The sequence below is a fragment of the Phyllobates terribilis genome, unplaced genomic scaffold, assembly GCF_046119375.1.
Source record: "Phyllobates terribilis strain yellow unplaced genomic scaffold, ASM4611937v1 Scaffold_5__5_contigs__length_657084704, whole genome shotgun sequence".
NCBI classification, from domain to species: Eukaryota; Metazoa; Chordata; class Amphibia; order Anura; family Dendrobatidae; genus Phyllobates; species Phyllobates terribilis.
The window spans coordinates 453,101,936-453,174,024 of NW_027362765.1; the positions used below are offsets into that span (position 1 = coordinate 453,101,936).

At 48.2% G+C, this 72,089-nt stretch overlaps 1 protein-coding gene across 1 annotated transcript; it reads right to left on the minus strand.

The window, feature by feature from the left end:
• Positions 1 to 31,426: 31,426 nt before the first annotated feature.
• On the minus strand, positions 31,427 to 56,094 carry CALHM3 (calcium homeostasis modulator 3). Its single transcript, XM_073681379.1, has 3 exons — positions 55,631 to 56,094; positions 43,588 to 43,843; positions 31,427 to 33,921 (listed from the first exon to the last, which is right to left on the minus strand). The coding sequence occupies exons 1-3, from the start codon at positions 55,915 to 55,917 to the stop codon at positions 33,484 to 33,486; spliced, it is 981 nt and encodes a 326-aa protein (XP_073537480.1). The 5' UTR covers positions 55,918 to 56,094; the 3' UTR covers positions 31,427 to 33,483.
• Positions 56,095 to 72,089: the final 15,995 nt, after the last annotated feature.

Here is a 72,089-nt window from a genome sequence, read left to right on the forward strand (position 1 = left end):
CAAGGGACCAGCACCGCCGTCGTGGAGCAGAAGCTACCAGAAGGCCCCGAGTCACCGGCCATACGGGTGAGCACCACACGGTACACTCAGGGACGTGGGCTACTTTTACCCGCCTCTAGCAAGGTAGCCAGAAGAGTACAATTAGTTGGGGAGGCCTACAACTCCGCCTGGCCAGGGGAGATCCTATCTGCTCACAGACTGACCAGGCCCCGATCGCTAGCCAGTACTCCGGGAGGGTCTACCTTTGCCACCAGTAAAGACCCTGAACTACACCGCACCGTCTCTGAGTGGTTCCTGGTGCCTGCGTGCAACTCTGCTAACCCCATCATTCACGTCGGCTGCCCTGAGGCCATACCCCTCCCGTTGGGGGTTATACCATCCACGCTGCACAACCGTACCACCGGCCTCAGCGGTCTGCCCTGCAGCGGCGGTTTCATAACCGCATTCAACGGGTGGCGTAGTCGAACACTCTAACATCTACTGCTAAAGACTGCCATTTAGTTTGACACCCTGGGCACGGACCGGGTCACCGCCACGAGGACTACTACCCCCAACAGATCCGGCTCCGGGTATTCCCCGCGTGCGCAACGCTGCACCACAGCACAGGCCCAGGGGGCGCGTCATAGCCAGTATGCCAATACACGTGGATGAGGTTTGCAATTGAGCAATACAAAAATGGATGCCATATAAATGTAGTCAGTATAGCGTCATTTAACGCACCCATTGAGTTTAATTAATTAATTAATTTTCCTCACTTATATAGCGCCATTATTTCCATAGAGCTTTACAGACATTATGGCACTATCCCCATTGGGGCTCACAATCTAGATAACCCTATGCTGACCATGAGTTTAATGAGCAAGTCTGATCTAAAACTTGGATCAAAGTGGTGTATGTTGTGATTTATTAAGCTGACCATTGGTCTCTTAGAATGCTCATGTAAACTTAACCTATTGACTTGCAGTGCTCCCTGGGCTGTCCATACGAGGTCTGTTTCGCATATGGACAGCAAGTCATCTGAATAAGCCCTAACTTGTAAGTGGCTAATAGCTAAAATCAGCATGCCTGTAGCTACACTATGCTTCCCTCACTGACTTCAAGGATTCCTTTTCAAGAGAAAATGTGTTTAATTTTAGTGTCACTTTATTGTTTTCCCATAAATTAATATATAAATGAAAATAAGCAACTTTGTAATATATCTTATTAGAGGAATCTGCTTTTTTCTTCTCCTGGACTGATCATTCATTCTCAATTTACAGGCAAAATATGTATCCAGTGAATGCAGACGTTCCCATTACTGAGATAGGAGATGACAACTGATGCTCATGAAGTTCCATGGAGAGGGGAAGGGGAAGCTAGAGGCAGACACAGACATTCTGCTGCAAGTTCTCCTGAAATGACAGTTACACTTTAAAGAGTAAATAAACTTTCATTTTTTTAAGAATTTTGTCCAGCATGGAAAGTTATGAAACTTTGCAAATAAGGGGAAAGGGGATTGAGGAGAGTTGCAGTAAACGTGTCACCACCTGTCTCCTCCTGTGAGAGTTGTTTTTATCAGAAGAATCTCTTGCAGCAGCTTCTCCCCAGGGTTAATGAAACTCAGATGCTGACCCTTTCACAGTCATCATCTGTACTTCAAATGAGTACGTTCTGATGTTAATTTATTTATTTTGCTCACTTATATAGCGCCATTAATACACAACGCTTTTATCATTATTGTTCCCATTGGGGCTCACAATCTACATTCCCTATCAGTATCTCTTTGGAGTGTGGGAGGAAACTGGAGAACCCGGAGGAAACCCACACAAACACGGGGAGAACATACAAATTCCTTGTAGATGTTGTCCTTGGTGGGATGCAGCTGAAGGCAGGGAAAAAGAAAAAGTGGAGGGTTTGGAAGCCACTTACATGCAATTTTTTTTTTTAAAGGAATGAAGACAACTTACAGTGGGTACGGACAACTTACAGTGGGTACGGAAAGTATTCAGATCCCTTTAAATTTTTCACTCTTTGTTTCATTGCAGCCATTTAGTAAATTCTAAAAAGTTCATTTTTTTTCTCATTAAAGTACACTCTGCACCCCATCTTGAAATATCACATGGTCATAAGTATTCAGACCCTTTGCTCAGACACTCATATTTAAGTCACATGCTGTCCATTTCCTTGTGATCCTTCTTGAGATGGTTCTACTCCTTCATTGGAGTCCAGCTGTGTTTAATTAAACTGATAGGTCTTGATTTGGAAAGGCACACACCTGTCTATATAAGACCTCACAGCTCACAGTGCAGGTCAGACCAAATGAGAATCATGAGCTCAAAGGAACTGCCCAAGGAGCTCAGAGACAGAATTATGGCAAGGCACAGATGTGGCCAAGGTTACAAAAGAATTTCTGCAGTACTCAAGGTTCCTAATAGCACAGTGGCCTCCATAATCCTTAACCTTCGTCCGGCTGAGTAGGTACAATTGTAACTATTCCGTTTTAAAATTGCAATAACTTTTTTTTCGAAAAGCCGTAGAGGGCTGAAATTTCGTGACATCTCTGCAGTTTTGGTCCAGAATATATTGGCCAAATTTCAATAAAATATCTCCACCCCCTTCCAAGATAAGGGGTCGAGATATTTTTGCATCCATAACAAGCCGCATAGGTACAAATGTACCCTCATTTATTTTGAATGAAGATAATGCAAGGAAAAAAGAATAATATTTTTTTTAATGATAATGCTATTTTATTATTATAAACAAATAAAAAACTGTTCATTTACATTATAAAAGAAAATGTAAGAATTTTTTTTATTGATTTTCTTCGCAAGTAATGCATGTAGTCTTTGCTACCGAGTGTTCATCGCAAATGGGTTTCACACAAACCACACAAGACTTTCTAGTCTTACATTGTTTTCGCCTCAGGTCTCGGCAGACATAGCAACTACCAACAACAGGGGAGGGTCCACGACTACCATGAGGTATTTGAGGGCCAGCTGCTGCTTGCAATGCTACCAGAATGCATCGTCCAAGCACCATTTCTACTGCACCTCGAAGAAAATGGTTTCTCATCATTATTCGGTTTGTACTACGATCTTCAATTGCAGGCATACACAGCTGATTTGCAAGATCTTTCAGGAACTTTCTTCGTTGATCCTTTGTCCTGAAGCTTGGATTGTGTTCTCTGTAGATGATGTAGGATGCTAACCCAGTGACGTCAATCATATTGTAGAAAAATGCCAGAGGCCAACGTAATGTTCGTCGTTTCACAGTGTAGTCTCCCAACATTTTATCCATAACATCAACTCTGCCTTTTGTTTTGTTGTAGTATTTTATTATCTCTGGCTTGGCTGCTAGTGTCTCTTCAACTTCTCCCGTCATGTGCATAGATGATAGAAGCACGACTGATTTGTTCTTCTTTGGTACATTTGAACAGACTGTTGCATCATGATTGTAGGCAAAATTTGTCGAGTTTACAGGCCTTTCTTTGGCAGGCTGCATGTTGCTAGGTAGGAACCTTTTGTTTTTTCTCACTGTACCAACTAGTGTCATTTTCCAGGAGTTCAATACCTTAGCTAGTTCCATGGTTGTAAAGAAGTTATCGGTGGTGACATTTCTTCCAAAGCCTTTATACGAGCTCACTAGGTCCAATACTGTTCGTTCACCAATGTTTACTTGTCGAGGACCATCAGTTGGTTTCCCAGTGTAGAGCTGACCTTGTAATGGGTAGACGTTTGACGAGTCACAAGCCCAGAAAATCTTTATGCCATATTTAGCTGGTTTTGAATGTATATACTGGGTAAATTTAGTATTGCTACTAAATGGAAATAATTGCTCGTCGACGGTGATACAATTATATGGCTTGTAGGCTCTCTCCAGATTTCTGTTCAGCATTGTCCAGATGTCCCGTATTGGTGCAGCTTTATCTGTTTGCACACGTTCTGCACGTGTATTTTCGTTGTCAAATCTGATAAATCTGAGTATCATCTTGAAGCGGTCACGAGACATGGCTGCACATATAAGAGGCAGAGCAGCAACATTCCACATTTCCTCCAGATTCTCTTTGTTGTCTCTGTGCACACCAGCAGCAATCAGTATGCCCAAAAATGCATGAAGTTCAGTTTCAGTAAATTGCTTGAATGTTTTTTGTGGTGGCCGTTCAGAAGAATCAGGAAAACGTTGTACCAGTTCATTGTTGTAAGCATTAGCGTTGAGCGAGCACTAAAATGCTCGGGTGCTCGAAGCTCTGGCCGAGCTCGCCGTGATACTCGGGTGCTCGACCCGAGCATCGAGCCCAATGTTAGTCTATGGGAGACTCGAGCATTTTTGCGGTGGCACCCCCGGCAGTCTTTTAAAAGCCTAACAAGTGCCCAAAACGATAGTGACAGTGCTCAAATGACATGGGGACAGCATGGGGATCGCCCCAGGAAGCATTTCTGACCCCCAGGTCACTGCTGTCAACAACGTGGTCAGAGGTATTAAGCCACATTTACGGGCTCACAATAAAACGTTCAAAAACGAAAGTGAAACTTTTTTCCTGTGAAATATGTTAAGGAACATCCTTTCCAGGGAAAAGACTTGTGTATAAGTTAAAATAAATGACCAAAAACAAAAATACTCCTCCACACCTTCGGCTATGTTTACAAGTAGCATTTTTTATGCATTTTTGCACTTTTGTATTGCTTTCAACTATGACAAATGCATTCACCGGGAAATGTCATTTTAACATTTTACAACCTTATCTGGCCATGTGCTGTGTGACACATGCATAAAGTGCTGAAAAGACATGGGAACAGCATGGGGAAGACCCCTGGAAGCATCTCTGACTCCCAGGTCACTGTCTAAAAGTGTGCCCATCATAAGTGATCCTTGCCGCATCAGAAGATGCAGACTTGCAACTATCCCCATGCAAGTTCTAGTCCCAGGGCAGTGTTCAATTGTACCTCCCCCATTCCTTGCAATACAAGCGCAAGTATGCAGCCTGCCACCCACCCACCCCCAGGCTGCAATACCATACTGCTTGCTTGCTTGAACTTGAAATTGGGCCTTTTAGGCATGTGGAGGCGGAATCTGGCCACCACGTCATGGCTGTGTTGGCGGCCTGGAATCCATACTCAGTCCCCAGCCGCCCGGAGGCCGGATGTCCATACTCGGTCCCCAGCCGCCTGGGGGCAGCCGGGTGTCCATAAACGGTCCCCAGCCGCCCCTATTTCTCCTTGGAACATCCCCCCACACACTTTTCTTAGCCCGGCCTGCTTTAGGCAGCATTGGACGAGCCCACCAGAGAACCAGACTCCTCCGGTGGGCCCTGACTTCTCCATCGGTGGAGTTCAGAGTTCCAAGATGAGGAGCATGATGATGATGACAGAAGTTAGCATCTGCTATGTTTTCTTTTAATGCAAGTGTAAGTGTGCAGCCTGCCACCCACCCACCCCCAGACTGCAATTCCATACTGCCAGCTTGCACTTGAAATGGGGCCTTTTAGTTTGGAGGAGGCCGAAGCTGGCCACTACCTCATGGCTGCTTCGGCAGCGAGGTATCCATACTCAGTCCCCAGCCGCCCCTATTTGTCCTGGTGTGCCTTATACATAAGATTAAGCGTGTATGCCAAAACATTACCTGTGCCCTCCCCAGTGCATTTAGTGGGAAGGAGAGCTTATTCCGCTGCAGTGTGTGCATGCCAAACCCCTGTTCATGGTACATGCGAAGATGCCTCCCACTTTGCACCTGTCGTTGCAGACTTGCAACTATCCCCATTCAAGTCCTTGTCCCAGGGCAGTGTTCAATTGTACCTCTCCCATTCCTTGCAATGCAAGCGCAAGTATGCAGCCTGCCACCCACCCACCCCCAGGCTGCAATACCATACTGCTTGCTTGCACTTTAAATTGGGCCTTTTAGGCATGTGGAGGCGGAATCTGGCCACCACGCCATGGCTGTGTCGGCGGCCTGGTATCCATACTCAGTCCCCAGCCGCCTGGTGGCCGGGTGTCCCCACTTGCTCCCCAGCCTCCAGGGGGTGGCCGGGTGTCGATACTCGGTCCCCAGCCACCCCTATTTGTCCCGGTAACCTTTCCCACACTTTTCTTAGCCTGGCTTGCTTTAGGGCAGCATTGGCCGAGCCCACCGGACTATCAGACTCCTCCGGTGGGCCCTGGCTTCTCCATCGGGGGAGTTGAGAGTGCCAAGGTGAGGAGCATGATGAGGATGATAGAAGTTAGCATCTGCTTTGTTTTGTTGGAATGCAAGCGCATGTATGTAGTAGCGGCTAGGCCTGAGGTGGTCAGCGTTTTGGCGCATAGCCTACCTCCTCCGAGGATTGCTGGATGTTTTCCTGCTACTATCCAAGTTCTATGACTCCCGTTAAAACAAAGCTTCAGGTGATAAATGATGGATGAGGTAGTGGCAAAGGAGAAAGAGCAGGAGGAACAGGGACCATTCACATCAATATCAGGCCAGTCAACCAGATATGTCTTGTAGAATATGTTTCTGTAACAAAAGGAGCGGTTCGGCTACACTGTTATAGGGCATACAGTGAGTGCAATGCCTACCAAAAATTTCGAGGCACTCCAATGCCCCTTGGAAATGACATGAAGGTCGGAGGGCGTTAACTAAACCTTTTTTTCCATTTATAGCAACTGGGTCTCCTGTGCACTGTTGGCCTAAGCAGTGAATGGAAGGCTTTCCAAAAATTATGAGGAACTGCAATGCCACTTACAAGAGCCATGTGTGGCACCCCAGGGGTCTGGTCACCACAGTAATAGAGATATTACGTCGGAGAGCAAGTGGGAGGTTTCCTGGTCATGCAACATCCTCCTGCCCCAGTCCTGGGAGGGGAGAATTCTGCCCTTATAAACTGGATCTGGGGTGGGGTTGAGTGAGTCAGAGAACAGTCAGAGTCAGAGTGAGAGCAAGGGAAAGTAACAGCAAGGAGCTCTGTAGGAGCTAGGAGCTAAAGACCAGGGGCTGGAAGCTGAGCAGAGCTCACCCTGGCAGAAGACAATAGGAACCGGACACAGGAGTCCGAGGCTGTGAGGACTTATATATCCAGCAGCAGAAACCAGCCGGCAGGGGATTTCAGGTCCTCTGGCCATAGAAGCCCGGAGGCTCAGTCACAAGCAAGGGACCAGCACCGCCATCGTGGAGCGGAGGCTAACAGAAGGCCCCAAGTCACCAGCCATACGGGTGAGCACTACACGGTACACTCAGGGACGTGGGCTACTTCTACCCGCTTACAGCAAGGTAGCCAGGAAGAGTGCAGACAGACGGGGAGGCCTACAACTCCACCTGGCCAGGGGAACTCCTGCTTGCTCACAGACTGACCAGGCCTCTTATGCTAGCCAGTACTCCTTGGAGGGTCTACCTTATAATCATCAGTAAAGACCCTGAATTGCACTGCAAAGACTCTGAGTCAGTCGTTCCTGCTGCGCTCGTGCACCATCACCCCCATCATCCACACTCACTGCCCTGAGGCTATACTCCTCCCTTGGGGAGTTATCCCATTGTCTGCTGCGCACACAACACCAGCCTCAGCGGTCTGCCTCGCAGCGGTGGTACTCCCTGACCGCAATCCACGGGCGGTGCAGTCGGACAATTAACCTCAAAACCTAAGAAAGACTGCCACTGGTTTGACCAGCCTGAGCCACAGGACCGGGTCACCGCCACGGAGACTACAGACCCCAGAGACCCGGCACCAGGTATCCCACACACGTGTACACACGGCCCAGGAGGGGCGCGTCACATGCAGAACAGTAAATTACAAACATAAGTCCCATTATTGGGGAGTGGGTCTCCCATAGTATTTGCTTATGCCTTGCAAGCAAAAGCTGCCAAAAATTAGGACGGAGCAACTTGCAATGCCCCTTACAAGAGCCATGCAGTACAGCATATTACAAACATAAGTCCCATTATTGGGGAGTGGGTGTCCCATAGTATTTGCTTATGCCTTGCAAGCAAAAGCTGCCAAAAATTAGGACGGAGGAACTTGCAATGCCCCTTACAAGAGCCATGCAGTACAGCATATTACAAACATAAGTCCCATTATTGGGGAGTGGGTGTCCCATAGTATTTGCTTATGCCTTGCAAGCAAAAGCTGCCAAAAATTAGGACGGAGCAACTTGCAATGCCCCTTACAAGAGCCATGCAGTACAGCATATTACAAACATAAGTCCCATTATTGGGGAGTGGGTCTCCCATAGTATTTGCTTATGCTTTCCAAGCAAAAGCTGCCAAAAATTAGGACGGAGCAACTTGCAATGCTCCTTACAAGAGCCATGCAGTACAGCATATTACAAACATAAGTCCCATTATTGGGGAGTGGGTGTCCCATAGTATTTGCTTATGCCTTGCAAGAAAAAGCTGCCAAAAATTAGGACGGAGCAACTTGCAATGCCCCTTACAAGAGCCATGCAGTACAGCATATTACAAACATAAGTCCCATTATTGGGGAGTGGGTCTCCCATAGTATTTGCTTATGCTTTCCAAGCAAAAGCTGCCAAAAATTAGGACGGAGCAACTTGCAATGCCCCTTACAAGAGCCATGCAGTACAGCATATTACAAACATAAGTCCCATTATTGGGGAGTGGGTGTCCCATAGTATTTGCTTATGCCTTGCAAGCAAAAGCTGGCAAAAATTAGGACGGAGCAACTTGCAATGCCCCTTACAAGAGCCATGCAGTACAGCATATTACAAACATAAGTCCCATTATTGGGGAGTGGGTGTCCCATAGTATTTGCTTATGCCTTGCAAGCAAAAGCTGCCAAAAATTAGGACGGAGCAACTTGCAATGCCCCTTACAAGAGCCATGCAGTACAGCATATTACAAACATAAGTCCCATTATTGGGGAGTGGGTCTCCCATAGTATTTGCTTATGCTTTCCAAGCAAAAGCTGCCAAAAATTAGGACGGAGCAACTTGCAATGCCCCTTACAAGAGCCATGCAGTACAGCATATTACAAACATAAGTCCCATTATTGGGGAGTGGGTCTCCCATAGTATTTGCATATGCTTTCCAAGCAAAAGCTGCCAAAAATTAGGACGGAGCAACTTGCATGCCCCTTACGAGAGCCATGCAGTACAGCATATTACAAACATAAGTCCCATTATTGGGGAGTGGGTGTCCCATAGTATTTGCTTATGCCTTGCAAGCAAAAGCTGCCAAAAATAAGGACGGAGGAACTTGCAATGCTGGAACCCTGGTGGTATAGTGATGGTGGAGGCTGAGGATAAGGAGAAGAAGATGAAACAGCCGAAACGAGGAAGCATATACCCATGTGTGGGTGTGAAGCGGTGCATGGGAGTACACCTCCCGAAATAACACAGTGGATTTGACTTTATGTTACTCTGCTGTCATTTGGTGGTGATGAGAAGTCTGGCCCAATCCAGCCCTTGTTCATTTTGATAAGGGTCAGCTTGTCAGCATTGTCAGTTGACAGGCGAGTGCGCTTATCAGTTATAATTCCCCCAGCGGCACTAAAAACACGCTCCGATAACACGCTAGCGGCAGGGCAGGCCAGGACCTCCAAGGCGTACAGAGCGAGTTCATTCCAAGTGTCCAGCTTGGATACCCAATAATTAAAAGGCACAGAGGAATCACGGAGGACGCTGGTACAGTCGGCAAGGTGCTCCCTCACCATCTTTTGAAACATTCCACTCCTTGTGAGAGTACCCCGCGCCTCAGGGCCTGTTATTTAGGGCGGATGTCAGAAAACTGTCCCAGAACGTTGACAGTGTTCCCCTGCCTCTGCTGGATTGGAATTGCATCTCTCTCGCCTGTACGCCTTGGTTGGGCAACGAACTGTGACCTCTGCCGCTAGCATGTTCAGATGGGAATTTTTTTAAGAGTTCTGCAGCAAGGTCCTTCTGGTACTGCCCCATTTTTGTAGACCTCTCCACCTCAGGAATAAGAGAGTGAAAGTTCTACTTGTAGCGGGGGTCTACAAGTGTCACCAACCAGTAATGACTGTCACCCAACATTTTGACAACGCGAGGGTCACGGTTAAGGCAGCGTAACATAAAGTCAGCCATGCGTGCCAGACTGGTAACGGGCAAGATTTCCGTGTCCTCACCAAGATGACCACTGACCATGCTCTCCTCCTCCTCTTCCTCCTCCCCCCTGTCCTCAGGCCACCCACGCTGAAGCGACGGTATGACACTTGTACAGGTACTACCGTCTACAACGCATGATAGCAGCTCCTGTTCTTCCTCCTCCTCCTCCTCCTCTCCCTCATTGTCCCCCAATGCACGTTGGGATGAGATGAGGCTGGGCTGTGTGTAATCGCCCGCTATGGCTTCTTGATCCATCTCATCATACTCTGGCTGCAATGCCTCCTCTTTAATTCTCTGCAGAGAGCGTTGCAAAAGACAGACAAGTGGGATGCTGACACTAATGATGGCGTCATCGCCACTCACCATCTTGGTGGCCTCCTCAAAGTTTGTCAGGATGGTACATATGTCAGACATCCAGGTCCACTCCTGAGGTCTTATGTGTGGAGTCTGACACACATTTTTCTTTACGGAAAATATACCAAAACCTGAATAATAGAGATTTTTTACCGTGGGATGGCAAAACCACAGTTATTGTTTACTGGGGTATACCACACTTTTTTAAATAGAGATATTTGCGGCTGAACAGTGAGCGACACACTCAAACTGCTTTTTTTTAGATACCAAAGGCCCAAAACTGGATAGTACAGCGATTTGACCCGTGGAACTGCGAAACCACACTGGGATGTCGGGCCTACACAAGACTATTTTCAACAGATATATTTTTGTGTCACAACAGTCAGGAGACACTACTGTTTTTCTTTACGGAAAATCTACCAAAAGCTGAATAATAGAGATTTTTTACCATGGGATGGCAAAACCACAGTTATTGTTTACTGGGGTATACCACACTTTTTTAAATAGAGATATTTGCGGCTGAACAGTGAGCGACACACAAAAAACTGCTTTTTTTTAGATACCAAAGGCCCAAAACTGGATAGTACAGCGATTTGACCCATGGAACTGCGAAACCACACTGGGATGTTGGGCCTACACAAGACTATTTTCAACAGATATATTTTTGTGTCACAACAGTCAGGAGACACTACTGTTTTTCTTTACGGAAAAAACTACCAAAAGCTGAATAATAGAGATTTTTTACCGTGGGATGGCAAAACCACAGTTATTGTTTACTGGGGTATACCACACTTTTTTAAATAGAGCTATTTGCAGCTGAACAGTGAGCGACACACTCAAACTGCTTTTTTTTAGATACCAAAGGCCCAAAACTGGATAGTACAGCGATTTGACCCGTGGAACTGCGAAACCACACTGGGATGTCGGGCCTACACAAGACTATTTTCAACAGATATATTTTTGTGTCACAACAGTCAGGAGACACTACTGTTTTTCTTTACGGAAAATATACCAAAACCTGAATAATAGAGATTTTTTACCGTGGGATGGCTAAACCACAGTTATTGTTGACTGGGGTATACCACACTTTTTTAAATAGAGCTATTTGCGGCTGAACAGTGAGCGACACACTCAAACTGCTTTTTTTTTAGATACCAAAGGCCCAAAACTGGATAGTACAGCGATTTGACCCATGGAATTGCGAAACCACACTGGGATGTCGGGCCTACACAAGACTATTTTCAACAGATATATTTTTGTGTCACAACAGTCAGGCGAGACTACTGTTTTTCTTTACGGAAAAAACTACCAAAAGCTGAATAATAGAGATTTTTTACCGTGGGATGGCAAAACCACAGTTATTGTTGACTGGGGTATACCACACTTTTTTAAATAGAGATATTTGCGGCTGAACAGTGAGCGACACACTCAAACTGCTTTTTTTTTTAGATACCAAAGGCCCAAAACTGGATAGTACAGCGATTTGACCCATGGAACTGCGAAACCACACTGGGATGTTGGGCCTACACAAGACTATTTTCAACAGATATATTTTTGTGTCACAACAGTCAGGAGACACTACTGTTTTTCTTTACGGAAAATATACCAAAACCTGAATAATAGAGATTTTTTACCGTGGGATGGCAAAACCACAGTTATTGTTTACTGGGGTATACCAGACTTTTTTAAATATATAGATTTGCGGCTGAACAGTGAGCGACACACTCAAACTGTTATTTTTTTTAGATACAAATGGCCCAAAATGGATAATACAGAGGTTTGAACCGTGGAAGTGCAAAACAACACTTCTGTTTCTCTAGCCTACACCAGACTATTTTCAACAGTTATATTTGTGTCTGAAAAATCAGAGACACACTTTTTTTTTTTGGGGGGGGGGTGGGAACACACCAAAAGGTTAATAAGACGAGTATTTGTACAGTGTGAAGGAGGTAAAAAAATGAGGATGTAGATGAAAAAAAAAGGATTTTTCCTGGCCCCCGACACCTGGTGCTAAGTCCAGCAATTTCAGCAACAGGAGCACACAAGACTGTAATGCAGCGTTTGCTGGTATAACCACTGTGTCTCCTATACAGCCTGCCTGCCTGGTATCTGGGATGGATATTAGTCCTGAAAAGGACTGTTTGTTTGTTCTGGCAGCCTTTACAGACCCTACACTAACTATTTAGCAGTTTATATCTCTCCCTAAATCAGCAGCGCTGTCCCTACACTGTCTAATCCGGAGCGACTGTGTCCAAGATGGCGGCGCCCGGTTTTAAATACTCGAGGTGACGCTGTGCGGCCTGCCAATCACTGTAATGCCCACAACCAACATGGCTGCAGCATTACAGTGACTGGCTGGCAGTCCCTGCATGTTCATTGGCCCTGTAAAGAGCGCCAAACATGCAGGGCGGAGACCCGAGCTCCCGCCCGAGTAACCCGGAAATGCTCGGTGCTCGCCGAACATCCCGAGTAGCGTGATGCTCGGGCGAGTACCGAGCAGTGTCGAGCATGTTCGCTCAACACTAGTAAGCATCACAAACTCTCTTGGCCTTTCGATTCGTTTCTCGTAATATGATGTCACACATCTTGGGAGTCATGATTGACTTGAATAGCTCTTTTGCTGTATACAGGTTGCTGATTGCTGCAGGGCCACCTCTTTGTCGTAGGACATTACGAGATTTTGTTTGTGCATTTGGCAGTGGTCACTACACCATTGAGTTTTATCCTTAGCAGTCCAAATGTCGCCTGCACTTTGAGGCACAGACTCATCCTCAACACTTTCCTCTGAGTCGTATTCTTTTTCCTGCTCTATGACCATTTCTTGTTCAATGTCTGAATCTTCTTCAGTAACATCCACTTGTGGTACATAGTTTTCATCATTAGATGCAACATATGGTTCTTCCTCATGCTCAGAATCAGATTCTTCTAGCATTCGCATTATTTCGTCAGACGTAAATCTGTAAATATGAAAAAATGAAAAATAAATAATTTTCCGAAATACTACACAATACTACATTATTGGCTTTTCACAAAATGATACTAACCTGCAAACACATTTTCTTGGATTATGGCGGAAACTAGATCTAGCATCACTATCACTCATGATGACTTAGTAGATTAATTTTGGCTTCGTAATTTAATTCAGTAACACGTGGCAAGTAGAATGAAACTCGATTCTAAAGTGCAGATAAAAATGTAAATTATTTCTAGTGATAATTATTTATAAATGTCATTTATATATTATGTAAACCGTATACGGTTTCAGAAATTTCATTACATCTTCGACTGTTTTTTCGACCAATAGGAAAATTGTAACAGAGCCACCATCTTTATTTTGTGCTGAATATAAGTAAAACATCGTAAAACAATATGTAGATACTAATTATTATCCATTTTTCATATAAAAATCATACCTATAGTGATAAGTTTCATACAAAATATATATAAGTCAAGTCCAGACTCAAAGACAATTTCTGACTGTTCTGTCCCCACATAAGGCGAATGAAGGTATAACTGGCTGTTAGATGATGTGAGACTTTCCTACCTTCGTATCCAAGAAATTGAAGACTTCACAAGCCAAGAAATGTGTGTGCTCACAGCAATGAGATGAACAGCAAAATGGCTACTGAGAGGAGGGAGGCAGGAAGAGAAGTAGAAGCCACTCCCAGTTTGAATCAACTTTATTGACAGCAACATAAGTGAGCAGTAACAACACTGGCCAATAGATATCAGCATAACATTTGTAGCTGAATGAACTTTAGTTTCTGAAACCAAGTAAAGGAGAAAGTCTTCCCACAGTGGAGGTATATATGAAGGTACAATTGTACCTCTGCAGCCTGTTAACGTTGTAAAATTATGAAGCCTGACGAAGGTTAAATGGAAGAAGTTTGGGACCACCAGAAGTCTTCCTAGACCTGGCCGTCCAACCAAACTGAGCAATCGTGGGAGAAGAGCCTTGGTGAGAGAGATAAAGAAGAACCCCAATATCACTGTGGCTGAGCTCCAGAGCTGCAGTAGGGAGATGGGAGAAAGTTCCACAAAGTCAACTATCACTGCATCCCTCCACCAGTCAGGGCTTTATGGCAGAGAAGCCTCTCCTCAGTGCAAGACATATGAAAGCCCGCATAGAGTTTGCTCAAAAACACATGAAGGACTCCCAGACTATGAGAAATAAGATTCTTTGGTCTGATGAGACGAAGATATAACTTTTTGGTGATAATTCTAAGTGGTATGCACTGCTCATCACTTGTCCAATACAATCCCAACAGTGAAACATGGTGATGGCAGCATCATGCTATGGGAGTGTTTTTCAGCTGCAGGGACAGGACGACTGGTTGCAATTGAAGGAAACATGAATGCGGCCAAGTACAGAGATATCCTGGATGAAAACCTCTTCCCGAGTGCTCGGGACCTCAGACATGGCCGAAGGTTCACCTTCCAACAAGACAATGACCCTAAGCACACAGCTAAAATAACAAAGGAGTGACTTCAGAGCAACTCTGTGACCATTCTTGACTGGCCCAGCCAGAGCCCTGACCTAAACCCAATTGAGCATCTCTAGAGAGACCTGAAAATGGCTGTGTGACGCCTACTTCGCTACTCGCTAGCCCACCCTGAGAGATGGGGGTACTCGGAACCGTGCCCAGGGTCGTCACATCAAAATAAGGGCTAGGAGGGACGGTGGTAATCGAGTGGATTAAATGACTACGCCACCTGTGGTGTCTGGTGATGGCCACCAGCGCTGCGGCAGTCCTCTGAGGCGGGATGTAGTGGCAGCTTTGGATGGTGCTACTCCTCACAGGCGGAGCAGGGCCCCAGGGCAGAGACGGGGATGGAGGGAGTAGTAGTGAATTCTGGTGCAGTGCGGTGCGGCGCGGGAATAAAGAACCGGAGGCCATAGGGGTAGTCTTCCAGGTTTTACTCACGGTAGAGCATGCAGCTGCAAGGCTTCTCCCTGCTCTTCACGGCGCTCTGTGGCCACCAGGACCAGGGGTCCGACAAACTCCAGGTAGTTCAGGTGCTTTGGTCAGGACCCCGCACCAGAGTGTTCCTAGACTTTCCACTAGGTCCTCTCCTGTCCGTGTGTAGTACGTGTAGTAAAGCCGGGTCTCCCTCTGGTCTACGCACAGAACAAGGGTACGTGTGGCGACTCCGCTCCGTCCGTTACCCGGTGGGATCCACTGAGCCTTACGGGCTTTCCTGACTAGGACGTGAAGTAACAAAGTCAGGTATCGGGGGCCGGTACCCCTTTTGCAGCAGGAGTCCCTCTGGCTAGGCCAGAATAGTGAGGACAGGTGGTGTATGCCGCTCCGTCTCCATCCCCCTGGGATCCTTTTGCCTGTGGAGCTTTACTCCTCCGCTCCCCTCCAGGCCTTCTTAAGTAAGGACCTTGACCGGGTAGAGACAGCCGTTAACTCTTGCCCGCTCCTCGACTCAAGGCCAGAGTACGAGGACCGTGTGCCCATCAGCTGCAGGTTCACACAGAAAGCCACGTTCAGTGATGAAGATCACAATCAAAGACCTTGAACTTAAGATGGCTGACTATTAAATATGAATTTAGTACGTGTAACCTCTAAGTGTGTCCTCCACCCTCACCCACTACTTGGTTCCCCCTATCTTTTGGTTCCCCCCATCTCCTCTTATCCCGGCTGGGGCAGCACCCTGGTGCATATAAGCCCCCCTCAGGTGGGAGAGGTGTAGTGTTGGATGCAGAGGTGGGGTCCTGACAGCTGCACCATCCTTACCTCGAAGGAGAGATACCACACCTCATTAAGAGATGCAGTACCCCTGTGACGACCGAACCCTCAGGGGCGCCACAGCTGTCCACCAACGTTCACCATCCAACCTGACGGAACTGGAGAGGATCTGCAAGGAAGAATGGAAGAGGATCCCCAAATCCAGGTGTGAAAAATTTGTTGCACCATTCCCAAGAAGACTCATGGCTGTACTAGCTCAAAAGGGTGCTTCTACTCAATACTGAGCAAAAGGTCTGAATACTTATGACCATGTGATATTTCAGTTTTTCTTTTTTAATAAATTTGAAAAAATTTCAACATTTCTGTTTTTTTTCAGTCAAGATGGGGTGCAGAGTGTACTTTAATGAGAAAAAAAATGAACTTTTTAGAATTTACCAAATGGCTGCAATGAAACAAAGAGTGAAAAATTTAAGGTGGTCTGAATACTTTCTGTACCCACTGTACCTAATAAAGTGTCATACATTTCCATGCTGGACAAAATTATCCCCCTCTACTCCTCCTTGGTCAGAACTCATCTGGAATACTGTGTCCAGTTCTGGGCACCACATTTAAAAAAAAGACATTGAAAAATTCAAGTTCAGAGAAGAGCTACCAGGATGGTGAACGGACTGCAAACTATGTCCTACATGGAACAATTAAAGGATCTGGGAATGTTTAGCTTGCAAAAAAGAAGACTGAGAGGAGACTTAATAGCTGTCTACAAATATCTGAAGGGATGTCACAGTATAGAGGGATCACCCTTATTCTCATTTGCACATGGTAACACAGGAAGTGTAGCATCGGCGTCTCTGCCCTCTGCCAGGCAGAGACGCCGTCCTTCTCACCTTCCCGCCCCTGGTGCGGCGTCCTCCAGCGCTCCTCTCCCTGCTGCATCCGGCGCGTGCTACTTCCCTGGCACTGTGCTTAGGGTGCGCGTGCGCTCGCTCCCCCTCTCTTAAAGGGACCGCGCGCGCCGTCCTAAGGAGTCCCCGGCCAATAGTTGGAGGACCTCCCATATATAAGGCACCTCCTCCAAAATGGAGGAGCCCGAGCAAAGTTGTTGCACAAGTATACTTACCTCTGCTTCAGCCCTCAGGTCCCGTTGCCAGCCTGACTTCCTGTCCTGTCTGCCAGCTTGTCTACTCTCCAGCCCGACAGTCTATCTCCGGTTTTCCGCCAGTCTGCCTATGGGCAAGTCCACCTGCTTACCAGAAAGCACCTGCCAGTTACCTGCCTGCTACCTGCCGTGCTTGCTAACCCGCTCACCTGGGAGCGCTCGCCTGTTACCCGTCTGTTACCTGCTAGCCTACCTGGAGGCTCTGCCGTCACTTGCCGTGACCACCTGCCTGCTAGCCTAGAGACTTTACCCTGCTTGGCCGTCACTTGCCGTGACCACCTGATAGCCCACCTGGAGGCTCCTGCTGTCACGTACCGTGACCACCTGTCAGCTAAACCAGAGACTTCTGCCTGCTTGCTGTGTCCATCCGTCATACCGGTCAGTCCTAGCCATCTGACCCGTGGGAGCTACCTGCTCTTTTACAAGGTCGTCCCCAGAGTGGCACCTCTGCCCGGATCCTCCCTGGTCACGGAGTTGTTAGCAGCTTTCCGACCAGGGTCGGTTCGGGATGATACTTAGTTACGCCCCTCTGCGTCCTTCCTTGCACCGCGGCACAGAGGTTCCACCACCCGGACAGTAATGGAATGAAACTGAAAGGGACAAGATACAGATTAGAAACAAACTTTTTGACAGTGAGGGTGATTAATGAGTGGAACAGGCGGCCACGAGAGATGGTGAGTTCTCCTTCAATGGAAATATTAAAACAGAGGCTGGACAGATATCTTTCTGAGATGGTTTAGTGAATCCTGCATTGAGCAGGTGGCTGGACACAATGACCCCGGAGGTCCCCTCCAACTCTAGAATTCTATGATATATAAAGAAAATGAATAAAAGTTTAGTTACTCTTTAAGTAGATCAATGGTTAATATTGTGTTTGGCTAAATGTTGTAGCTATTTATTTTTCCTTTATAAAACCATTCCTGGAGAAGCCATAGTAGAGAACGACCCTTCCTCTTCGTATTTCCCGTATAACTCAGAAGTCTGTGTACACTTTATGAGGAAAAACCATAACACTAATGGATCAATAGTGCTCAAGTAGGACCAAAGCCATAAGTTTAGCAAAAAAACTTTGCATTCAGATGAATATGAATTATAGTAATTTTAATGGCTGCCCAATATTTAGTACAAATAAAACAGACATTTCTGTCTTCCAGACCTTCATCAGTGTACAGACTGCTCAGGAAAGGAGTTTAGTGAAGACAGAAATGACACAGTGTCCTTAAGGATACACGATCCAGAAACAGCAGTGGCACTGTGTGAGGTGGCGATGAATGCGGCATCTTCCGCTAGTTCCTGGAATCGCCCATTCCAGGAACTAGCAGCAGATGCTGCTAAACTCCTTTCCAGCGGCGTACATAGAAATCATGGGGCCTCATAGCAGAAGCTCTAATTGGGCCCCCCCCACAAAAAAATAAATAAAGAAATATTTGTCTGTGTCACAGAAGAGCAGATCTCACAATTTTCCAGCCTTTACATAGTAATTTTTCTCCTGCTGAAGTCCTAGATTCCTCTTTCATTGCCCCCATAAAGTATGATGCCAATAAAAGTGCCCCCCAAACACAGTATGATACCCCCATGGTGCATTCCTCCACATTACCCTCCACATGCGCAGTATAATGGCCCTAATGTACCCTACCTCAACTCCCAAGGCAAAGTATGGTGACCCCAACACAGTATGATCCCCCAACTGTGACTCCAACACAGCCCTTCATACAGTATAATTGGCCTACATACTGTATAATATCCCACACTAGCCCTCCAAACAGTACAATGGCCCCACACAGCCTTCCAAACATTATGATGGACCCCACACAAAATTTTACACCGTATAATTGCTTTCATACAGTATAATGGCCCCTGCACATAGCCCTCAAAATATTATAATGGCCCCACATAGCCTTCCATATAGTATAATACGCCCCCCATAATCCTCCATATAGTATAATGTGTCCCCCATAATCCTCCATATATCATAATACGCCCCCCATAATCCTCCATATAGTATAATGAACTTCCCATGGTCCTCCTTAGAATATAATGCACTCCCCATAGTCCTCCATACAGTATATTACACACCCCATAGGGTAAAATGCAGCCCCCATATAGTATAATGCACCCCACAGTCCTGCAATATTATGGGCACCACGTACTCACTGATTTTAAAATACCGTATATTTTAAATAAGACGACCCAAGTATAAGCTGAGGCCCCTAATTTTACCACAAAAAAATGGGAAAAGTATAAGCCTAGGGTGGGAAATGCAGCAGCTACTGGCAAATTTCCCCATCCTGGTACACATGGCTCCCTCATCACCAATCCTGGCATGTATGGCATCCCTCATCCCCCAATCCTGGTAACTATGGTCCCCTCATCCCCCAATCCTGGTACGCTTGGCCTCCGCATCCCCAATCCTGGTACATATGGCCCCCTCATCCCCCAATCCTGCTATGTGTGTCCCCCTCATCCCCCAATCCTGGTATGTGTGGCCCCCTCATTCCCCAATCCTAGTATGTGTGGCCCCCTCATCCCCCAATCCTGGTATGAATGGCCTCCTCATCCCCCAATCCTGGTATGCATGGCACCCCTCATTCCCCAATCCTGGTATGCATGGCCCCCTCATCCCCCAATCCTGGTATGCATGGCACCCCTCATCCCCGAATCCTGGCATGCATGGCCTCCTCATCCCCCAATCCTGGTATGTATGGCACCCCTCATCCCCCAATCCTGGTATGTATGGCACCCCTCATCCCCCAATCCTTGTATGTATTGCACTCTTTTTCCCTCAATCCTGGTATGCATGGCCTCCTCATCCCCCAATCCTGGTATGCATGGCACCCCTCATTCCCCAATCCTGGTATGCATGGCCCCCTCATCCCCCAATCCTGGAACAGTACGGACCAAAAGTTTGGACACACCTTCTCATTTAAAGATTTTTCTGTATTTTCATGACTATGAAAATTGTACATTCACACTGAAGGCATCAAAACTATGAATTAACACATGTGGAATTATATACTTAACAAAAAAGTGTGAAACAACTGAAAATATGTCTTATATTCTAGGTTCTTCAAAGTAGCCACCTTTTACCAACCATTTTAATTACCACTTTCCCTGTTAATGCGTTTTAAAAAATAAAAACTATTGTAAAACAAAGTAGCCACCTTTTGCTTTGATGACTGCTTTGCACACTCTTGGCATTCTCTTGATGAGCTTCATCAATGGTTTTCACTTCACAGGTGTGCCCTGTCAGGTTTAATAAGTGGGATTTTTTGCCTTATAAATGGGGTTGGGACCATCAGTTGTGTTGTGCAGAAGTCAGGTGGATACACAGCTGATAGTCCTACTGAATAGACTGTTAGAATTTGTATTATGGCAAGAAAAAAGCAGCTAAGTAAAGAAAGACGAGTGGCCATCATTACTTTAAGAAATGAAGGTCAGTCAGTCCGAAAAATTGGGCAAACTTTGAAAGTGTCCCCATGTGCATTTGCAAAAACCATCAAGCGCTACAAAGAAACTGGCTCACATGAGGACCGCCCCAGGAAAGGAAGACCAAGAGTCACCTCTGCTTCTGAGGATAAGTTTATCCGAGTCACCAGCCTCAGAAATCGCAGGTTAACAGCAGCTCAGATTAGAGACCAGGTCAATGCCACACAGAGTTCAAGCAGCAGACACATCTCTTCAACAACTGTTAAGAGGAGACTTTGTGCAGCAGGCCTTCATGGTAAAATAGCTGCTAGGAAACCACTGCTAAGGACAGGCAACAAGCAGAAGAGACTTGTTTGGGCTAAAGAACACAAGGAATGGACATTAGACCAGTGGAAATCTGTGCTTTGGTCTGATTAGTCCAAATTTGAGATCTTTGATTCCAACCACCGTGTCTTTGTGCGACGCAGAAAAGGTGAACGGATGGACTCTAGATGCCTGGTTCCCACCGTGAAGCATGGAGGAGGAGGTGTGATGGTGTGGGGGTGCTTTGCTGGTGACACTGTTGGGGATTTATTCAAAATTGAAGGCATACTGAACCAGCATGGCTACCACAGCATCTTGCAGCGGCATGCTATTCCACCCGGTTTGCGTTTAGTTGGACCATCATTTATTTTTTAACAGGACAATGACCCCAAACACACCTCCAGGCTGTGTAAGGGCTATTTGACCAAGAAGGAGAGTGATGGGGTGCTACGCCAGATGACCTGGCCTCCACATTCACCAGACCTGAACCCAATCGAGATGGTTTGGGGTGAGCTGGACCGCAGAGTGAAGGCAAAAAGGCCAACAAGTGCTAAGCATCTCTGGGACCTCCTTCAAGATTGTTGGAAGACCATTTCCGGTGACTAACTCTTGAAGCTCATCAAGAGTATGCCAAGAGTGTGCAAAGCAGTCATGAAAGCAAAAGGTGGCTACTTTGAAGAACCTAGAATATAAGACATATTTTCAGTTGTTTCACACTTTTTTGTTAAGTATATAATTCCACATGTGTTAATCCATAGTTTTGATGCCTTCAGTGTGAATGTACAATTTTCATAGTCATGAAAATACAGAAAAATCTTTAAATGAGAAGGTGTGTCCAAACTTTTGGTCTGTACTGTATGTATGGCACCCCTCATCCCCCAATCCTGGTATGTGTGGCACTCCTCATCCCCCAATCCTGGTATGTGTGGCCCCCTCATCCCGCAATCCTGCTATGTGTGGCCTCCTCATACCGCAATCCTGGTATGTGTGGCCCCCTCATCCCCCAATCCTGGTATGCATGGCCCCCTCATCCCCCTCCTGTAATGCATGGCTCCCCTCATCCCCAATCCTGGTATGCATGTCTCCCCTCATACCCCAATCCTGGTATGCATGGCCTCCTCATCCCCCAATCCTGGTGTGTATGGCACCCCTCATCCCCAATCCTGGTATGCATGGCCTCCTCATCCCCCAATCCTGGTATGCATGGCCCCCTCATCCCCAATCCTGGTATGCATGGCTCCCCTCATCCCCCAATCTTGGTATGCATGGCCCCCTCACCTCCCAATCCTGGTATGCATGGCACGTCTCATCCCCCAATCCTGGTATGCATGGCCACCTCATCCCCCAATCCTGGTATGCATGGCCCCCTCTTCCCCAATCCTGGTATGCATGGCACCCCTCATCCCCAATACTGGTATGTGTGTCACTCCTCATCCTCCAATCCTGGTATGTGTGGCACCCCTCATTCCCCAATCCTGATATGCATGGCCTCCTCATCCCCCAATCCTGGTATGCATGGCACCCCTCATCCCCCAATTCTGGCACGCATGGCCTCCTCATCCCCCAATTCTGGTATGTATGGCACCCCTCATCCCCCAATCCAGGTATGTATGGCACCCCTCATCCCCCAATCCTGGTATGCATGACCTCCTCATCCCCCAATCCTGGTATGCATGGCACCTCTCATTCCCCAATCCTGGTATGCATGGCCCACTCATCCCTCAATCCTGGTATGCATGGCCCCCTCATCCCCAATCCTGGTATGCATGGCACCCCTCATCCCCCAATACTGGCATGTGTGGCACTCCTCATCCCCCAATCATGGTATGTGTGGCCCCCTCATCACACAATCCTGGTATGTGTGGCCCCCTCATCCCCCAATCCTGGTATGTGTGGCCCCCCTCATCCCCCAATCCTGGTATGCATGGCCCACTCATCCCCCAATCCTGGAATGCATGGCTCCCCTCATCCCCAGTCCTGGTATGCGTGGCTCCCCTCATCCCCCAATCCTGGTATGCATGTCACCCCTCATCCCCCAATCCTGGCATGCATGGCTCCTCTCATCCCCAATCCTGGTATGCGTGGCTCCCCTCATCCCCCAATCCTGGTATGCATGTCACCCCTCATCCCCCAATCCTGGCATGCATGGCCTCCTCATCCCCCAATCCTGGTATGTATGGCACCCCTCATTCCCCAGTCATGGTATGCATGGACTCCTCATCCCCCAATCCTGGTATGCATGGCACCCCTCATCCCCCAATTCTGGCATGCATGGCCTCCTCATCCCCCAATCCTGGTATGTTTGGCACCCCTCATCCCCCAATCCTGGTATGCATGGCCTCCTCATCCCCCAATCCTAGTATGCATGGCACCCCTCATTCCCCAATCCTGGTATGCATGGCCCCCTCATCCCCCAATCCTGGTATGTATGGCACCCCTCATTCCCCAATACTGGCATGTGTGGCACTCCTCATCCCCCAATCATGGTATGTGTGGCCCCCTCATCACACAATCCTGGTATGTGTGGCCCCCTCATCCCCCAATTCTGGTATGTGTGGCCCCCCTCATCCCCCAATCCTGGTATGCATGGCCCCCTCATCCCCCAATCCTGGAATGCATGGCTCCCCTCATCCCCAGTCCTGGTATGTGTGGCTCCCCTCATCCCCCAATCCTGGTATGCATGTCACCCCTCATCCCCCAATCCTGGCATGCATGGCTCCTCTCATCCCCAATCCTGGTATGCGTGGCTCCCCTCATCCCCCAATCCTGGTATGCATGTCACCCCTCATCCCCCAATCCTGGCATGCATGGCCTCCTCATCCCCCAATCCTGGTATGTATGGCACCCCTCATTCCCCAGTCCTGGTATGCATGGACTCCTCATCCCCCAATCCTGGTATGCATGGCACCCCTCATCCCCCAATTCTGGCATGCATGGCCTCCTCATCCCCCAATCCTGGTATGTTTGGCACCCCTCATCCCCCAATCCTGGTATGCATGGCCTCCTCATCCCCCAATCCTAGTATGCATGGCACCCCTCATTCCCCAATCCTGGTATGCATGGCCCCCTCATCCCCCAATCCTGGTATGTATGGCACCCCTCATCCCCCAATCCTGGTATGTGTGGCCCCCTCATACCCCAATCCTGGTATGTATAGCCCAATCACTGCACACATAAAACAAATAAACACTAATGCTCACCTTCCCTCCTCACCTCTGCTCCAGCGCTTCGTCCTGTCTGCCAGCAGCTCATATCAGCATCTGAGCAGCTCGCGCTCTCAGACGCTGATGTGAGCTGCCGGCATATTCACTCCTCTCTACGCCGGGACTATGGGCGTGGAGATGAGTGAATATACATTCTCTTTATTAGCGGGCACTGTCAGCAGGAGCCACGGCTCAGTGTTCCTCCGTTCCCGCTACTAAAGAGAATGAATATTCATTCTTCTCCACACCCATGGGAGTGGAGAAGAGGGAATATTAATTCGACTTTAGCAGCGGGCACACGTGGTAGCTAAACAGTGCTTACTGCGTGTGCCCGCTGCTCCGCCACCGCAACCTCCCCTCCGTCCGTAAATACAATACTCACCTATCCTCCTCGTTCCCCAGCTGCTTCGGGGCCCCCCGGCTCACAGGCCCCATAGCAGTGGGGGAACGAGGAGGATTCCTCCTCCTTTCCTGAGCAGTCTGTACACTGATGAAGGTCTTGAGGACCGAAATGTCTGCTTTATTTGTATTAAATATTGGACTGCCATTAAAATCACTATAATTCATATTCATCTAAGTGCCAATTTTTTTGCTATGCATACACTTTATGGCAGCTGACATAACTGAAAGTCAATTGACAGAGAAATCACATTGATTTGTACAGTGTCCAGAAGTGATGGAGTGCAGGCCCTTTCTCCAATCCCCAGGGCAGGTACATGCAGAGGATTGTCAGGATAATGAGATGATTTTCCTTATCCTGATCCTGTATATTTCATGCAGCGATCTGATAAGTGAGCTACAGCGTACCGGAAGTATCAGCTTATTGTGATTTATGTAGCGGCCAGTGTGGAAATATTTCAATTTTTTTATGTGGATAGTCACATAAAAGGAAAAAAATAATAATACATTTTTAAAATAATTTTGTAGTACAAATTTGGTTTAAACAAAATCAATTTCTGATGTTACTTTTCCTATAATGATCTACCATAAACTAACAATAGACATTGCAGAAAAATTGTAATCAAAGTAGTGTCTGATTCATCATTGTCTTTGTGCTTGTTTTTGGTGTAAAAATGGTTCTGTTAGTGACTTTTATGTTTGCGCTCTATTCGTTATTTAACTTGAGCCTTTTTTTTAAGTTAACTTTACCTGTTTTTGTCTGTTTTTCTTCTATATTCAGCATTATGGACGTGGTTTTCCTTATTCAAATTTTTAGCCTAAGTCATCATTTGTGACTTTTTAAAGGGAATCTGTCACCACTTTGGAGATATCAGACCTCTATTATGGGCATACAGGTTATAGAAAAGTAAATCTATATGACTCGCCCCCTGGGCCGTGGGGGGGGGGTCACTCGGGACCGGGCTTCAGGGCAATGCTGGGAGTAGTAGTGGCGATCGGGTCCCGTGGCTCAGGGTGGTCAGACCAAGGTTGTGGCAGTCTCTGTATCAGTATAATGCAATGTCCGACTACGCCACCCGTGGATTGCGGTCAATAAGAACCGCCGCTGCTGAGCCGACCTCTGAGGCTGATGTTGTGAGGGCAGCAGAGTGTAGTATAACTCCCCACGGGAAGAGTTTAGCCTCAGGGCAATGTAGAGCGATGATGGTGGTTGTGGTGCGGGGCGTCCCAGTACTAGTAGTGCTGTACGCGGTGAGAAAGCACAGAGACTAGGTGTTGCAGTTCGGGTTCTTTACTCACAGTTCTGATCCAGGTCACTTGTGCACAGGTAGGACCGCCTGAGCCGTGCTGCGTCCACCAGGCAGGGGGCTCAATCAACCCCCAGGCAATTCCGGAGTGTGGCACAGGACTCCCTTCTATCCTTTCGTCAGCCGTGCCCCACCAGTGACACTACTTCTGTCCAGCTGCCTCGAGTCTTCTCCTGGGAGGGCTAAGTGCCCACTTCCCTGACCCTATGTGGTGTGCCTTCCTAGTAGGTGTAGTGAGGGGTCGCACCAGTAAATGATCACGACCACCGGTTCTTGGCTAAGGATTAGTCACCTCCACCAACTTGAGATCCGGTACCCTGTTCTGCCAACACGTCACCCGCAATCTCCTGGGTCCTTAGGGTTCCTTCTGCCTTCGTGTCTCTGGGCCTCTCCTGGTGTTCTGTTCTTTCTTACTTTCCTTTCTGTTCTCTTCTCTTCTCTCAGGCCCCGGCCTCTACTCTAGGCCTGGACCTGGAGCAGAGCTCCTGCAGAGCCTCTGCCCCCTGTCACCTCTCCTCACAGACTGCACTTCTTCACTCAACAACCCTGATTTAAGATGGTGCCCACCTTTTATACCTCCCTCTCTGTGTATGAGCCCAGGTGACCTGCAACCAATGGGCTCCTACTTATGCCCAGAAACCAGCCCCTATCTGCTCCCACATCACTAGGTTCCCCCCCCTCCCCACTCCAGGCAGGGAACAAGGTCACTCGCGCCTGCATTTATATAAATGGGAGCACCATCGAGCTGTCCCCCCCCTGAATGAGGAGTGAAATGTGTGCAGCTACCTGAGCCCTGGTCCACACTCCATCCTTACCCGGAAGTGTAATATCACACCTCAGGCAGATGTGCAATACCCCTGTAGCAGCCGAACCCTCGGGGCGCTACATTCCCCCCTGGTAAACCACAGCACGTCCTCGGGCTGGAAAAGAGTAAAAACAGTTAATTGTACAAGACATGCAAAAACATTTATTTTTATTTTTTTTACCACTGTTGTCAGGTAAAGCCCCTTTATGGGAAAACACTTTTCTCCCTGGTTACATCTTCACAAAACATTTGGCCAATACCTCCGGAACTCTTTTATAAAACACTATACAAAACTTTTGCATTATTATCTGTCAGCATATAAAACTTTTCAAACATTTTCAAGTAAAAAATATTCTTGTGTACTGGCCGCGGTGCAACTTGCGACCAGGTATTCTTTTTCTTCTGAAGGGTGCAACAACTTCTTTTGAGGTAGACGTTGCAGTTCTTTTATAAAACCAGTAGGGGGCACCTTAAAAAGCGCAACTATATACAGGTACGGCCGCTCTCAGTCCTCAGCTAGTTGGGGAGGGGGATAGCTGTTCTCAGTCCCCAGCCAGGTAAGGAATATAGGGGGCAACTTTCAAACAGTCAACATCAGTTCTTTATCAGTCCCAACGGGGACCACACTCTAAGCGGGAAGAGTCCCTTAAACAGTTCTTATACCCTGACGGGTAACTATTTACATAGGCACATTTTCTCCTTCTTACTACTGACGGTGTCCTCCGTATGCGCCTTGTTCCTCTGGGTAATCTTCAGGCCCGTCCGGACCCTCTTGTCTCTCTCCGTAGTAGTATTGCAGCTCCTCCTCTGCGAGCCGGTGGACGCGGAGGGCGTACAATCCCTTTGCGCCCTTGTGCCGGGAGTAGGTGACCACGTCACCAGGGTACAGATCTCGTCCGCGATGTCCCTCTGGCAGGTGGCTCTCGACGTCCCTTCGGGTCACAAAGACGTCGTCTGTGGTTTCAGGATCTCTGATGAAGCCCCAGCCGTGCTCCATTTGAAATTTCACCACGGTCCCGGTGGCTCGGGGACCGCGGACGGCTTGGGGGTCCTGTCGGGCTCTCCTCTTTTGCTCCGCACTCCGTGCTTGGAGCTGCTCCTCCCTGATACGCCGCTCCCGCCGCTCCCTCTCAAATGTCGCCAACTGCTGGCGACAGGACTCCAGTTGACGGGCTGCGTCCACCCGGGTTTCCTGGGTGAACCTCATCAGGTTTTCTCCAGTGGGGTCCCACTCGAACTGGGCGTCCTCCAGTGGGGGATGGGTTATTTTTCTGGGCTCCGGAGCCGGTATCAGGGGTTCACGTGGGGGCTGGTCTCTCCATGGGCGGCTGCTGGTCAGGTCGGCCGGCCATACCAGGGGCAGTCCATCCGGACCGGTGTGCTGGGCGAACAGATCCGCGCCCAGGGGTAGTATGGCAGGGGGCCCCGGTCGGGGAGCAGCGCCCGGGGGCACTCGGCCTTGCGACCAGGCCGGTGGTCTTCCGATCATGCCCGGGAGTGGCGCAGTCAAGGAAGGGGGCGCTGGTGAGGCAGTGGCGCCGGGGTGCACTAGGCCTTGCGACCAGGCCTGTGACGTCTGTCTTTCGACCACGCCCGAGGTTAAAGGGCGGGGCGTAGCCGCGGCTCTTGCCGTCTGAGGCCTAGTCGGGAGTAGCGGAGGCGCGGTGGCAGGTACGGTTCCCGGGGCTTCGGGCCCCGCAACGGGAGGCAGGGGCAGGCTTGCGGCCTCAGGGCTTGGGGTGATGATGTCCCCGTTACCTGCCTCGGTCTTTGTGGCCTCCTCCGCGGCGTCATCCTCGGCCACCGGTCCACCTTCACCGCCCTCGGAGGCAGGCGTGCTGCTCCGCCTTGGTGACGCCTCCTGCTGGTGGGATACAGGCTGCCGGGCCAACTCCTCCTTCCACCCGGCAAACACATCCCGCTGCGCCCGAACCATCCTCCGGTCCAGATCCTCCAGCGCAGCTCGCGCACACTCCGGGTCCCTGGGGAGCTGTGCCAGCAATTCTGTTAAGCTGCATGGCGGTTCAGCCTGCAACAGGCTACGGGCCAAAGTGCTGGTAGTGTTCGGTTCTCTTTCCATTCCCGGGTGTGGTCTGTCCAGACTGATCCAGACCGCACCCTGCCCCACAGTTTTCTTCTCTATCCGCCCCCATTGGGGGTGGTCTCGGGGCCATCTGCTGACAATCACCTTCAGGGGCAGCCCCCCCACGTTGATGGACATCTCCACAGCCGCACTCTCGGCTGGTGGGGGCGGGCTCCTTCTTTGGTGCCATTCTGGGACCTGGCCCACGATGGGAGGTGGCTTCCTGTTGTCTTTTGGCGAGCACATAATGGCGTCCGTTCTGCTGGGGCGGGCGCCACTTTCAACACAGTCAACTTTCAATAAAACAGTCTCTTTCTCTTCAGGCGCGCAATACCCGTTTGTGGCGGGTTGGTCACAATCCTGCCGACTACGCCAAAGCTGACTCGCCCCCTGGGCCATGGGGGTGGGGCACTCGGGACCGGGCTTCAGGGCAATGCTGGGAGTAGTAGTGGCGACCCGGTCCCGTGGCTCAGGGTGGTCAGACCAAGGTTGTGGCAGTCTCTGTATCAGTATAATGCAATGTCCGACTATGCCACCTGTGGATTGTGGTCAATAAGAACCGCCGCTGCTGAGCCGACCTCTGAGGCTGATGTTATGAGGGCAGCAGAGTGTAGTATAACTCCCCACGGGAAGAGTTTAGCCTCAGGGCAATGTAGAGCGATGATGGTGGTTGTGGTGGGGGGGCGTCCCAATACTAGTAGTGCTGTACGCAGTGAGAAAGCACAGAGACAAGGTGTTGCAGTTCAGGTTCTTTACTCACAGTTCTGATCCAAGTCACTTGTGCACAGGTAGGACCGCCTGAGCCGTGCTGCGTCCACCAGGCAGGGGGCTCGATCAACCTCTAGGCAATTCCGGAGTGTGGCACAGGACTCCCTTCTATCCTTTCGTCAGCCGTGACCCACCAGTGACACTACTTCTGTCCAGCTGCCTCGGGTCTTCTCCTGGGAGGGCTAAGTGCCCACTTCCCTGACCCTATGTGGTGTGCCTTCCTAGTAGGTGTAGTGAGGGGTCACACCAGTAAATGATCACGACCACCGGTTCTTGGCTAAGGATTAGTCACCTCCACCAACTTGGGATCCGGTACCCTGTTCTGCCAACCCGTCACCCGCAATCTCCTGGGTCCTTAGGGTTCCTTCTGCCTTCGTGTCTCTGGGCCTCTCCTGGTGTTCTGTTCCTTCTTACTTTCCTTTCTGTTCTCTTCTCTTCTCTCAGGCCCCGGCCTCTACTCTAGGCCTGGCCCTGGAGCAGAGCTCCTGCAGAGCCTCTGCCCCCTGTCACCTCTCCTCACAGACTGCACTTCTTCTCTCAACAACCCTGATCTAAGATGGTGCCCACCTTTTATACCTCCCTCTCTGTGTATGAGCCCAGGTGACCTGCAACCAATGGGCTCCTACCTATGCCCAGAAACCAGCCCCTATCTGCTCCCACATCACTAGGTTCCCACCCTCCCCACTCCAGGCAGGGAACAAGGTCACTCGTGCCTGCATTTATATTAATGGGAGCACCATCGAGCTGTCCCCCCCCGAATGAGGAGTGAAATGTGTGCAGCTACCTGAGCCCTGGTCCACACTCCATCCTTACCCGGAAGTGGAATATCACACCTCAGGCAGAGGTGCAATACCCCTGTAGCAGCCGAACCCTCGGGGCGCTACATATACATACCTGTATGGCCCATAGTAGAGGTTTGATTGCAGAGAAATGTGTTTTTATCAACTCTGTTTTGCACAGGCTTGGCATCCCCTGGACGCCAAGAAATCCATGCCTACCCTCTTAGTACGGTAATCTCCGAAATCCCTGCCTATGTGTTTAGTTAGCATATTCCCCCCATCCCCTGCAGGTCACAGGGCCCTGTGACGTGCACTGTACTCCCTCAGTTCCCCCGTATGCGCAAAGTGCCGCTCACATAGCTTTGTTTCCTCCCTGCCACCTTTGTCTGTGCACTGCTCCGCAGGGTTCTATTGCGCAGGCGCCAGGAAGTGACACTGACTTCCCGGCACCTGCGCAATAGAACCCTGCGGAGCTGTGCACAGACAGACGCTTTGCACGCTTGAAGACTTTTTAAAGGATCATGCAATTTTTTTCTTTAAAATGGAGCAAAATAGGTGAAAGACAAGAAAAAGAGCAGGTTTGATTTAGCAAAAAATTAATCAGGCCTCGTGGACCATTTGGATGAATTTGGTGCAAAAAACAGTATCGAATATAAGAAATCAATAGAAAAAAATCACTGCAACAATACTGCACATGAAGAATTGGGGCCATTGTGTTTCCAAATGTCATCATTTTGGATATGTACCTGTGATATTAGGTCTGAGTTGTATTGTGTTCTGTAGCTTATGATTTTGCGATACTCTGTTGTCAGATGTGCCTCTGATGAAGTCATTGAGTCCAAAATATGAAGCTTACATGTTTTGGACTCTATTTGCATCTTTGAGGTTAATGGCTCACTCGGGGGCACGTCTGAATCTTGTTTTTCGGGCATTCATACAAAAACCCAACACATAGGGGAGAACACAGATTTGAAACTTATTCATTCATCCCTTGTGATAGTCGAAAACTTTGTAGCTTGAATAAGAATACACTTTACATGAAGACAATTTTGAGTATAACCACAGCAAAATATAGGAACATTTAATATCTTTACTTACTGCAGAATATTGTTGAGTTTGACCAATGTACCTATGAAATTTATACATTTCTGATTTTCTGTTTTCTTTTACCTTTGCATTGTAATGACAGGTAGTAAATAATGTCACCCGGCCGTCTTTATACTCGACACTTTCTTGTCTAAACCGGTGTGACAGCCCTGCAAATACATCTTGTATGTGGGAATTTTGTTACTCTATACATTTCTATTTTCTGTTGAAAATGCAAAAAAGGAAAACATCTAGTTCAGTAAACCACTCTTTTGCCTAAAGGCCTTTTTTACGCAGGCATACTTGAGAAACTTATTGTCTTTAATATTTTTTGGCAAAAAAATAATGGAAATGGAAAAAAAAAAAACAGAAGGAAAATCTTTCCTTTGGGTGATCTGCTATTCTTTAACCCCTTCGTAACAGGGAGAAACCTTCCATTCTTCAAAGAGCTGCAACTTTTTTCACTGTTAGCATAGCCGTGTTGGAGAATGTTCCTCATGGGATGAGTTGTAATTTTGAATATCACTGTTCACTTTGCTATATAATGTACTGAAAAAAACAGGAAAACAATTCCATGAAATGGTAGATGAAGCGGTGAAACTTGCAATTTGGTCATTATTTTTGAGCTTTGTTTTTACAGCATTCATTGTTAAGGAAAAATGAATTGATAACATAATTCTCTAGGTCATTATGATACCAAACGTATATAGTTTCTACTGTTTAAAAAAAAAAGTTTTTTTTTCATTTAAATATGGTTTGTGTCCAATTTTTTTAATATCCATAACTTTTTTCTATCAATGGAGCTTTATGAGGGCTTGTTTTTTTTTGTGTGTAAAGCTGTATTTTTTATTGGTACCATTTTGGGTTGCATATAACTTTTTGATCTCTTTTCATTCCATTTTTTAGCAGGAGGCAGGATAGCCAAATTTTTTTTTTTACATTTACCATATGGGTTAAATTGTTTTATATCATGAAAAATTGGACTTTTACAGACATAGCAATACCAAATATATTTTGTTTTAATATTTTTATTAAAGTATTTATTTCTAGAATGGGAAAAGGGGGTGAGTTGGTTCTTGCTATAGTGATTGTTCTTTTACTGGAGCAAGAAGCGGGGAATAAAAAGCAAAATTGTTTTTAAAACCTCTGCCATACAGGATTCAAAGCTTCACATTTCCCAGTATTTCATGATGGCTCAATGTCTGTTGAGAGTGTTTGCCGGTGATAAAAATGTTGGCAATCTGTTTCTCCCTATGGTATATACACTTGGGAAATAAAGGTAATATATTTTATAGTATTTGATAGTTCTTTGATTTAATATTGCAGGGCAAGACACTTGCTTAGAAATGGTAGGGATTGTTGGGGCACTAACAAACCACTACCTACAGGGCTGGAGCAGCAAAGTAAATTTTTTACTTCAATGAAGTGCCCATAAAAGGGTTTGTCCCAAATTTTGCAAAATTTTACTAACTGCAAGGACCATCACTGGTCTCTCTTTACTTCCCTAGATGCCTTCTACAGAAATTCTTAATGCGCCTTGTACTTAAACAGTTAATAAGGGACTTTGTGTGAATTCATCATGATCTGCAGCGTCATTATGAGTGAGTTTATTTGACTGTACACACAAAGGCCATACATAGCTGAACATTGAGTAATGAGTAGTGACAAAATACTGTCTAAGGAAGAGCATGCAGTGGCTATAATTGGAGGAAAACCATAGGACTGTGCTGCAAAAAGTTTCACAGTATTGGAAATGTTGGCTTAGAAGTGTTGTAGTAATGGCACTACTTAAAATATAAAACATCCTTCGGGATGCAGGTAATAGGTGATACATTTCTGATCCAGGGGGGTCTGATCATTGGAACCTCCAAGAATCAGGGTGATGGGGTTCCCCAACTACCCTGTGTGAATGGAGCAGAATAGTCACCCATGACCATCACTGCTCCATTCATTCTCTTTGGAAGTGATGGAGACAGCTGAAAGTTGCACTCAGCTATCTCCATTCGCCAAATAAAGAAAAGGGTATGAGGCGTGCCGTGGAATGCAGGGGTACAGACATTGGGGGTTTCTACATTAGCATGAAAAAAATCTCTTTACACATCTGTTTGTTTGCTGTTGTTGTCATCGAAGCAGCAGCCGTTGCTTTTTCCTTTCACATGCTGTCGATGAGTTGGGAGATTTATAGACAGCGGGGGTTTACTTTGGTACCAAGACTTTAAAAGTTTGTTCACTTGCTCATGGTCTGTGATTCCATGGAGGTGGTCCACCTCCTCCTTCTCCTCCTCTTTCTTTTTTATCATGCGAGCGACCTTCATCTCGTTGTGCATGCTTTGGAAGAAATGGAGAATGCATTTACGGGCAAAATCTCTTGAGTGTTCACAGCAAGTCTCATCAAAGATCTTCTGCTCGATGTCGATGTAGTTACTCCAGTAGCGAGTTTGTAGAAAAGCTGTTTGATCAAAACAGGGTTTAAGGGTTCGGGCTAGGAATGCCAAGATAATAAGGAACAACAGGATACTCCATCCTAAAGCCTGGACAGAAGAGACAGTGAATTACACTATGAAACATTTTGGAGGATGTGTGAGTGCAAAAACTAAGACCCCAATTCATCATTGCCTTTTTGCCTCTTTTTGTCTAGGTTTCCACATTTTTTTTTGTTCCCAATTCGTTATTCTATTCGTGCCTTTTTTTAAGCCTATTTTATTTATGACTGTTTTCTTTGTTCTTCGCTTTGTGGACAGATTCTTACAATTCCAGACATTTTTGTATAATTCATAAATTGTGGCTTTTTAAAAACTCGCAAAATTTGGGCAACTTCACTCCAGTTCCACCTTCTCCCCAGTGTACAGGGTGGGTCATTTATATGGATGCACCTAAATTAAATGGGAATGGTTGGTGATATCAACTTCCTGTTTGTGGCACATTAGTATATGGGAGGGGGAAAACTTTTCCAGATGGGTGGTGACCATGGCAGCCATTTTGAAGTTGGCCATTTTGGATCCAACTTTATTTTTTTCAATGGGAAGAGGGTCATGTGACACATCAATCGTAATGAGAATTTCATAAGAAAAACAATGGTGTGCTTGGTTTTAACATAACTTTATTCTTTCATGTGTTTTTTACAAATTTATGTCCACTTATGAAATGTGTTCAAAGTGCTGCCCATTGTGTTGGATTGTCAATGCAACCTTCTTCTCCCACTCTTGACACACTGATAGCAACACCGCAGAAGAAATGCTAGCACAGGCTTCCAGTATCCGTTGTTTCAGATGCTGCACATCTCGTATCTTGATGGTATGGTGTGGTATATGGGCATAGGCGGATTATAATGAGGGCAATCCGGGCGACCGCCCAGGGCCCCGAGCCGGCAGGGGGCCCGCGGCTCCAGGCGGGGTGTCTAATGCTGGATTGCCCTCATTATATGTGCGGGCCGCCGCGGCACATAGCGGTAGCAGTGGCGGGAGGGGAGGGCCCGGACCGCTGTCTGTGTGGGCAGGTGTGTGTGTGTTTGTGGGCAGGTGTGTGTGTGTATATGTGTGTGTGTGTGGACAGGTGTGTGTGTGTTTGTGGGCAGGTGTGTGTGTGTGTATATGTGTGTGTGTGTATATGTGTGTGTGTGTGGGCAGGTGTGTGTGTGTGTGGGCAGGTGTGTGTTTGTGGGCAGGTGTGTGTGTGGGCAGGTGTGTGTGTGCTTGTGGGCAGGTGTGTGTGTGTGTGTGTGTGTGGGGGCAGGTGTGTGTGTGTTTGTGGGCAGGTGTCTGTGTGGGCAGGTGTGTGTGTGTGTGTGTGTGGGCAGGTGTGTGTGTGTGTGGGCAGGTGTGTGTGTGTGTGGGCAGGTGTGTGTTTGTGGGCAGGTGTGTGTGTGGGCAGGTGTGTGTGTGTGCTTGTGGGCAGGTGTGTGTGTGTGTGTGGGGGGGGGCAGGTGTGTGTGTGTTTGTGGGCAGGTGTCTGTGTGGGCAGGTGTGTGTGTGTGTGGGCAGGTGTGTGTGTGTGTGTGGGCAGGTGTGTGTGTGGGCAGGTGTGTGTGTGTGTGGGCAGGTGTGTGTGTGTGGGCAGGTGTGTGTGTGTGGGCAGGTGTGTGTGTGTCATGGTTGTGTCGCCACGAAGATCGTCACGATTGCACAGCCTGACTTCTCGCAGCTGAGTTTTTGGTGCTTTGTGCTTTTCAGCAGTGAGGGAGTTAACTCTCTCTCTCTCTGTGCTAGACAAGGTCCAGCCTCGCCCAGCTGCAATCAATTCTGCTGTAGTGAGATTCCTTCATATGTCTGCTGCTCTGTTAGGGAAGTGTCGGTGAAAGCATTTCATGCAGACTAACAGAGCGGATCGTGGTATTTGGAGTTTCAGAGATAAGTGTATTTGGAGTGTTTTTTCCCTTCCTCGCTTTATCATTTATCTCCTTTCCCGTTGGTGTTCCCTCTGTTGTAGTTGTGTAGTTTTTGTATGCAAGGTGGTTTTGGTTTTACCCTTGTACTGTCTCGTTCGTCTAAGTACTGATTGTTGGCATATTATTACCTGTCCCCTTTTGTTGTGATCGGGGTCCTTCTCAGGACTAGATTACTTAGGTGCAGGGATCCTCAGGAGGTAGGGGATACGCTGGCGGCCTGGACCTCTGTACCTTTAACAGTACCTCCAGGTAGAGGGATTAGTCAGGGCCCCAGCTCAGGGTCAGCTTAGGCCCCCTACCTCCAGTACACAGAGACAGCGTGACAGTGTGTGGGCAGGTGTGTGTGTGTGTGTGGGCAGGTGTGTGTGCGTGTAGGCAGGTGTGTGTGTGTGGGCAGGTGTGTGTGTGTGTGTGGGCAGGTGTGTGTGTGTGGGCAGGTGTGTGTGTGTGTGTGGGCAGGTGTGTGTGTGTGTGTGGGCAGGTGTGTGTGTGTGGGCAGGTGTGTGTGTGTGGGCAGGTGTGTGTGTGTGTGGACAGGTGTGTGTGTGGGCAGGTGTGTGTGTGTGTGTGTGTGTGGGCAGGTGTGTGTGTGTGGGCAGGTGTGTGTGTGTGTGTGTGTGTGTGTGTGGGCGCAGGTGTGTGTGTGTGTGTGGGCAGGTGTGTGTGTGTGTCTGTGTGGGCAGGTGTGTGTATATGTGTGTGTGTGTGTGTGTGTGTGTGTGTGTGGGCAGGTTAGAAAGTCTTGCCCTGTTGAACACTACACCTGACTTGAGGCCACCACCTCTTGGTTGTCCAATGTTCTTGCTTCTCTAGGGCTCTTCTCAGATATTCATTATACCAGCTCCCCAGAATACCAAAGCTAGGGTGGGTGACCGCGAGCCCTGGTGGTGGTCATAACTGCGGCCACCCAGGGGCAATACTCCATAACAACAATCCCCTGAGGTGGTGTAGGATGTAAGGACCTATTCACACTACATTCAGCGCTGCATTCAGGTCTTTACACAAGGCTTACAACTGAATCCCTGAAATTCAGGATTGTGCTGTCTGAAATTAGACATCTGAAAGCAGAGCAAATGGAGCCTAAAGATTCAGACTTTAGCCTCGGTTTGCCTTTGTTCAAATCAATGGCTATGTCAAGGCCCATCTGAATGCCATTTTTCAGAGATTTAGATAGAAACCTGGAAAGAGGAGATGAATGCATTGCAAAATTCAGTGTGAATAGGCCCTTATATCTGGAGTCTTGATATTGATGCCACATACATTTTACTTGTTTTTAACTTAAAAAAAAATACACACACACAAATTATACACACACACACACACAAACACACACACACACACACACTATACATACACATACACTATACATACACACACATTATACACACTATACATACACACACTATACATACACACACACTATACATACACACACATTATACACACACACACTATACATACACACACACAGATGTACGTGTGAGCAGGTGTGTGTGGGCAGGTGTGTGTGTGTGTGGGCAAGTGTGTGTGTGTGTGATGTCTGTCTGTTTGTGTGTGTGTGTGGGCAGATGTCATTGTGTGATGTCTGTTTGTATGTATTTTTGTGTTTCAAATGTGTTTATGCGTGTCTGTATATGTTTGTGTGTGTGTATGACTGCATGCGGCCTCCTGCTGAGTATAGTTGGCGCCGTGCGGCCTCCTGATGTCTCTGGGGGGGCGCCGTGCGGCCTCCCGCTGTGTATAGATGGCTACGTGTGGCCCCCCGCTGTGTATAGATGGCTACGTGCGGCCCCCCGCTGTGTATAGACGGCGCAGTGTGGCCCCCCGCTGTGTATAGATGGCTACGTGCACCCCCCGCTGTGTATAGATGGCTACGTGCGGCCCCCCGCTGAGTATAGATGTCGCCGTGTGGCCTCCTGCTGTGTATAGATGGCTACGTGCGGTCTCCCGCTGAGTATAGATGGTGCTGTGTGGCCTCCTGCTGTCTCTGGGGGGAGCACCTTGCGGCATCTATACTCAGCAGGAGGCCGCACGTAGCCATCTATACACATATACTCAGCAGGAGGCCGCACGTAGCCATCTATACGGCGCCATCTATACACAGCGGGAGGCCGCACGGCGCCATCTATACACAGCGGGAGGCCGCACGGCGCCATCTATACACAGCGGAAGGCCGCACGGCGCCATCTATACACTGCGGGAGTCTCAGTGCTTTGCAGCAGCAGTCAATAAATTCTGCTTGACTAATTCTGAGCACCATAAAGTTTGGTTCGCTTCTAACCTGCTGTCTTCATTTTCAGCTTGCTGAATTCTAACTCATTTACTGTCATTCGAGACGATGCCTTTGCTGGTCTCTTTCACCTTGAATACCTGTAAGTGCTCCACTTAATGTCATATTTTTGATTCTGTTCTTCTTCATCTTTTGGCATGTGCAATTGTACGAGCAAGTATTCATATGAATTTATGACCTACTTAAACCTTGGAGGACCTTAAATTTTATTCAATCAAATTTTTTTCCAGTTTAAAACTATGGGACATATATGTGCCTTGGTCCTCAAAGGGTTTTTAAAGGGGCTGCAAACATAAATACGAAAAAAATAATTCAATTAGTGCTTTTTGTGTTCATCTAATTTTTATTTGAAGTCCATTTTTTTTTATATACAGTGCCTACAAGTAGTATTCAACCCCCTGCAGATTTAGCTGGTTTGATAAGATGCAAATAAGTTAGAGCCTTCAAACTGCAAACGAGAGTAGGTTTTATGAACAGAAGCATAAATCTTACAAACCAAAAAGTTATGTTGCTCAGTTGAATTTTATTAATTTTTAAACATAAAAGTGTGGGTCAATTATTATTCAACCCCTATGTTTAATATTTTGTGGAATAACCCTTGTTTGCAATTACAGCTAATAATCGTCTTTTATAAGACCTGATCAGGCCGGCACAGGTCTGTGGAGTTATCTTGGCCCACTCCTCTATGCAGATCTTCTCCAAGTTATCTAGGTTCTTTGGGTGTCTCATGTGGACTTTATTCTTGAGCTCCTTCCACAAGTTTTCAATTGGGTTAAGGTCAGGAGACTGACTAGGCCACTCCAACACCTTGACTTTTTCCCTCTTGAACCAGGCCTTGGTTTTCTTGGCTGTGTGCTTTGGGTCGTTGTCTTGTTGGAAGATGAAATTACGACCCATCTTAAGATCCTTGATGGAGGAGCGGAGGTTCTTGGCCAAAATCTCCAGGTAGGCCGTGCTATCCATCTTCCCATGGATGCGGACCAGATGGCCAGGCCCCTTGGCAGAGAAACAGCCCCACAGCATGATGCTGCCACCACCATGCTTGACTGTAGGGATGGTATTCTTGGGGTCGTATGCAGTGCCATCCAGTCTCCAAACGTCACGTGTGTGGTTGGCACCAAAGATCTCGATCTTGGTCTCATCAAACCATAGAAACTTGAACCAGTCTGTCTCAGAGTCCTCCAAGTGATCATGAGCAAACTGTAGACGAGCCTTGACATGACGCTTTGAAAGTAAAGGTACCTTACGGGCTCGTCTGGAACGGAGACCATTGCGGTGGAGTACGTTACTTATGGTATTGACTGAAACCAATGTCCCCACTGCCATGAGATCTTCCCGGAGCTCCTTCCTTGTTGTCCTTGGGTTAGCCTTGACTCTTCGGACAAGCCTAGCCTCGGCACGGGAGGACACTTTCAAAGGCTGTCCAGGCCGTGGAAGGCTAACAGTAGTTCCATAAGCCTTCCACTTACGGATGATGCTCCCAACAGTGGAGACAGGTAGGCCCAACTCCTTGGAAAGGGTTTTGTACCCCTTGCCAGCCTTGTGACCCTCCACGATCTTGTCTCTGATGGCCTTGGAATGCTCCTTTGTCTTTCCCATGTTGACCATGTCTGAGTGCTGTTCACAAGTTTGGGGAGGGTCTTAAATAGTCAGAAAACGCTGGCAAAAGAGATCTTTAATCCACACATGTGAAGCTCATTATTCTTGGTGCCTGAACTACTTCTTAATACTTTAGGGGGACCAAACAGAATTCTTGTGGTTTGAGGGGTTGAATAATAAATGACACTCTGAATTAACTTTTAACGTTTTAAAAAAACAAACAAAAAAAAAACAAAAACAAAATTTGCTGCAGTGCATTTCCCACTTCCAGGCTGAACTACAGTACAAATGTCACAATGCCAAGTTAATTCCGCATGTGTCAACCAGCTAAATCTGCAGGGGGTTGAATACTACTTGTAGGCACTGTACCTTGAAATTAAGCCCTACCCCATGGAATGAAGCCCTACCTACATGACATCTGAGAGCTACATGGATCCCGCTTGTGAGGTGCCTGTCCGTCACTACTATTCAGTTTTAGGGTCCACTCACTAAGCCATATATTCTCTCATGCAAGAGAATAGGGCCAATTATGCTAATGACACTCGGCTCAAACTCTGTCAGAGCTTCAACTGAGTGTGATCCGATTCTCTCGCAGCACAGATATGGAGAAGATGGAGAACTTAATTTCTCCATCTTCTCCATAGTCTCTGTGAGTGTTCATCGGATTGCACTTGGATGACATCCGAGTGCAGTCCAATGCTTTACGTGCACCCGTAGACTTGTATGGGTGCACATGGTCCGAATATCGAATGAGATTATTTTCTCATGCCAATAATCGCAGATCTGCACTGTCCCATAGTATAACATAGGGCCGAGTCCTATCCGATAAAACATCACATAGCATTCGGCCGTGTTATACGACAGTGTGAGCGAGCCCTTAGAGTCAAGGAATATTTACATGCAGATGATGATATTACTCTCCAAGTGTATATTTTTTTAGGCGAGTTCATAGTAAATGCTTTGCCTTTTTGACATGTGATCAACTAAAGAACAAGAAAGATTTAGGACCTCCCCTATACAGAAACGGAAAATAGTTTGGAGGACTTGCATGTCCTTTTTTATTTATTATGAGAAAATCATAAAAGATCCCGTTTTTTAACCATGCTGTGACTTTCTGCTGAGGGAGAGGGAGAGAGCTGCCCTATTCAGAGTCTGTAATAAGACCTGCTGACAAAAGTGTTGAAGATACAGTCTAATGTGAATTAACAATGAAAAAAAGTTAATTTCACAAATGGCTTGCATTTTTTTAATACAAACTTTTTTGTCTTTACAGCTCCTTTAAAGGGAATCTGTCATCAGGTTTTTGCCACCTAATCTGAGAGCAGCATAATGTAGGGTTAGAGGCACTGATTCCAGTAATGTGTCACTTACTGGGCTGCTTAGTGTTGTTTTGATAAAATCATTGATTTGTCAGAAGGTAATTATCACTAGATGACTAGTAAGTTCTGTAGGACCCCACCTCCATCACTGATCAGTAGATTTCTGTGTACACTGAGCATGGGCAGAAAGCTGCCAATCAGTGGTGTGGGCGGGGCTATACAGAGCGCAGCATTCAGAGAGCTGCTAGATCTGCAGCAGATAAAACGGTGATTTTCTCAAAATGACAACAAGCAGCTGAAAAAGTGACACATCGCTGGAATCAGGGTATCTGCCCCTATATTGTGCTGCTCTCAGATGGGGCTGCACAATTAATATTGTGCCAAATTAATTTCCCGTGAACTATCACATGATCTATCACAGGGGATCATGTGACATGTCACGTGATAAATCAGATGGGGGGGGGGGGGGCCCGCGCCTTCTAAACTGCCCGGGGCCCTTGCTACTCTTAATCCACCCCTGTATATGGGGTACAAAGATAGTGGGGCCATTCTTCATCAATGGAAACTTCAATGCCACTGGATATCTGAAATTGCTACATGATGATGTGTTGCCCTCTTTATGCACTGAAGATGGCACATTCTCTGAGTTTTTCCAACAAGATGGTGCACCACCACATCATGGGTGTCAGGTCCGAGCATTACTACATGAACAGTTTCCTGCAAAGTGGATTTGTTGTCGTGGGCCAGTTGAATGGCCACCAAGGTCTCCTGATCTGACCCCCTTAGACTTTTATCTTTGGGGTCATCTGAAGGCAATTGTCTATGCTGTGAAGATACGAGATGTGCAGCATCTGAAACAATGGATACTGGAAGCCTGTGCTAGCATTTCTTCTGCGGTGTTGCTATCAGTGTGTCAAGAGTGGGAGAAGAGGGTTGCATTGACAATCCAACACAATGGGCACCACTTTGAACACATTTTATAAGTGGTCATAAACTTGTAAAAAACTCATGAAAGAATAATGTTACATTAAAACAAAGCACACCATTGTTTTTCTTATGAAATTCTCAATAAGTTTGATGTGTCACATGACCCTCTTCCCATTGAAAAAAATAAAGTTGGATCCAAAATGACCAACTTCAAAATGGCCGCCATGGTCACCACCCATCTGGAAAAGTTTTCCCCCTCCCATATACTAATGTGCCACAAACAGGAAGTTTTATATCACCAACCATTCCCATTTAATTTAGGTGTATCCATATAAATGGCCCACCTTGTATTTTGCAGTATGACAATTTTGTTGCAATTATTGTGACAGTTGGCGCAAACAGTAACAAAAACGGTTCAAGACATTGAGACAGCCTATTTTTGACTTTGAACCAAATGAAAGCACCACTCCAGTGTTTTTTTTATTTGTTTCAGCACTGGGGTGGAGTGAAGTAACATAAGGTCCCTGAGCCTGGTATTATATTTACAAACTGCTGTCTTCAGCTCTTCCCAGCGCCGCTCCGATCCCGATCTGCTATCTGGTGACCACAACTTCTGACTGACTGGAAGTCAGAGGTAACGGTCACAAGCTCTCAATGTGAATCTATGAAACCTTCATTCTGCCTCTCATAGACTGACATTGAGTTGTGACTTTCGGATTGCCCAGCAAACACTGGAGTGATCCATCAGGTCACAACTTGCATAAGACCGACCTGATCGACGCTGATAACAGATGAAGACAGCGACTGGTGATTATGATATTAGGGGCAGGGAACTTACAGTAGTGCTTTAAAGAATTTTGAAGCCATTTTGATAAATTTGGTGCCAAAAAAAGGCAACAAATACTACAAGACAAAAAAGAAACTAGCATTAAAAAAATGCAAATGATGAATGGGGGCCTGTGAGTATTAAAGAGGTTTCCCATAGCTAAAACATTGATTGTGTACATTTTATTGGTGGTGTTCTAACTCTGGGAACTTCCAAGCATGAGGCTGAGCAACACTACCAAGCACAGCCGCACCCATGGATGAGTTTCTGTCCCTGAATAAGTAAAGGTAGGGCCCTTTCATCTTTCAAAGGAGCCTCCACCTGCATATTTATAGGGATCACAGCAGTCACATTTGCAACCTGACCCATTAGACCAGGAGGACTTTGGGGACACATCCACATTAAATCTTCAACTATGAATGTAAAAGACAGCGCTTAGAAGGTGGAGACACTATGTAGAGTCAGGATGTAGTATCCGATTGATGTCATACATTTTGAAGGGGTACTGGAGCCTAGACCTCCCTGTCCTACAGTTGTAGTCTATGAGAAGGTGGCCCGAGCTATGATGAGACAGAGCTGGATAATGAGATGGTGCAGGAGCCATGCATCATCATCATCATCACCGTCCCCATTGACTGAACTTTGATGGCCTGTCCTAAGGACATATCATGAATATTTTAGTCCTGGAAACTTCCCATTAATGTTTTTGTGTAATTACTCTACATCTGGTCCCAGTGTACTGCCCATTAGTTGGGCAATACATTGTATATACAGATTTATCTGTGATCAGCTACTTACACCTCGGAGCATTACATAGCATTTTTACTAATCGAGTTTCCTGTGATCATTCACCTGTGACCAGCATTTTAAGTATCTTGAAACAGCTTTTCTTGAAGTGTTGTTCCTGATCAAGACGTCATCCTTACAAGGCACCTTGTAGAGCAGGATCTGTAATTCTGGTGAAGTGTTATTTGCAAAGCCTGGGAATTTGTCAGGGTCCACGGAGCCACTAAAAGCACAGACAAAACAATTTCCATCCAAGAGTGAGGTCAGAATCCAGACGACAGGGGCAACCATGGCGCGTGTGAAGACTGAAGTACACATGTATCTGAAAGGACAACATAGATTATTGCACGTAGTTATACAGCAGTTAGCTATGAATTTGTTTTTTTCCATTGTCGCATTCCAAGCCTCGACTATTTTTTCTTTTTCTTTTGAAATACAGCTTGTTTTTGTGTGTTGTGATTTTTAATGGCACCATTTTTTTTACGCACATGTGGGGTTGGGCGTGTGCGTGCGGTTGTTGAAAGAAAATCTGCTGATGATCGTACTGACTCTTTTAGGCCCACCGTCTGAAAGGTGTAGAAGAAAATGGGACAAATAAGCTGAGACAGTCATTAAAGTTAACTCCTTCTTTTGCCAAGGCTGGAACTGAAACTTGGTTACCGGAAAAAATCTTTATACAGTCTCTGTAATACCATCCAGCAACAGACCAATTTCCAATGCAAAGCTAGCGGCACTCCAATCAATTCACCTGGCCACCATCTTCAGGCCATGGGGGAAGAAGGTGTCTAAAGTGCATTGTTATGGGGATCGTTGGGGATCCCACACAGATCCAAGCATTATCACCTATCCAGTGGATAGAGGTGATAGTTTATGTATGGCCACGTTCACATATTCAGTATTTGGTCAGTATTTTACATCAGTATTTGTAAGCCAAAACCAGGAGAGGAACAATCAGAGGAAAAGTATAATAGAAACTCGTCACCACTTCTGTATTTTTCACCCATTCCTGATTTTGGCTTACAAATAGTGATGTAAAATACTGACCAAATACTGAATGTGTGACCATTGCCTAAATCTGTATTCAGTGAAGTGAGATTTTCCCATTACTGGGATAGGAGGTGGCAGTTGGTGCTTTCAAAATTCTATGTAGGAAAGAGCTAGAGTCAGATACAGACATTCTGCTGTTCTCCTGAATCGAGGCTTTGTGCATGACTCACCCCCTGGGCCGTGGGGTACCCGGAATCGGGCTTCTGTACGATGCTGGGGGTAGTAGTGGTGGCAACCCGGTCCCGTGGCTCAGGGTGGTCAGACCAAATGGCGGCAGTCTATTTATCAGTGTTTTGTGAATGTCCGACTACGCCACCCGTGGATTGCAGTCAGGGATGACCGCCGTTGCAAGGCAGACCGCTGAGGCTGGTGTTGGTGTGCAGCAGAGGGATAGGACAACTCCCCACAGGAAGAGTATAGCCTCAGGGCAGTGTTATAGGATGCTGGGGATGATAGTGCAGGCACAGCATAAATAACACAGAGTCCAATGATGCAGTCCAGGGTTTTTACTCACAGTTGTTATCCATGTCACTTCTGTCACCAATGACTGCCCAAGCCGTGCTGCGTCCACCAGGTGAGGGGCTCGGTCAACCCCCAGGCAATTCAGGAGTATGGCACACGACCCCCTTCTGTCCTTTCTCTGGCCTCTCGTGCCCCACCAGTGACCAAACTTCTGTCCAGCTGCCGCGGATCTTTGCAGGCAAACGTTGGCCCCCGTTTCCCGCTATCCTATATGGTGCCTTTCTAGCAGGTTTGGCGGAGGGTCGCACCAATAGATGATCACGACCTCTGGTTCTTGGCTGAGGGATGATTTACCTCCACCAACTTAGGAATCCGGTACTCTTCCACGGCCTGACCCTTCACCCGATATCACGTGGGTTTGCAATGGTTACTGTCCGTTCTGCTCTCTCTTAGGGTCCCTTCTGCCTCCTTGTTTCTGGAGCCTTTCTACTCCTCTGTCTCTCCTCTTTCCTTACTTCTCCTTCTTCTCTTCTCTCTGGCCCCGGCCTTTTCTCTAGGCCTGCCTCGTGGAGCTGAGCTCAGGCTGAGCCTCGGCTCCCTGTCAGCTCTCTCTCCCTTCTGCTCTGACTGACTGAACTGAACTCCCTCCTAAGATGGCTCCCACCTTTTATCTGCTTCTCTGTGTCTGAGCTCAGGTGACCTGCACCCAATGAGCTCCTTCCTATGCTCCAGAAACCGTCCCCTCTCTGCTCCTACACCACTGGGTTCTCTCCCCCCTCCCCACTCCAGCCAGGGACATGGTCAGTTGTGCCCGCAGCTGGGAGCACCGTCGAGCTGTCCCCCGGAAATGGGGTGAGTGTGTGTGTGCATGCAGCTAACTGAGCCCTGGTCCACACTCCATCCTTACCTGGGAGTGGAATATCACACCTCAGGTTGAGGTGCAATACCCCTGTAGCAACCGAACCCCCGGGGCGCTACATTCCCCCCTGGTAAACCACAGCACGTTCTCGGGCTGGAACAGAGCAAAAACACTTGATTTCAAGACATACAAAAATTAAAGTTTTTTTTTTTTTTTTTTAAAGCTATCAAAGGCAACAAACATTATCAGCAGTAATTCAACGGCGCAGTCTTTTCTTGAACTGGTCACAGTCTCTGTGGGGATCAATTGTCCAGATCATCCTGCACGGTGCAAACTTTCTAATTCAATACTTGGGGGATTGGCTGCTCTCAGTCCTCAGCCAGATAAAAGAGGGGGGGGGGTGGCTGCTCTCAGTCCTCAGCCAGGTAACTTAAGGGCAACTCCAACACCACGGGTAACAGTCCCAAATCGGGGTAAACTCTTTCAAAACTTGTGGAAGTCCCAACGGGGCTAAAACTTTCAACTTTTCATATCCTTACGGGTAACTAAGTACAGTTCTTTCATTCGCTGGTTGGGCTTAATGGCGGTGCCCTCCAGGCGGCTCCTGCTCAGGGTAGCAGTCCTCTTCAGACCTGTACAGGTCTTCAGTGCAGCAGGGAAGAGTGCGACTCTCTGCTCCCACTCGGTGGATGCTTAGGGCATACCAGCCCCTTACGTCGCGGTACAGTAGGCCTTGCGGCCGGGCCTGGAGAGGGCCGCCGTTGATGATGCCCGGGGTCAGAGGGCGCGGCTTTGGGCCTGGGCGCAGGCTGGTGGTGGCAGCGTCCTGGGCTGGAGGGCTCGGCTGCAGGGCTTGTTGCGGGATCTGGAGCAGGTCGGTGTCTGCAGCGCCCGGGATCGGCGGCTCCACCAGGGGGCCCAGGAGCAGGCTGACGCCGGCAGCGTCCGGGACAGGGAGACTCCTCTTACCTGCTCCCGTGACCACTCCTGCGTCACGCGTCTTCTCCTGGCGCTGGTCGGGATCTGCGACGGCTGGGGCACTGCCGATGCTGGCAGCTTAGTCTTCTGCGGTCCGCCAGCCTCTTCTGCATTTCCCGTTTCCATCCGGCGATGGCGTCGCGCAGGGCCTTCTCCATCCTCCGGCCCAGGTCTTCCATCAAGGAGCGGAGGAATTCCAAATCCTCTTGGGGCAGCTTTGCCACGAGCTCGTCCACGGTGTAAGGTGCTGCCGGCTGCAGTAGGCCGCTGGCTGGGGCTCTAGGGCTGACGTCCTCCATCTTGCCCTCCGGGGGCGGTCTGCCAGAACTCACACAGGCCACACCCTCCCCTCCAGTTTTCTTTCCTCCCCTCCGTTGTTGGGGGCGGTCCCGTGGCAGCCTGATGCCGTTCACTCTCAGGGGCAGCCCCCCCACGTTGATGGACACATCCACATACGTGATTGCTGCTTGGGGCGGACTCCGCTCTTGGCGCCATTCAGGGACCCGGCCCACGATGGGAGGTGACTTCTTGTCTTTTTTCGCGCTCATACTGGCGTCCGTTCTGCTGGGGCGGGCGCCATATTTAGTACAGTAAAAACAGTCTGTAGGCACGCAATACCCGCTGGTGGCGGGTTGGTCACGATCCTGCTGACTACACCAAAGCTGACTCGCCCCCTGGGCCGTGGGGTACCCGGAATCGGGCTTCTGTACGATGCTGAGGGTAGTAGTGGTGGCAACCCGGTCCCGTGGCTCAGGGTGGTCAGACCAAATGGCGGCAGTCTATTTATCAGTGTTTTGTGAATGTCCGACTACGCCACCCGTGGATTGCAGTCAGGGATGACCGCCGCTGCAAGGCAGACCACTGAGGCTGGTGTTGGTGTGCAGCAGAGGGATAGGACAACTCCCCACAGGAAGAGTGTAGCCTCAGGGCAGTGTAATAGGATGCTGGGGGTGATGGTGCAGGCGCAGCATAAATAACACAAAGTCCAATGATGCAGTCCAGGGTTTTTACTCACAGTTGCTATCCATACCACTTCTGTCAGCAATGACTGCCCAAGCCATGCAGCGTCCACCAGGTGAGGGGCTCGGTCAACCCCCAGGCAATTCAGGAGTATGGCACAGGACCCCCTTCTGTCCTTTCTCTGGCCTCTCGTGCCCCACCAGTGACCAAACTTCTGTCCAGCTGCCGCGGATCTTTGCGGGCAAACGTTGGCTCCCGTTTCCCGCTATCCTATATGGTGCCTTCCTAGCAGGTTTGGCTTGGGGTCGCACCAATAGATGATCACGACCTCCGGTTCTTGGCTGAGGGACGATTTACCTCCACCAACTTGGGAATCCGGTACCCTTCCACGGCCTGACCCTTCACCCGATATCACGTGGGTTTGCAACGGTTACTGTCCGTTCTGCTCTCTCTTAGGGTCCCTTCTGCCTCCTTGTTTCTGGAGCCTTTCTACTCCTCTGTCTCTCCTCTTTCCTTCCTTCTCCTTCTTCTCTTCTCCTCTCTGGCCCCGGCCTTTTCTCTAGGCCTGCCTCGTGGAGCTGAGCTCAGGCTGAGCCTCGGCTCCCTGTCAGCTCTCTCTCCCCGTCTGCTCTGACTGACTGAACTGAACTCCCTCCTAAGATGGTTCCCACCTTTTATCTGCTTCTCTGTGTCTGAGCTCAGGTGACCTGCACCCAATGAGCTCCTTCCTATGCTCCAGAAACCGTCCCCTCTCTGCTCCTACACCACTGGGTTCTCTCCCCCCTCCCCACTCCAGCCAGGGACATGGTCAGTTGTGCCCGCAGCTGGGAGCACCGTCGAGCTGTCCCCCGGAAATGGGGTGAGTGTGTGTGTGCATGCAGCTAACTGAGCCCTGGTCCACACTCCATCCTTACCTGGGAGTGGAATATCACACCTCTGATTGAGGTGCAATACCCCTGTAGCAACCGAACCCCCGGGGCGCTACATGCACACTTTGAGTATTTTCAGTAGAAAATTCTGTACCAAAAACGCTGCAGTTTACAGTGCCAGCAAAATGAATGAGATTTCTGACATCCCATGCACACACTGCTTATTTTTCCTTGCAGGTTTGAAGCAGTTTCAGATATGCAGCATGTCAATTCTTTCAGTGTTTTTGCAGCATTTTTCACACATTCAAATGAATAAAGAAAAAACTCATAAAATATGCATAAAAAACGTGCGTGTTGTGCAGCGTTTTTCCTTACAAGAGATGCATTTTTTGGTGCAGAAATTTCTGTTGCAAATATCAGTGCCCCCCGGTCCTTAGTATAGTCTTTGGAAGGAATAAATCATGTGCCAGTACTTCGTACTGACCACACATACATTTCTACATATAAATGAGATCTCCTCTGAGGTGTCTTTTTTCAAAGCTAAACAAGCTCAACTTTTCCAACCTCTCATCATATGAGAGGCCTCCATCCCTTGTAATAATCTAGTTGCCGCCTTTGAACTTACTCTAACTTCTGAATATCCTTTTTAAAATGTGAAGCCCAAAACTGGATCCCATATACAGTGGCAAGTAAAGGTTTGGGCACCCCTGGTCAAAATTACCATTATTGTGAACAGTTAAGCAAGTTGAAGATGAAATGATCTCTAAAAGGCCTAAAGTTACAGATGACACATTTCCTTTTGTATTTTAAGCAAAATATATATATATATATATATATTTGATCTTTTACATTTTAAAAATTACACAAAGGAAAATAGGCCGATGCAAAAGTTTGGGCACCCTGCATGGTTAGTACCTAGTAGCGCCCCCTTTTGCAAGTATCACAGTTTGTAAATTCTTTTTGTAGCCAGACAAGAGTCTTTCAATTCTTGTTTGAGGGATTTTCATCTATTCTTCCTTGGAGAATCCTTCCAGTTCTGTGAGATTCCTGGGTCGTCTTGCATGCTCTGCTACTTTGAGGTCTAGCTACAGATTTTCAATGATATTCAGATCAGGGGACTGTGAGGGCCATTGTAAAACCTTCAGCTTGCGCCTTTTGAGGTTGTCTATTGTGGATTTTGACCTTTGTTTAGGATCATTATCCATTTGTAGAAGCCATCCTCTTTTCAACTTCAGCTTTTTTACAGATGGTGTTATGTTTTCATCAAGAATTTGTTGAAATTACATTGAATCCATTCTTCACTCTACCCGTGAAATGTTCCCCATGCCATTGGCTGCAACACAACCCCAACGCATGATTGCACCCCCATGCTTAATGGTTGGCGAGATGTTCTGTTCCTGAAATTCTGTGCTCTTTTTTCTCCACACAGACCTTTAATCGTTGTGGCCAAAGAGTTCAATTTTAACCTCATCGGTCCACAAGACTTGTTTCCAAAATGCATCAGGCTTGTTTAGATGTTCTTTTGCATACTTATGACTCTGAATTTTATGGTGAGGATGCAATAGAGGTTTTCTTCTGATGACTCTTCCATGAAGGCCATGTTTGTGCAGGTGTCTCTGAACAGTAGAACAATGTACCACAACTCCAGAGTTTGCTAAATCTTTTTGAAGATCTTTTGCAGTCAAGCAGGGGTTCTGATTTGCCTGTCTAGCAATCCTATGAGCAGGTCTCACTGAAAATTTGTTTGGTCTTCCAGACCTTATCTTGACCTCCACTGTTCCTGGTAACTGAAATTTCTTAATTATATTTCAAATTGAGGAAAGGGCAACTTGAAAACTCTTTCTTATCTTATTATAGCCTTCTCCTGTTTTGTGGGCCTCCACGATTTTCAGAGTGCTAGGCAGCTGCTTAGAAGAACCCATGGCTGCTGTTTTTTGGCACAAGGTTAGAGGAGGTTTTTATAAAGCTCGTAAATTGGCATCACCGGCCTTTCCTAACGATGATAGTGAACAAGACATAACCCTAACAGGCTAATTAAGGTCTGAAACCTTAGTCAAAGTTATCTGAGCACAAAAATCTCCAAGGGTGCCCAAACTTTTGCATCGGCCTATTTTCCTTTTTGTAATTTTTAAAATGAAAAGGATGAAAAAATATATATATTTTTTTTGCCTAAAATACAAAGGAAATGTAACTTTAGCCCTTTTAAAGATCATTTCATCTTCAACTTTCTTAACTGTTCACAATAACAGTAATTTTGACCGGGGGTGCCTAAACTTTTACATGCCACTGTACTAGATGTGGCCTCACATGTGATTTATAAAGGGAAAACAATGAGTTGGGATCGCGCGATTTTATCTCTTTTTTTTATACACCTTAAAATCTTGCTTGCTTTTGCGGCTGCTGCTTGACATTGAGTACTGCTGCTCAGCTTACTTGTAACCAGAATACCCAAGTCCTTCTCCTGTTCTGTAGTCCCGAGTATTCTCCCATTTAATGTATATGCAGCGATTACTCTGTCCTATGTGCATTACTCTACATTTATCTACATTAAACCTCATCGGCCAAGTGTTTGCCCATTCATTCATCTTATCCAGATCATTTTGCAATATTGTAATGTCAAGGTCAGATTTCAATATTCTACATAGTTTGGTGTCGTCAGCAAAGACTGACACTTTACTCTCAATCCCATCCACAAGATCATTAATAAAGAGGTTAAAAAGAATTGGTCCTAGCACAGATCTCTGCGGTCCCCACAGCTGACTATGTCCCATTTAGAGAACGTACCATTATGACGACTCTTCGTTTCCTATCATTTAACCAATTCCTTACCCATCTGCATATAGTTTCCCCTAGTCCCTGCTTCTGCTGCTTCAGTATAAGGCCATAGCCCTACTATCAGTATTTGGTCAGTATTCGGTCAGTATTTTTTCTCAGGGGTGGGAGCCAAAACCAGGTGAGGAATAATAAGAGAAAAGGTATAGTAGAAATAAGTCACCAATTCTGCATTTATCACCCACTCCTGGTTTTTGCTCCCACTCCTGAGAAAAAATACTGACAGAATACTTACCACATACTGATAGTGGGGCCGTGATGTGGTACAGTATCAAATGCCTTTGCAAAGTCCAGATAAATCCCATCAGCCACATTACCAACATCCAGATTAGCATTTACTGTACCCTCCTCATAGAAACCCAACAACTGCCACGGCCACAAGAAGATGACGGTGCGGAACGGCAAATTTTGTCTAAGGAGTAAGATGATGATGAGACACAGTTGCATATAAGTTAGGTTGTTGTTAAGTCACCAAGTCAGGGGAACTAGAGTGCGGCGGTGGAAGACGAGGTGGTGAATGACAAAGTCACCTACCCAAGCTGGGAAGCTGGCATGCAGAGCGAGGCCAGGAGTGCTGAGCTTGAGGGATCGGCAGCACCAAAACAGACAGGAAGAGGCAGTGGGGTGACCAGAGGGAGGAGGTGGGCAACTGTTCCACAGAGCACCGATACTTGTGAATTTCTCCGTCAAAGAGTTGTGTTCCCCAGTTTGGGACTTTTTTAAAGAGAGTTTTGAGACCAAAAAAATGGTCATTTGCAACCTGTGCCCTGCCAAGATCAGCAGGGGCCTGACCACTAAGAGCCTAACTACCACCAGCATGATCAGGCACACGTCATCTAAGCACCCGACTCGGTGGATCGAACACCTGGGTCCACAATTGGTGCCAGCAGGTGACACTACTGTCTCTTCCTCTGTGCTAGGTGCTTCCCAATCCCCTGTCCATGACACTGGCACGGATTCCTCCTGCCCTGCACCTGTCCTTGTCTTGCACATTCTGACTCACCATCATCAGGATCTTCCAAAGCATCCCAGGACAACGTTCAGCTGTCCCTACCCCATTCTTTGGAACGAAAGAGAAAGTTTGCAGCCACCCACACAGGCCCAAATGCTAAATGGGCACATTTACAGGCTTGTTGACATGGAGGATCTCCGCTGACTCAAGGCGGCAGCCGTCCCTCAGTACTCGGTCCCCAGCTGCCACTTTTTCTCCCGGTGTGGCGTTCCCGCTTTGTACCAGCACGTGTCCAGGAAGATTACCTGTGCCCTTACCAATGCACTTACTAAGATTGTCCACTTAACGACCGACACGTTGACAAGCGCTTGCGGCCAGGGAGACTTCATTTCCCTGACGGCACACTGGGTGAACATTGTGGAGGCAGGGATCCAGTTCATACCAGCTCCAACACGCCCGTCGGTATACTGGGCAGCCTCCGCACATAACAACTGAAGAGTGGGCATGGATGTCTGACAAGACTTTGAGGACTCCACAAAGATGTTGAGAGGCGATGATGCCATAATCAGAGCAACAATCCTGCTTCTGTGCCTACTTAAACAGTCGCGGCTGACAATTAAACATGAGAATAATAGTTGCAAGCAGTATGCAAACTATATATAGATATAAATAGGTATAATCCATAATTGATACTGCCTATATGGGCCAAAAAATAGCCATATCATCATATCACATTATAGAAACAAGGAAGGCGAGAGCCAGCAAACGATGAACCAGAGGCGTATTGGTATTATAAATGTAGAAAATGTTTATTGATTAAAAAGCATTAACAGGTGTGGGGGATACAAGATACGTACAATAGTACAATTGTGCAATTAATGAAGCACCTGGCAGTACTTGACATAAACATAGGCACCAAGTGTCTCTCTATAATGAGGGTATCAATAATGCATTGGGCCACTCTAATGTCAGAGTACAGCTGGTGACAGAAAAATCTCCATGGGTAATATACAGGGAATAATAACCTACATTGTTACACACTATATTATCCATTTAGGGATATGGGGTAAATTACCTGTAATTTTTAGCAGCCACTATCACGCTGTCTCCGCCAGCACTCCAACCCTGACGCGCATTTTGACAATGAGCCTTTGTCAAGGACAATTAAACATGAAGCTTTGCATGCGGACCAGGTTGAGATGGAGGAAGACATGAGAAAGGGAGATACTACCCAGCACCATCTCATCTGCTCAGCGCAGATTGCGTAACAATGAGGAGGAGGAAGCTGAGGAAGAGGAACAGGAGCGCAACAGAGGCTAGTACCCACACAAGCTTTGTCTCATCTCTCCTACGTGGATGGGCTGAGGAGGGGATTGAGGAAGAAATGGAGGAGGAGGGGAGGAGATGGAGAGTAGTCATCATGGTGGAGAGAGGGAAGTATTGACTGTAGGGACCTTGGCGCATATGACAGACTTTATGTACCGTTGCCTTTCCCGTGACCCTCGCATTACATTCATCTTTGCCAAAAAAAAGAGTACTGATTATTAGAGATGAGCGGTGTTCGACTAGAACTGTTCGCCAATCTCAAATTCGAGCTGTTTTGGGCGGTGTTCGAGTCGTTCGACGAACGCGAACGATTTGCAAAAAAATCGGCTGTTCGAGGTTATGTTCGATAACTGTTCGTGCACCAAAAGCGTGTCCTGCATGTCTGGCGCTATTTAGAGCACCAATCATGCAGGGATTGTCTGCCACTCACTGTAATGCCGCAGCCATGCTGGTTGTGGCATTACAGTGATTGCCCAAATCGATGGGAACAGTGCTCACAGTGAAACATGAAAAGCCGGCAATTCAGCAGCGGCATACACAGGTACCTGACAATTTAGAACAGAAAGAATAGAGTATCACACATAGATTAGATAGATAGAAACATGTCAGTCACATATATAAGAAGTACAGTGACCGTGTTGCTTACTGTACTTGTCATTTAGTGTTAAAGGATTTATTAAAAAAAATATTAGTGTTTTTATGCACCGTCTCTTTAAAAAAGCCGGCCTGCAATTCAGCATCAGTGCCCGACAATTTATAACAGAAAGAATAGAGCATCACACATAGATTAGATAGATAGAAACATGTCAGTCACATATATAAGAAGTACAGTGATAGTGTTGATTACTGTACTTGTCATTTAGTGTTAAAATAAAGGATTTATTTAAAAAAAAAATTGGCGTGGGGTTCCCCGTAATTTTAGTCTCTAGCGGAGGTTAAGCAGACGGCTGGGGCAGATGTTTGAAGCCTGGGAAGGGGGTAATACCCACGGAGCTTCCCAGGCTACTAATATCAGCCCCCAGCTTAATAAAAAATTACATTATGGTTTACTTAAATTATTACTGTTTTTAAATCCTTTTAAAAATTTGCACTATATATAAGTCATTATACAGGAAAGAATTTCTCTTAACATTTTTCTCTCTGTAAATGCCAATTTCTTGTCGATTTTGAATGTTTTATTGTCAGTACTTAAAGTGGAGTAAAATTGTGACACCATTGTTCTCAGCAGCAATCTGGGAGTCAGAGATGCTTCCAGGGGTCTTCCACATGCTGTTCCCCTTCCATTCAGCACTTTTTCCATCTATTTCAACATTTTCACTGCCCCCCAGACCTCCTTGTAGAGTCTGTCGGAAAAATGCTTGGATTTCTCATTGACTCCCATTATACTCGTTACTCGAAACGAGCACCGGAGCATTAGGAATTGCTTGGTTCGAGTAACGAGCATCCGAGTATTTTATCTTTCGCTCATCTCTATTAATAAACCTTTAACTATATTGCGCTGGCTACCTCTACATCTATAGTCATTATTGGGAATATAAAGTTTTAGCGTTTTAGGCAAATTCAACATTATACTGAATACTTTGTCAGAAAGTAGAAATAAACAGGTTTTCCATTGTACAAACCAATTGGGCAAAGTCTTCCCATTTCAGATTGACCTGATTTATCATTAATACATTTAGCCCTATGTCTTTATCCATACTATTAGTAGCCATTTCTTTTATATTACTATTACTACATCTTAAGTTGTTTTTTTTTTTTTTTTTACTTTTTTTTCGTAGAAACATTTAAAACCATACTTAATACATATTTGACGTGAACACTTACTTCACAATCGCCAAATCTTTTTTTCTCCCGCCAGTGGGTCTCATCCACTCTTCCATCATAATCACCGATTGTCTGTTCACTATCAGACCACAGAGAAAAAGGGCGACTGGAGGCACAAACATAATCCCCATGCCATATATCATGTTGTATCTGGGAAGACACGGGCAATTAAAATCTAGCGAATTGTAGATTTTAACACTGGCCAGAGCTAAAAGTGCGCAAATCCCATTCATCACCGACTCTGAGTTTGACTGGAAGTACTGAAATATCATCTTGAAGCGATCCATGGTGTTCTGATTTCTTCTCTATTCCAATCTGCTGTAGATGAAATCTGAAAGATTGCGGGTCTTTGCCTGTATGGACGCTTAGTGCTTAGACGTGCGGAGGTCTCTTCTCAGAGGATTTCAGTCTGGAGAGTGTTCTTGTAGCCTGTGATGTGGATTGCCGAGGTGGTGTCAGCCTTGTGTAGGTAAATGAGCTAGTCAAATGTTTGCTTTCATGAATACATCACTGACGGGTCTATTGAAAGGGAATCATGTCTTTTATACAACGGACACATGAGAATATATAATCAATAAGAGACAATAATGAAGAAAAAAAATATGCTAAAACATTTTTTCCATTTTTTTTAATTATATCTAATTTTATATTATATACACAACCCAATAGAATATTAGGACAAAATTACAGAAATAATGTAGAAATATATTATCAGTGCTTTTCTCCCCAACTAAAAGCACATTTTTACATATGGAGGTAATGGTATGATTGTATACGCTCTTATCCACCTTTTTTGTAGATATCTGATGTGCCTGTAATGAGAAATCGATTGTAGAAGCCATATGCAAATCAGTGCAGAAGTGCTCTGCGGGTGTGACACTGAATTTGAAAGAAGCCATCCACATGTGCTGACACGCCCTCAATGCACTACCAGTCAAATTTGCATATGGCTTATATGCTAGATTTTTCATGACTGACACATTGGATTTCTTTAAAAATTGTATCATTCTTATCGGCAGGCAAGCGCTACACAGCCATACCATTCCCTCCATATGTAAAATGTGTTGACAGGTTACCAATAAGGCTCATTTCACACTTCGTCTGAACCAGAAGTTTAACATACAGTCATGCCTGAAAGTGTTGGCAACCTGCTGGAAGACCCATGATCTAGGATGCAAACCCAGCTTTCTGACACTGGGCACTACATTGAGACCCAAAATCTTTTGGTAATCTTCAGATTTCATGATGCCTTGCATATGTGAAGCCCAGCTGTGCTTGGTATCACAAATCATAGAAGGGTGTATTGAAGGATTCCTCCACAAGAGGCCCCCATAACCATTCACATATGTCCACCTTCCACCTCAGACCACCAGAGGGAGCCCGTTAGGGATAGATAAATAGGGAAGGTGGAGCCAGGCAGCTCAGTTCCTCTGGAGAGTTCAGCAAGTACAAACCTGAATGCAGAGTCGAGCTCAGTTAGTCTAGACTGGAACTGACAGAGAGCAAACCTGTTGAGAGAGTTCCTGCAGTAGAAGCCTGAGAGAGGTCAGTCTGCGGTGGAGCGTGTTCTAGACTCAGTTATAGCTCAGAGAGGTGAGCTTTAGGTGTGCCGGCGCCATAAGATCAGTGAAGCGCGGCAAGCTGCCGTTAGTGTGAGTAGCCTATTGAGGGCCCGAGTAGGCCGAAGGCGAGTAGAGAGAGTTAGTTCATAGGGGGCAGAGGAGCTTAACTAGCTCACCCCGAAGAAGCAGTTACCGGACACCGGGTCCGAAGCTTACCGGGATCTCCATGACCCAGTAAGATAAACCGGAATCCCTGGAGAACTACAAGTCCCAGGATCGCTAAAGTGCTGATACGTACCAGAGCCAGGAGACACATAGGCCCTGTAGGTCGGGAGCGTGCACTCCAAGAGAAGGCCCTACCACAAGGTCAGCCAGCGCAGGACAGAGACAAAGTTAGGCCTAGCTCCAGGCTGGTCAGAAACTTACTACGCAGAGGCAAGAAACAGTAGGCCCAAAACCCGCTCATTGGGGAGGATCCGGACATACACCCTTCACCCTACAGTGCTCCGGGGAGTGCCTGAATTTCCATCAGTAAAAGGTACTGAAGTGACTATTGTGTCCGTCCCTGTTCTTGCTCTGACCCGGCTGAGTCTCTCCGTCCTGCATACCCCGTCCTTACTCTGCCCTGAGGCCTAGCTCCACCTGTGGGGAGCCATACCATCTAGCTGCCTTATCACCGGCCTCAGTCGACTGCGCAGCGCTGGTGAATATCATCAGAAACCATAGGTGGCGTCACGAACTTTTATAAACTTGATATCTATCAACGCCTTTTTAAAGAGAGACCCCAGAGTACGGGCCTGGGAGCCGACCACCGCGACCTCCTTAAGGCTAAAGGCCCGGGTAACCGAGTCATCCCCCATCCCCTGGGCTAGTCATCTCTTCTGGCGTCACAAACAGGATTGCGTGCCAGCTGCAACGACGCCGTGTTTTGCCCGTTGCCACCGGGTACTGTGCGCCTTTATTCTGAACTGTGTACGTAAAGTTGTTGTGAAGGTTGCCGCCATTGTTGGGCCGCTGAGCGAGAAGAAGGGCGTAACCGCGGGAAAATAAGGGGCGTACCTGCAAAAGAGCGCGAAGTCCCAGACACACCCCACGCCTCGACGTCAAATCAGGAAGCGCCAGGTCCTGTACGGAGCGCCGCTGAACGCTCTGACGTAGGACGCAAGCGACGCAAGGTCCTGAAGATAACCGTCACCTGCGGAGCTGCGGCCTACCGGAAGAAAAACCAGAAGGTAGGCCACGGTTAACTAGGGGGGCGCTAAGATGTCCGACGAGCAGCAGAACGCCGACCTGCCGGTCAACGTCCCTGAAGTTCAACCCGCGCCCGATGATGAGCAGGCCGAAGCCGCCGCCCCACCAGCAGCGCCTGTAACACCCGTTATCCCTATGACTTTACCGTACATCCCTGGAGCAAAGTGGCTCCCTCAGTACAACGGCAAACCAGATACCCTGTCTGGATTCAAACGGAAGATATGTGGTATCCTAGACATGTACTCTATGACCGGCAAACAAAGAGCTGCCGTTGTATTAGGACAACTGACCGGTGCTGCGGAACGGGAAGTGGAAACATGGTCAGCCGCAGACCAGGAGTCAGTGTCCGCAATATTCCAAAAACTACAGACTGTATTTGAGGACCTTACTGAGGCGGACCTCCGGATGAGGTTCTACAGCTGCTCCCAACAACCAGAGGACAATGTTCGGGACTACGCCTGGCGTCTCCAAGGGGCCCTGTGGGCTCTGAACCAGGTTAGTCCAACCAGCGTTGAGAATGAGAACAAAATGCTGAAGGAACAGTTTATCCGGGGACTGAAGTCTCCAGAGGAGAGCAGGACTGTGCGTTGGTGGTCCCTGGATCATCCGGATGCCACCTTTGACAATCTTAAGGACATGGCTATAAAAGGACTGCAACCCCTGGAAACAAATGCCATCCAACGTTACCTGGGTGGGGCTACTCCAGTGCCTGCTACACCCACCTTATCCCCAGTGGTTGCTGAAGTTAAAGTCCCAGCAACGTCCCCTAAAGAACTGGACAGTCTGCGCTCTGAGGTGCGTCAGTTGAGCAAAATTCTGACCACCGTGCTGAGTGCTCTGCAGCTGCGGACGGAGCCTGAGGAAGGAGGGAAGATCCTGCTAGCCGATAGCCCTGAGGATGTCCCCTGGATGCGCAGGAGGAGGAGGCCAATACCGCCCTCGCCGAGGACCAGTGACCAGCGTCGTCCACCGAGGGGCCCGACCTGCTACCGCTGCCGCAAGACCGGACACCTCGCCCAGAAGTGTCCTTTAAACGAGAAAACCCTGGGTCCGAGGGCCGACACCCAGGAGTAGACTCACCCGGCCCATCAGACTGGTACAACAGGTTCGTCGGAGGAAGACCTTTCCTGTCCATTGTACTGGACGGGATCCCGACGCATGCCCTGCTGGACACAGGATCTCAGGTAACCATCATGCCTGACGTTCTCTACAAGAGGTTCTGGTCCATGGGGGACCTACATCCGCCAGCGCCTAATTTGACTGTATATGCCTCAAATGGACTCCCCCTTAACCTACTCGGGGTTAAGAATGTGACTGTAAAGGTGGGGAGAGTGGAGCTGAAGGACGAGGAACTAATTGTAGTAGAGACCAATCCTGATGACACTAATCCGTACATGGTACTTGGCACTAACATTGTTGGTAACTGTTTGGGAGAGGTTGTGTTCTTACTCCAACAGATAGCTGACACTGCCAAACCAGTACAGAGGAGGGCGCTACAGAAGGAGATCCGAGTCCTGATGTATCAACAGCAAGTAAGGCTAACAGACGATGAAATCGGTAACGTGAGGGTAACAGACCCCATACCCATTGTCATCCCCCCAATGAGTGAAATGCTCATCTGGTGTAGAGCTGCCATAGGTCTTAGAGGACAGAGCTACCAGGCGGTAGTAGAACCCCTTTGCTCCGAGCATAGACCCACACTCTTAACCGCCAGGGGAGTGGAAGATGTACGTAATGGGAGGGTGCCCGTCCGTCTTCTCAACTTAGGGGAAGATGAGGTCATACTGCCACATTATGCCACTGTTGCCAAATTACATGCTGTCAATAATAACTGCATTCATGAGGCGGAGTCCTTAACCTCACCAGAAGAAGTAGAGGATAATGACCCTGCAACCCAGGTGGAGGATTGGTGTCAACAGCTCCATGTTGGGACAGACACCACTCCTGCCCATCAAAAACAGGGTGTACACTGGGTGGTTCAGGAATACTCGCAGGTGTTCAGTAAACATCTGTGGCACCCCAGGGGTCTGGTTGCCACAGTAATAGAAATATTACGTCTGGGAGCAAGTGGGAGGTTTCTCTGGTCAGGAGCCCTTAATCATGCAACACTTCCTGCCCTGACCTGGGAGGGGAGGAATCTGCCCTTATAAACTGGGTCTGGGGCAGGATAAGTGAGTTGAGTCAGAGCCTGGAGACAGTTCCAGACACAGGGAAAGTGTCAGCAAGGAGCTCTGTAGGAGCTAGGAGCAGAAGACCAGGGGCTGGAAGCTAAGCAGAAATATAGCTCGCCCTGGCAGAAGAATCTGATAACCGGACACCGGAGTCCGAGGCTGTGGGGACTGATATCCACCCAGCAGCAGAAACCAGCCGGCAGGGGATTTCAGGTCCTCTGGCCATAGAAGCCCGGAGGCTCAGTCACAAGAAAGGGACCAGCACCGCCATCCAGGAGCGGAGGCTAACAGAAGGCCCCAAGTCACCAGCCATACGGGTGAGCACCACACGGTATACTCAGGGACGTGGGCTACTTCTACCCGCTTACAGCAAGGTAGCCAGAAAGAGTGCAGATAGACGGGTAGGCCTACAACTCCACCTGGCCAGGGGAACTCCTGTTTGCTCGCAGACTGACCAGGCCCCTTATGCTAGCCAGTACTCCCGGGAGGGTCTGCCTTGATATCACCAGTAAAGACCCTGAACTGCACTGCAAAGACTCTGAGTCGTTCCTGCTCATCGCCGCACCATCACTACTAGTGCTGGGACGCCCGCGCACAATCACTCTCATCATCCACATTCCCTGCCCTGAGGCCATACTCCTCCCATGGGGAGTGATCCCATCTTTTGCTGCGCACACCACACCAACCTCAGCGGACTGCCTCGCAGCGGCGGTACACCCTGACCGCAATCTACGGGTGGCGTAGTCGGACAATTAACCTAAAACCCCTAAAAGACTGCCATCGGCCTGACCACCCTGAGCCACGGGACCGGGTCGCCACCACGGAGACTACAACCCCCAGAGACCCGGCTTCGGGTAACCCACACACGTCCACACTATTCCCAGGGGGCGCGTCAACTTTGGCGTAGTCGGCAGGATTTCGTGCCCGCAACCACCGGTACTGCGCTCCTTCAAAAGACTGTCATACCTGCCGTGGTGAAGGTCCCCGCTATCCGGAGCCATTTCCCGCCATCTTCAAAAGTTTCCCGCCATCCGCAGTCATTTTCCCGCCATCGGACGCCATTTTCGGGACGCCGCGCGGGAAGAAGAGGGGCGTGGACGCCGAAAGTGCGCGAGACCCGAAGCTCCGCCCCACGCATCGACGCTGCGCAAGGTCCTGGAAGGGAGAGACTGCGACGCTGACGTCACCAGAGCGCGACGCAAGGTCCTCCACCCTGACGATCGTCTGCGGAGCCGCGGCCTACGGAGAAGAAGCAACAGAAGGTAGGCCACACTTAACTAGGGGGGAGGAAGATAACGGATATGAAGGGACCCTCTAGCACCAGCGCGGCCGCTGCCGCGGTAATGCCATTTACAATGCCCTATATTCCTGGAGTGGCCTGGCTGCCCCAGTACTCAGGGGAGTCGCATACCCTAAGCGACTTTAAAGAGAGACTGTACAGCCTGTTTAAGGTATACCCCCTGACAGAAGGACAAAAAGTGAGCATATTGGTAGGCCAGCTAACCGGGGCAGCCCAACGTGAAGTAAAGTCCTGGTCAGTCCGGGACAAGGAGACTGTAAAAGAAATCTTAACCCGTCTGAGGGACACTTTTGATACCCGTACCTCAGCAGAGATCAAAATGAAATTCTGTGGGTGCAAGCAGCGGGCCCAAGACAGTATAAGAGACTATGCTTTGAATTTGCAAGAGGCCCTGGGAGCCATTAAACAGGCAGACCCTGACAGTGTGCGGAATGCAGATGAACTGTTAACTGAGCAATTCATTGAGGGTCTGCTGTCCAACGCCCACCGAACCCAGTTACATGCAATGGCCTTGCAGAACCCTGGTTTAGACTTTGCAAAGTTCAAAGACAGGGCCATCCGGGTGCTCCGAGAACCGGCACCGGGTAGTGCTGTAACCCACCGGCGTCCTGCTATTACCTATCACCAGGAGGCGGCGCCCTTGTCTACAGAGTCTGTAGGGGCTTGTGCGCAGGCTTTGAATAACAACCCGGCCACAGACCTGCACCATCAGGTCCAAGAGCTAACCAAAAGCGTAGCCGCGCTAACCAGAACTGTGCAGTCTTTACAGGTCTCTCCTCCAGGAAAGATCCAGCTGGCATCCGGACCGGAGGACGCCCCGTGGCGCCGACAGCGGAGGATCCCAACGTCCAGAGGAAGACCCAGCGACAGATACAACGAGGACGGACAACCCATCTGCCGCCGCTGCAATCAACCCGGACACATGGCAAGGTACTGTCATTTAAACGGGCACAACCTGGGGTAGAGGGCCAACCCCCAGGCATAAGATCATCAGGCCCATCGAACTGGCGTGATAAATACGTAGGAGGACGTCCGTTCTTGCCTGTGGTACTGGATGGCATTCCAATGAGTGCCCTACTGGACACTGGGTCACAAGTGACTACCATCCCGTACGTGCTCTTTAAGCAGTACTGGAATGACTCGGACATAACCCGCTACCCAGATGATGACCTGAGTATCATCGCCAGCAATGGTCAGTCCGTGCCGCAGGTGGGATTCAAGGAGGTGACCATTAAGGTCGGTAAAGTCGAACTGGCGGCACAAGGACTGATTATTGTGGACATAGACCGTCATGAGAGCCACCCTAGAATAACCTTGGGAACTAACGTGATTGAAAATTGTCTTGCAGAGGTGATTCTCATTTTACTGCAGGTTGCCAAGAACGCCAGTTCCAGCCAGCAGCGTGTGCTCCAAAAAGAGATCCGGGCACTGATGAAGCGGCAACAAGTGGAATTATCTGGTGGTGAGATAGGTAGCGTGAGAATGTGTGACCCGTTCCCTATTGCCATGCCCCCGAAAAGTGAGATGATGATATGGTGCCAGGCAGCTATTGGTCTAAGAGGTAGAGACTACCAAGCAATGGTAGAGCCCGTCTACTCAGACAGTAGGCCCACCATTTTGACAGCACGGGGGGTGGTCGATGTACGCCATGGGAGGGTGCCCATCCGCATCATAAATATCGGGGAGAGAGAAGTATACCTGCCCCGGTATGCCACGCTAGCCAAATTGTTCACCATAAACCAAAATTCTGTAAGGGCCGTGGAACCCTTGCCTCCATCTCAACCAGAGGAATGTAACGGCTCTAAGAAACAAATGGAGGACTGGTGTCAGCAACTGCCTTTGGGTACTGACTCCACTCCCTCACACCAAAAACAGGGAGTCTACCGGGTGGTTCAGGAGTACAAAAGAGTCTTTAGTAAACACCCGCTAGACTTCGGGCGAGTAAAGGGGGTAGAACATCACATCCCAACAGGAGACCATCCACCCATAAAGGAAAGATATGGACCTGTACCCCCTGCACACTATCAGCATGCAAAGGGGATGTTGCAGGACATGAAGGAGGCTGGGGTAATCAGGGACAGCTGTAGCCCCTGGGCAGCTCCACTAGTTCTAGTGAAAAAGAAGGACAACACAATGAGAATGTGTGTAGACTACAGAAAGGTCAACCGTATCACACACAAAGATGCGTACCCGTTACCTAGAATAGAAGAATCTTTAGCTGCATTAAAATCTGCTAACTTCTTCTCCACTTTGGATCTTACTAGCGGGTACTGGCAGGTTCCTGTAGCAGAGGCGGACAAGGAGAAGACTGCATTCACCACCCCGATGGGTCTCAGCGAATTCAACTGTATGCCGTTCGGGCTCTGCAATGCACCAGGAACCTTCCAGCGGTTGATGGAATGCATTCTGGGACACCGGAACTTCGAGACGGTCCTGTTATACCTGGACGAAATCATCGTTTATTCCAAAACCTACGAGGACCATCTGAAACACCTGGCAGAAGTGTTTGACGCCCTGGCAAGCTACGGCCTAAAGGTGAAACCCTCCAAGTGTCACCTCCTGAAACCAAAGGTGCAGTACCTGGGACACGTGGTGAGTGCTGACGGAGTGGCTCCCGACCCCGATAAGATCACCGTGATTAAAGACTGGCCAAGACCCTCCAGCATAAAGGAAGTGCGGCAGTTTCTCGGGTTGGCAGGCTACTACCGAAGATTCATTCCTGGTTTCACCAAAATGTCAGCTCCTATGCAGGACCTCCTGATAGATCAATCCAGGAAGGCCAAAAACCAAAAGCCGCCCTTCAGGTGGGAAAAGCTGGAAGAGGAGTCCTTCCACCAGCTAAAGATGGCCCTCACGGGGGATGAAATACTGGCATACTCTGACTACAGCCAGCCCTTTATCCTCCACACGGACGCGAGCAACATCGGGCTAGGAGCTGTACTGTCCCAGATCCAGCAGGGGAAAGAACGGGTAATCGCTTACGCCAGCCGAAAACTACGGCCCACAGAGAGAAACCCTGAGAATTATAGCTCATTCAAGCTAGAGTTCCTGGCAGTGGTGTGGGCAGTGATCGAACGTTTCAAGCATTACCTTGCCTCTTCCAAGTTCACTGTGTACACGGATAACAACCCGTTGACACACCTGGACACTGCAAGACTTGGTGCACTGGAGCAGAGATGGATGGCCCGCCTGTCCAACTACGAATTCACCATCAAATAACGTGCGGGACGTTCAAATGCCAACGCGGATGCCCTGTCCAGAATGCCAAACTTACCGGATGTAGGGGAAGATCCAGAAGAACTGGAAGAAGTCGAACTACCTGCGTTCCACCGTCATGGGATTACCCTGTATTCCCACCGTGTAAGGGACAGGCGCTCTGCCACGTTCAATCCCTTACCCCACTACACCTGGGCGGAGACACAAGACAGTGATCCCGCAGTCCGTCTGGTGAAGGAAATGCTGACACAGGCTGATGCCCGTCTTGACCCAGACGCTCCGGAGGAGACCAAGCAACTGTGGAAGGAGAAAAGCAGGCTGTTTCTTTACAAGGAGAAGCTGTGCCGGAGAATGGTCAACTCTAGAACACATGAGCTGACCTGGCAGGTAGTGGTCCCAAGACAAGACGCGGCTATTGTTCTGGAGGCGTACCATGATGGAGCAGGACACTTCGGATGGAAAAAGCTGGAGTTCTTGTTGCGTGAACGGTTCTACTGGGTAGGCATGAGAGGAGCCATCGAGAGGTGGTGCAGAGACTGTGGCCCGTGCAACCTAAGAAGAAAGGACCGTGCCAGCCAGAAGAGTCCCCTGCAGCCCATCATCACCAGGCAGCCACTGGAACTGGTAGCCCTGGACCATGTGAAACTGGCTCCAAGCAGATCTGGGTACGTCTACGCCCTCACCATCGTAGATCACTACTCCCGGTTCCTAGTGGTGGTCCCTGTCAAGGACTTAACGGCTCAAACAGCAGCCAGGGCCTTCCAGCTGCACTTCTACCGTCCACACGGGTATCCGGAGCAAGTGCTGACGGACCAAGGACCAGCCTTCAAAGCGGAGGTCTTCCAGGAGTTCTGCAATCTGTATGGCTGCAGGAAGATAAGAACAACGCCCTATCACCCTCAGACCAACGGACTATGTGAGAAAATGAACCAGGTGGTGATGGACTTGCTGAAAACGTTGCCCCTGGAGGAACGCAATTTGTGGCCTGAAAAACTGCCTGATTTGGTGGACTTGTACAATCACATCCCCGTAGGCTCCACCAACTGTACCCCGGCTTACCTAATGAGAGCAAGACCTGGTAAGCTACCTACTGACCTGGATATGGGAGTCCTGACACCTGAGGACACCTCGCCAGAGGCAGACTGGGATATAGAACGGCAGCAGCAGTATCAGAAAGTACAGGAGAGCGTCGAGCGAAGTCTGTCTCAAGCAAGAGAAAGGCAAGAGAAGGCTTATAACCAGTATGCTCCCGCTGTTCCCCTGGTACCTGGAGAGCAGGTCTTGAAGAGAAAGAGACAGCTCCACAAGTTGGATGACCAGTGGGAGAAAGACCCGTACACCGTACTGCCCTCAAGTCATGAGAACCCAAAAATATGTGTCATCAGTAAGGATGGAGGAGAGACCACGGCCTTTGTCTCCAGAGACCACCTGAAGAAGTGTCCCGAGGAGCTGCAAAGCCCTGAAGAAGATCAAGAAAACCCTCAACCCGCAGAGGAAAGGGAAGAAATGATCAGTACCGTACTCGGAGACTTTCCCCGGTCCTGGACTCAGATCAACAACGCAGTCGTGGTACCCGTCCTCACCTTTCTCCAGCCAGCCCCTCAAGAGCCTACAGAAGAACAGGTAGTGTCAGAAGAGCAGCCGGCCCAGGAGGCAGAAGAATCCATACCAGCAGCCCAGGAGAATCAACCCTCTACTAGTAGTGAGCCTGCCGTGCCCCTAGTGAGCCAAAGAGTACACAGAAAGCTGCCAGACCTACCCGTAACACCTCCTTCACCCTGTAGTGCAGAACCAGATAGTGGGCACGTAGGTCCACCAGGAGCACTAGAGGACAGATGCCGCTCGCTGGAGAATCTAAAATGTAATGTGAATTTGCTTGTAAATTGCCAATGTTGAAAAAGGTTTATGTTTTTGTTACCTGGTTACTAATTATGTTTCTCTAGTTACCCTTCAGGTTTATTTGGACTGACAGGTTATGGACGCTGAGTAACCGGAACTACATGTAGATAGTTGCACCTTGGTGCCTCTTGCGAAGATGGCCGCGGAAGAAAAAACCTGTCTGGCGTGGCCTCCTTGTGGCCCAAAGTAGCTAGTCTCAGCCTTGCAGCCACGCCCAGGGCCAACGCTTGGGGTTTGCTTTGGACAGGTCCCCTACTCTGTGCCAAGACTTCACCTTGTTAGGTGATATGGACACCCAGTTACGGACACGCTGTGACCTCTAAAGACTAAAGCTTCTTGTATATATGTTGTTGTATTATTGTTTATACCCTGTATTTGTGTTTTCTTAAAAATGTGTTTAGTCCCGGAGTACTAAAATTCACTAGGGGGGAATGTGGCACCCCAGGAGTCTGTTTGCCACAGTAATAGAAATATTACGTCTGGGAGCAAGTGGGAGGTTTCTCTGGTCAGGAGCCCTTAATCATGCAACACTTCCTGCCCAGACCTGGGAGGGGAGGAATCTGCCCTTATAAACTGGGTCTGGGGCGGGATTAGTGAGTTGAGTCAGAGCCTGGAGACAGTTCCAGACACAGGGAAAGTGTCAGCAAGGAGCTCTGTAGGAGCTAGGAGCATAAGACCAGGGGCTGGAAGCTAAGCAGAGATATAGCTCACCCTGGCAGAAGAATCTGATAACCGGACACCGGAGTCCGAGGCTGTGGGGACTGATATCCACCCAGCAGCAGAAACCAGCCAGCAGGGGATTCCTGGTCCTCTGGCCATAGAAGCCCGGAGGCTCAGTCACAAGAAAGGGACCAGCGCCGCCATCCAGGAGCGGAGGCTAACAGAAGGCCCCAAGTCACCAGCCATACGGGTGAGCACCACACGGTATACTCAGGGACGTGGGCTACTTCTACCCGCTTACAGCAAGGTAGCCAGAAAGAGTGCAGATAGACGGGGAGGCCTACAACTCCACCTGGCCAGGGGAACTCCTGTTTGCTCGCAGACTGACCAGGCCCCTTATGCTAGCCAGTACTCCCGGGAGGGTCTGCCTTGATATCACCAGTAAAGACCCTGAACTGCACTGCAAAGACTCTGAGTCATAGAATCATAGAATGGTAGAGTGGAAGGGACCTCCTGAGTCATCTAGTCCAACCCCCTGCTCAAAGCAGGATTCACTAGATCATCTTAGACAGATGTCTGTCCAGCCTCTGTTTGAAGACGTCCATTGAAGGGGAACTCACCACCTCTCGTGGCAGCCTGTTCCACTCATTAATCACCCTAACTGTCAAAAAGTTTTTTCTAATATCTAATCTGTGTCTCCTCCCATTTAGTTTCATCCCATTGCTTCTAGTCTTTCCTTGTGCAAATGAGAATAAAGATGATCCTTCTACAATGTGACAGCCCTTGACATATTTGTAGACAGCTATTAAGTCTCCTCTCAGTCTTCTTTCTTCTCAGTCTTCTCCTCTCAGTCGTTCCTGCTCATCGCCGCACCAGCACTACTAGTGCTGGGACGCCCGCGCACCATCACTCCCATCATCCACATTCCCTGCCCTGAGGCCATACTCCTCCCGTGGGGAGTGATTCCATCTTTTGCTGCGCACACCACACCAGCCTCAGCGGACTGCCTCGCAGCGGCGGTACACCCAGACCGCAATCCACGGGTGGCGTAGTCGGACAATTAACCTAAAACCCCTAAAAGACTGCCATCGGCCTGACCACCCTGAGCCACGGGACCGGGTCGCCGCCACGGAGACTACAACCCCCAGAGACCCGGCTCCGGGTAACCCACACACGTCCACACTAGGCCCAGGGGGCGCATCACATCCACTTGACTTCGGGAGGGTTAAGGGGGTTCAACATCAAATCCCCACAGGCAACCATTCCCCAATCAAGGAACGTTATAGGCCTATACCCCCAGCTCACTACCAGAAGACAAAAGAAATGCTGCATGACATGAGGAAGGCGGGAGTGATAAGGGATAGTTGTAGCCCCTGGGCGGCTCCCCTAGTGCTGGTTAGGAAAAAGGACGGGAGCATGAGAATATGTGTAGATTACCGTCAAGTAAATCACATTACACATAAAGATGCATACCCTTTACCACGCATAGAGGAGTCCCTAGCTGCCTTGAAGTCTGCAAATTACTTTTCCACCCTTGACCTCACTAGTGGGTGCTGGCAAGTAGCTCTGGCTGAGGAGGATCGGGAGACGACGGCCTTCACCACCCCGATGGGACTCTGCGAGTTCAACAGCATGCCGTTTGGACTCTGCAATGCCCCCGGAACGTTCCAGAGATTGATGGAGTGCTGCCTGGGACACCGCAACTTCGAGACTGTGTTACTTTACCTGGATCACGTAATTGTGTACTCCAGAACGTACGAGGACCACTTGAAACACCTGGCAGAGGTATTTGAGTCACTGTCCCGGTACGGGATGAAGTTGAAACCCTCAAAGTGCCACCTGCTCAAGAAGAAGGTACAGTACTTGGGACACATTGTCAGTCCGGAAGGCGTAGCACCAGACCCGGAGAAAGTCACAGCCATCCAGAAGTGGCCGGTGCCGAAGAACCTCAAGGAGGTGCGTCAGTTCTTGGGACTAGTAGGATACTACCGGAGGTTCGTAAAGGACTACACAAAGAAAGCAGCTCCTCTGCAAGACCTCCTGGTAGGGCAGTCCCCCAAAGGCAAAAACCCTCCATTCCACTGGTGTAAGGAGCAAGCAGAGTCGTTTCAGGAGATGAAGGAGATCCTGACAGGTGATAAGATCCTAGCCTACCCTGACTACAACCAACCGTTCCTGCTGTATACGGATGCCAGCAACGAAGGCCTGGGTGCTGTCTTAAGTCAGAAGCAGAATGGGCAAGAGAAAGTCATCGCATACGCAAGCAGGAAGCTCCATCCGACTGAGAGGAACCCAGAGAACTATAGCAGTTTCAAGTTGGAGTTCCTGGCCTTAGTGTGGGCCATCACTGAACGGTTCAAGCATTATCTGGCTTCTAGCAAGTTCACTGCCTTTACTGATAACAACCCCTTGACCCATCTTGAAACAGCTAAGTTGGGGGCTCTGGATCAACGATGGATGGCTCGGCTGTCAAACTACCAATTTACAATCAAATACCGGGCGTGCCGCAAGAACGCCAACGCCGATGCCCTGTCTAGGATGCCTCACCAGTCAGACACAGAAGAAGAAGTGGATGACCTGGAAGAGATAGAGCTACCTGCCTTTCACCGGAGTGGGATGATCCATGAGCAACGAGCCTCCAGGAAGCAGCGTGGAAAGACGTTAAACCCCCTGCCTCACCACAGCTGGAAAGAGACCCAGGACAGCGACCTGGTTGTCAGCCGCATCAAACAGCTGATAACCCAAGAAGGTGCCTCCCTGGAGAAAGATGCGTCTCTGCAAGCAAAGCAGCTGTGGAACGAGAGAAGCCGGCTGTTTATTTACCGTGAGAAGCTGTGCCGGAGGTACGTCAATCCAAAAACTCATGAGATGGTATGGCAGATAGTAGTCCCTAAGACAGACATCAAGATGGTATTGGAAGCTTACCACAATCAGGCTGGGCACTTTGGCTGGAAAAAGCTAGAGACCCTGCTGAAGTGTCGATTCTACTGGGTAGGAATGCGCAGCTCCATTGAAAGGTGGTGCCGGGACTGTGGACCCTGCGGCCTAAGAAGGAAAGACTTCAGCAGCCAGAAGGCACCCCTGCAACCCATCAAGACGACTCGACCCCTGGAGATCGTGGCCCTGGACCATGTCAAGCTCTCCCCCAGCAGGTCAGGGTACTCCTATGCTCTGACCATGGTAGATCACTACTCACGTTTTCTGGTGGTCGCCCCCGTCAAAGACCTGACGGCAGAGACAGCAGCAAAAACGTTCCAAGCTTATTTCTGCAGACCCCATGGCTACCCTGAGCAGGTGCTGACGGACCAGGGCCCGGCCTTTGAGGCTGAGTTGTTCAAGGAGTTCTGCCATCTCTACGGGTAAAAAAGAAGCAAGACAAAAATATATCTCATACCCTACCATAATTATATATAAATGTAAAGCAAAATTGCATAATAAATATAGGGTACTTAGTGAACTATTTTTGATCAAAAAAAGTATACAAGCCGTCCCACCAGCGGCAAGGTGACCCTAAATTGGGACGGTACCTATACTGCCTATATTAAAAACCTTACTGTATATCAAAGTTGAAGTAATGCATATAAAAGGGTAGACAAATAGGACCGGGTCCCAACTCCAGACCACCTAGGCTTCTTTTTTGCTAGTGTGAACATGCCTCTGTTTCTTGTATGTCTGCCATCTTAGACCTCAGTTCACATTGTCTGGTTTTTTGACTTGTTTGCATTCTGTGCAATTTAAGGGTGTGGCATGCCCTTTGTTGAGCTGATTGGTATATATGTAGCTTACCACGGGCCTAGGTGGTCTGGAGTTGGGACCCGGTCCTATTTGTCTACCCTTTTATATGCATTACTTCAACTTTGATATACAGTAAGGTTTTTAATATAGGCAGTATAGGTACCGTCCCAATTTAGGGTCACCTTGCCGCTGGTGGGACGGCTTGTATACTTTTTTTGATCAAAAATAGTTCACTAAGTACCCTATATTTATTATGCAATTTTGCTTTACATTTATATATAATTATGGTAGGGTATGAGATATATTTTTATCTTGCTTCTTTTTTGCTAGTGTGAACATGCCTCTGTTTCTTGTATGTCTGCCATCTTAGACCTCAGTTCACATTGTCTGGTTTTTTCATCTCTACGGGTGTAAAAAGATAAGAACTACGCCTTACCACTCACAAACAAACGGTCTCTGCGAAAAGATGAACAACATCATCATCGACCTGCTAAAGACCATACCACTTGAGGATAGGAACCAGTGGCCAGACCTACTACCAGACCTAGTGGATCTGTACAATCATATACCAGTCAGTTCCACCAATTGCACTCTGGCATACCTCATGCGGGCAAGGCCAGGAAAGCTGCCCATGGATCTGCCCATGGATCACTAGGGGGGAATGT

Excerpts from the sequence above, each read along its gene's own strand:
- CALHM3 (XM_073681379.1), bottom strand. The coding sequence starts at position 55,917 with ATGGATCGCTTCAAGATGATATTTCAGTACTTCCAGTCAAACTCAGAG. Across the intron at positions 43,844-55,630 it reads AAAGATTTGGCGATTGTGAA|ATACATGTGTACTTCAGTCT; the intron begins GTAAGTGTTCAC and ends TTGTCCTTTCAG. Across the intron at positions 33,922-43,587 it reads ACTTAAAATGCTGGTCACAG|GCTTTAGGATGGAGTATCCT; the intron begins GTGAATGATCAC and ends TCTTCTGTCCAG.